Here is a 70,581-nt window from a genome sequence, read left to right as displayed (position 1 = left end):
GAACTTGTGCTCAGATTGTCTGAGTACAACAATCGCTTGAATCGAGTGGGAGTTGATCTTCCAGATGAAATAGTGATGGTTCTCCAAAGTCACTGCCACCAAGCTACTAGAGCTTCGTGATGAACTATAACATATCAGGGATAGATATGATCCTTGAGCTATTTTTGCGACACCGCGAAAGTAGAAAATCAAAAGGGAGCATCAATCGTGATGGTTAGTAAAACCACTAGTTTCAAGAGGGCAAGGGCAAGAAAGGGATACCTTCCATGGAAAAACAAATCAGTTGCTGTTCTAAGTGAAGAAACCTAAAGTTTGAACCCAAGCCCGAGACTAAGTGCTTCTGTAATAGGGGAACAGTCCACTGAAGCAGAAACCACCCTAGATACTTGGTAGATGAGAAGGCTGGCAAAGGTTGACAGAAGTATATTGGATATACATTATAATGTGTACTTTACTAGTACTCCTAGTAGCACCAGGGTATTAGATACCGGTTCGGTTGCTAAGTGTTAGTAACTCGAAACAAAAGGCTACGGAATAAACGGAGACTAGCTAAAAGGTGAGATGACGATATGTGTTGGAAGTTTTTCCCAAGCTTGATGTGATCAAGCATCGCACGAGATTGGTGTTTGCGTTGAGCATAGACGTGATTGGATTATGTCTATCTCAATACGGTTATTCATTTAAGGAGAATAATGGTTACTTTGTTTATTTGAATAATACCTTCAATGGTCTTACACCTAAAATGAATGGTTTATTGAATCTCGATTGTAGTGATACACATGTTCATGCCAAAAGATATAAGATAGTAATGATAGTACCACCTACTTGTGGCACTGCCACTTAAGTCATATCGGTATAAAACGCATGAAGAAGCTCCATGTTGATGGATCTTTGGACTCTCTCGTTTTTCAAAAGTTTGAGACATGCGAACCATGTCTATTGGTGTATATGCATGAAGAAACTCCATGCAAATGGACTGTTTGGACTCACTTGATTTTGAATCACTTGGGACATGCAAATCATACCACATGGGCAAGATGACTGAAAGCCTCGTTTTCAGTAAAATGGAACTAGAAAGCAACTTGTTGGAAGTAATACATCTTGATGTGCGCAGTCCAATGAGTGCTGAGGCATGTAGTGGATATCATTATGTTCTTACTTCACAGATGATTTGAGTAGATGTTGACTATATTTACTTGATGAATCACGAGTCTGAATTATTGAAAGGTTCAAGTAATTTCAGGGTGAAGTTGAAAGATTGTCGTGACAAGAGGATAAAATATCTATGATATGATCATAGAGATGAATATCTGAATTACGAGTTTGGCACAGAATTAAGACATTGTGGAAATTGTTTCACAACTAATACAGCCTGGAACACCGTAGTGTGATGGTGTGTCCGAACATCATAACTGCACCCTATTGGATATGATGCATACCATGATGTCTCTTATCAAATTACCATGATAGTTTATGGGTTAGGCATTAGAGACAACCACATTCACTTTAAAAGGGGCACCACGTAATTCGGATGAGATGACACCGTATGAACTATGGTTTAGAGAAACCTAAGCTGTCATTTCTTAAAAGTTTGGGGCTGCGACGCTTATGTGAAAAGGTTTCAGGCTGATAAGCTCGAACCCAAAGCGGGTAAATGCATCTTCATAGGACACCCAAAACAGTTGGGTATACCTCCTGTCTCAGATTCGAAAGCAATAAGGGATTGTTTCTAGAATCGGGTCCTTTCTCGAGGAAAAGTTTCTCTTGAAAGAATTGAGTGGGAGGATGGTGGAGACTTGATGAGGTTATTGAACCGTCTCTTCAACTAGTGTGTGGCAGGGCACAGGAGTTGTTCCTGTGGCACCTACACCAATTGAAGTGGAAGCTTATGATAGTGATCATGAAACTTCAGATCAAGTCACTACCAAACCTCGTAGGATGACAAGGATGCGTACTACTTCAGAGTGGTACGTAATCCTGTCTTGGAAGTCATGTTGCTAGACAACAATGAACCTACGAGCTATGGAGAAGCGATGGTGGGCCTGGATTCCAAAATGGCTCGAGGCCATATAATCCGAGAGAGGATCCATATATGAAAACAAAGTGTAGACTTTGGGAGAACTACTTGATGGTCGTAAGGCTGTTAGGTACATATGGATTTTAAAAGGAAGATGGACAATGATGGTAGGTATCACCATTAAGAAAGCTTGACTTGTCGTTAAGATGTTTTCCGACAAGTTCAAGGAGTTGACTGCGATGAGAATTTATCACTCGTAGCGATGCTAAGAGTCTGTTGGAATTATATTAGAAATTACTGCATTATTTGTGAAATCTTGCAGATAGGACGCCAAAAACCATTGTTTCCTCGACGATTTTTGAGGAAAGGTTGTATGTGATACAACCGAAAGGTTTTGTTAATCCTGAAAGATGCTAATAAGTATGCAAAGCTCCAGCAATCCTTCTAAGGACTGGAGTAAGCATCTCAGAGTTGGAATGTATGCTTTGATAAGATGATCAAAGTTTTGGGTGTATACAAAGTTTATGAGAAACTTGTATTTCCAAAGAAGTGAGTGGGAGCACTATAGAATTTCTGATAAATATATGTTGACATATTGTTGATCAGAAATGACGTAGAATTTCTGGAAAGCATATAGGGTTATTTGGAAAGTGTTTTTCAATGGAAAGCCTGGATTAAGCTACTTGAACATTGAGCATCAAGATCTATAAGGATAGATCAAAACGCTTAATGGTACTTTCAAATGAGCACATACCTTGACATGATCTTGAAGGTGTTCAAGATGGATCAGTCAAAGAAGGAGTTCTTGCCTGAGTTGTAAGGTATGAAGTTAAGACTTAAAGCTCGACCACGGCAGAACAGAGAGAAAGGACGAAGGTCGTCCCCTATGCTTAAGACATAGGCTATACGGTATGCCATGCTAAGTACCGCACCTGATGTGTGCCTTGCCACATGTCTGGCAAGAGGGTACAAAGGTGATCCAGGAGTGGATCACTAGATAGCGGTCAAAAATTGTCCTTGGAGTAATAAGGACATGTTTCTCGATTATGGAGGTGATAAAGAGTTCGGCGTAAAGGGTTACATCGATGCAAGCTTTAACACCTATCCGAATGACTTTGAGTAGCAAACCGGATACGATAATGGAATAGCTCCAAGTAGAACAGTTATTTGAAATGGCTCCAAATGTAGCGTAGTAGTTGCATCTACAAGATGACATAGAAATTTGCGAAGTACATACGGATCTGAATGTTGCAGACCCGTTGACTGAAACCTCTCTCACAAGCATAACATGATCAAACCCAGAACTCTTTGGGTGTTAGTCACATGGGGATGTGACCTTGAGTGTTAATCACATATCGATGTGAACTGGATTATTGACTCTAGTGCAAGTGGGAGACTGTTGGAAATATGCCCTAGAGGCAATAATAAATTAGTTATTATTATATTTCCTTGTTCATGATAATCGTTTATTATCCATGCTAGAATTGTATTGATAGGAAACTCAGATACATGTGTGGATACATAGACAACACCATGTCCCTAGTAAGCCTCTAGTTGACTAGCTCGTTGATCAATAGATGGTTACGGTTTCCTGACCATGGACATTGGATGTCATTGATAACGGGATCACATCATTAGGAGAATGATGTGATGGACAAGACCCAATCCTAAGCATAGCACAAGATCGTGTAGTTCGTATGCTAAAGCTTTTCTAATGTCAAGTATCATTTCCTTAGACCATGAGATTGTGCAACTCCCGGATACCGTAGGAATACTTTGGGTGTGCCAAACGTCACAACGTAACTGGGTGGCTATAAAGGTACACTACAGGTATCTCCGAAAGTGTCTGTTGGGTTGGCACGAATCGAGACTGGGATTTGTCACTCCGTGTGACGGAGAGGTATCTCTGGGCCCACTCGGTAGGACATCATCATAATGTGCACAATGTGATCAAGGAGTTGATCACGGGATGATGTGTTACGGAACGAGTAAAGAGACTTGCCGGTAACGAGATTGAACAAGGTATCGGGATACCGACGATCGAATCTCGGGCAAGTACAATACCGCTAGACAAAGGGAATTGTATACGGGATTGATCGAATCCTCGACATCGTGGTTCATCCGATGAGATCATCGTGGAACATGTGGGAACCAACATGGGTATCCAGATCCCGCTGTTGGTTATTGACCGGAGAACGTCTCGGTCATGTCTGCATGGTTCCCGAACCCGTAGGGTCTACACACTTAAGGTTCGATGACGCTAGGTTAAAGGAATGTATGTGGTTACCGAATGTTGTTCGGAGTCCCGGATGAGATCCCGGACGTCACGAGGAGTTCCGGAATGGTCCGGAGGTAAAGATTTATATATGGGAAGTCCTGTTTTGGTCACCGGAAAGGTTTCGGGGTTTATCGGTAACGTACCGGGACCACCGGGAGGGTCCCGGGGGTCCACCAAGTGGGGCCACCAGCCCCGGAGGCCTACATGGGCCAATAGTGGGAAGGGACCAGCCCCTAGGTGGGCTGGGGCGCCTCCCACCAAGGCCCAAGGCGCCTCCAAGAGGGGAAGGGGGCAAACCCTAGGGCAGATGGGCCCTAAGGCCCACCCCAGGTGCGCCTCCCCCTCTCCCCCTTGTGGCCGCCACCCAGATGGGATCTGGGGGCTGCCGCCACCCCTAGGGAGGGAACCCTAGGTGGGGGCGCAGCCCCTCCCCTCCCCTATATATACTTGAGGTTTGGGCTGCCCAACACACACGAGTTCCTCTCCTTCTTGGCGCAGCCCTACCCCTCTCCCTCCTCGTCTCTTGCGGTGCTTGGCGAAGCCCTGCTGGAGTACCACGCTCCTCCACCACCACCACGCCGTTGTGCTGCTGCTGGATGGAGTCTTCCTCAACCTCTCCCTCTCTCCTTGCTGGATCAAGGCATGGGAGACGTCACCGGGCTGTACGTGTGTTGAACACGGAGGTGCCGTCCGTTCGGCACTAGGATCATCGGTGATTTGGATCACGACGAGTACGACTCCATCAACCCCGTTCTCTTGAACGCTTCCGCGTAGCGATCTACAAGGGTATGTAGATGCACTCTCCTTCCCTCGTTGGTAGACTTCTCCATAGATTGATCTTGGTGATGCGTAGAAAATTTTGAATTTCTGCTACGTTCCCCAACATAGTTCTCTCACCCTCTGGGTTTCAATTGCTGCTGGCGAGTCGCCTTCCATTAGGAGAGCCGCCAAACGAGCCATGCCGCGATGAGGTTTTCCAGGGGGTTGGAGAAGTGACCCGGAGGTGTTGACACATAACGAGGAGGAGTGTATTTACACGAGGTGGCTCCATGGCGCGTGGCTGAACTGGTGCACCGGGTGTTGTGACCCGGTTTGCCTCCTGCGGGTGGCTCCCCCCAGCCCCGGGTGTATGGAACAGGTTCCTCGGATCCAGCGTTAGAGGCAGACGTGACTGAGTTTTCTGATGCCCTCATGACCTCGTTTGATGCGTTAAGATCCACCGAGAGCCGGAAAGTTTCTGCTTGAAGTTGCTGAGCACGAGCATCCAGAGCTGCTCGTTCTGCTGCCATCCGGGTTTCCTCCGCAGCTAGATTTTCTTTAGCTTGCACCATCTCCTCCCACACATGCACTACTTCTGCGTCATGCTGGGCTTTATCCGCCGGTCTACCGCAGCGGTTAACAGAGTCGTTAGCCGATCCATGAGGTCCATCAGAATCTGAGCTGGGGCGCGCACAGGGTTCTGTTGGGGAACGTAGCATAAATTCAAAATTTTCCTACGTGTCACCAAGATCTATCTATGGAGTCATCTAGCAACGAGGGAGGAGTGGATCTACATACCCTTGTAGATCGCGTGCGGAAGCGTTCAAGAGAACGGGGTTGATGGAGTCGTACTCGTCGTGATCCAAATCACCGATGATCCTAGCGCCGAACGGACGGCACCTCCGCATTCAACACACGTACGGAGCAGCGATGTCTCCTCCTTCTTGATCTAGCAAGGGGGAGGAGAGGTTGATGGAGATCCAGCAGCACGACGGCGTGGTGGTGGAAGTAGCGGGATTCCAACAGGGCTTCGCCAAGCGCTGCGGGAGGAGGGAGATGTGTCATGGGAGGGAGAGGGAGGCGCCAGGGCTTAGGTGCGGCTGCCCTCCCTTCCCCCACTATATATAGGGCCAAGGGAGAGGGGGGGGCGCAGCCTTGGCCCTTCCTCCAAGGAAGGGTGCGGCCAGGGAGGAGTCCATCCTCCCCAAGGCACCTAGGAGGTGCCTTCCCCTTTTAGGACTCTTCCTTTCCCTTATCTCTTGGCGCATGGGCCTCTTGGGGCTGGTGCCCTTGGCCCATATAGGCCAAGGCGCACACCCCTACAGCCCATGTGGCCCCCCGGGGCAGGTGGACCCCCTTGGTGGACCCCCGGACCCCTTTCGGCACTCCCGGTACAATACCGATAATGCGCGAAACTTTTCCGGCGACCAAAACAAGACTTCCCATATATAAATCTTTACCTCCGGACCATTCCGGAACTCCTCGTAACGTCCGGGATCTCATTCGGGACTCCGAACAACTTTCGGGTTACCGCATACTAATATCTCTATAACCCTAGCGTCACCGAACCTTAAGTGTGTAGACCCTACGGGTTCGGGAGACATGCAGACATGACCGAGATGACTCTCCGGTCAATAACCAACAGCGGGATCTGGATACCCATGTTGGCTCCCACATGTTCCACGATGATCTCATCGGATGAACCACGATGTCAAGGACTTAATCAATCCCGTATACAATTCCCTTTGTCTAGCGGTACGATACTTGCCCGAGATTCGATCGTCGGTATCCCGATACCTTGTTCAATCTCGTTACCGGCAAGTCTCTTTACTCGTTCCGTAACACATCATCCCGTGATCAACTCCTTGATCACATTGTGCACATTATGATGATGTCCTACCGAGTGGGCCCAGAGATACCTCTCCGTTTACACGGAGTGACAAATCCCAGTCTCGATTCATGCCAACCCAACAGACACTTTCGGAGATACCTGTAGTGTACCTTTATAGCCACCCAGTTACGTTGTGACATTTGGCACACCCAAAGCACTCCTACGGTATCCGGGAGTTGCACAATCTCATGGTCTAAGGAAATGATACTTGACATTAGAAAAGCTTTAGCATACGAACTACATGATCTTGTGCTAGGCTTAGGATTGGGTCTTGTCCATCACATCATTCTCCTAATGATGTGATCCCGTTATCAACGACATCCAATGTCCATGGTCAGGAAACCGTAACCATCTATTGATCAACGAGCTAGTCAACTAGAGGCTTACTAGGGACATGGTGTTGTCTATGTATCCACACATGTATCTGAGTTTCCTATCAATACAATTCTAGCATGGATAATAAACGATTATCATGAACAAGGAAATATAATAATAATCAATTTATTATTGCCTCTAGGGCATATTTCCAACAGTCTCCCACTTGCACTAGAGTCAATAATCTAGTTCACATCGCCATGTGATTAACACTCACAGGTCACATCGCCATGTGACCAACATCCAAAGAGTTTACTAGTGTCACTAAACTAGTTCACATCATCATGTGATTAAGACTCAATGAGTTCTGGGTTTGATCATGTTTTGCTTGTGAGAGAGGTTTTAGTCAACGGTCTGCAACATTCAGATCCGTATGTACTTCGCAAATCTCTAGGTCATATTATAAATGCTGCTTCCACGCTCCACTTGGAGCTATTCCAAATGGTTGCTCCACTATACGTATCCGGTTTGCTACTCAAAGTCATTCGGATAGGTGTTAAAGCTTGCATCGATGTAACCCTTTACGCCGAACTCTTTATCACCTCCATAATCGAGAAACATGTCCTTATTACTCCAAGGACAATTTTTGACCGCTATCTAGTGATCCACTCCTGGATCACCTTTGTACCCTCTTGCCAGACATGTGGCAAGGCACACATCAGGTGCGGTACTTAGCATGGCATACCGTATAGCCTATGTCTTAAGCATAGGGGACGACCTTCGTCCTTTCTCTCTGTTCTGCCGTGGTCGAGCTTTAAGTCTTAACTTCATACCTTACAACTCAGGCAAGAACTCCTTCTTTGACTGATCCATCTTGAACACCTTCAAGATCATGTCAAGGTATGTGCTCATTTGAAAGTACCATTAAGCGTTTTGATCTATCCTTATAGATCTTGATGCTCAATGTTCAAGTAGCTTAATCCAGGCTTTCCATTGAAAAACACTTTCCAAATAACCCTATATGCTTTCCAGAAATTCTACGTCATTTCTGATCAACAATATGTCAACATATATTTATCAGAAATTCTATAGTGCTCCCACTCACTTCTTTGGAAATACAAGTTTCTCATAAACTTTGTATACACCCAAAACTTTGATCATCTTATCAAAGCATACATTCCAACTCTGAGATGCTTACTCCAGTCCTTAGAAGGATTGCTGGAGCTTTGCATACTTATTAGCATCTTTCAGGATTAACAAAACCTTTCGGTTGTATCACATACAACCTTTCCTCAAAAATCGTCGAGGAAACAATGGTTTTTGGCGTCCTATCTGCAAGATTTCACAAATAATGCAGTAATTTCTAATATAATTCCAACAGACTCTTAGCATCGCTACGAGTGATAAATTCTCATCGCAGTCAACTCCTTGAACTTGTCGGAAAACATCTTAACGACAAGTCAAGCTTTCTTAATGGTGATACCTACCATCATTGTCCATCTTCCTTTTAAAATCCATATGTACCTAACAGCCTTACGACCATCAAGTAGTTCTCCCAAAGTCTACACTTTGTTTTCATATATGGATCCTCTCTCGGATTATATGGCCTCGAGCCATTTTGGAATCCAGGCCCACCATCGCTTCTCCATAGCTCGTAGGTTCATTGTTGTCTAGCAACATGACTTCCAAGACAGGATTACGTACCACTCTGAAGTAGTACGCATCCTTGTCATCCTACGAGGTTTGGTAGTGACTTGATCTGAAGTTTCATGATCACTATCATAAGCTTCCACTTCAATTGGTGTAGGTGCCACAGGAACAACTCCTGTGCCCTGCCACACACTAGTTGAAGAGACGGTTCAATAACCTCATCAAGTCTCCACCATCCTCCCACTCAATTCTTTCAAGAGAAACTTTTCCTCGAGAAAGGACCCGATTCTAGAAACAATCCCTTATTGCTTTCGAATCTGAGACAGGAGGTATACCCAACTGTTTTGGGTGTCCTATGAAGATGCATTTACCCGCTTTGGGTTCGAGCTTATCAGCCTGAAACCTTTTCACATAAGCGTCGCAGCCCCAAACTTTTAAGAAATGACAGCTTAGGTTTCTCTAAACCATAGTTCATACGGTGTCATCTCATCCGAATTACGTGGTGCCCCTTTTAAAGTGAATGTGGTTGTCTCTAATGCCTAACCCATAAACTATCATGGTAATTTGATAAGAGACATCATGGTATGCATCATATCCAATAGGGTGCAGTTATGATGTTCGGACACACCATCACACTACGGTGTTCCAGGCTGTATTAGTTGTGAAACAATTTCCACAATGTCTTAATTCTGTGCCAAACTCGTAATTCAGATATTCATCTCTATGATCATATCATAGATATTTTATCCTCTTGTCACGACAATCTTTCAACTTCACCCTGAAATTACTTGAACCTTTCAATAATTCAGACTCGTGATTCATCAAGTAAATATAGTCAACATCTACTCAAATCATCTGTGAAGTAAGAACATAATGATATCCACTACATGCCTCAGCACTCATTGGACTGCGCACATCAAGATGTATTACTTCCAACAAGTTGCTTTCTAGTTCCATTTTACTGAAAACGAGGCTTTCAGTCATCTTGCCCATGTGGTATGATTGCATGTCCCAAGTGATTCAAAATCAAGTGAGTCCAAACAGTCCATTTGCATGGAGTTTCTTCATGCATATACACCAATAGACATGGTTCGCATGTCTCAAACTTTTGAAAAACGAGAGAGTCCAAAGATCCATCAACATGGAGCTTCTTCATGCGTTTTATACCGATATGACTTAAGTGGCAGTGCCACAAGTAGGTGGTACTATCATTACTATCTTATATCTTTTGGCATGAACATGTGTATCACTACAATCGAGATTCAATAAACCATTCATTTTAGGTGTAAGACCATTGAAGGTATTATTCAAATAAACAAAGTAACCATTATTCTCCTTAAATGAATAACCGTATTGAGATAGACATAATCCAATCACGTCTATGCTCAACGCAAACACCAATCTCGTGCGATGCTTGATCACATCAAGCTTGGGAAAAACTTCCAACACATATCGTCATCTCACCTTTTAGCTAGTCTCCGTTTATTCCGTAGCCTTTTGTTTCGAGTTACTAACACTTAGCAACCGAACCGGTATCTAATACCCTGGTGCTACTAGGAGTACTAGTAAAGTACACATTATAATGTATATCCAATATACTTCTGTCAACCTTGCCAGCCTTCTCATCTACCAAGTATCTAGGGTGGTTCTGCTTCAGTGACTGTTCCCCTTATTACAGAAGCACTTAGTCTCGGGCTTGGGTTCAACTTTAGGTTTCTTCACTAGAACAGCAACTGATTTGTTGTTCCATGAAGTATCCCTTTCTTGCCCTTGCCCTTCTTGAAACTAGTGGTTTTACTAACCATCAACGATTGATGCTCCCTTTTGATTTCTACTTTCGCGGTGTCGCAAATAGCTCAAGGATCATATCTATCCCTGATATGTTATAGTTCATCACGAAGCTCTAGTAGCTTGGTGGCAGTGACTTTGGAGAACCATCACTATCTCATCTGGAAGATCAACTCCCACTCGATTCAAGCGATTGTTGTACTCAGACAATCTGAGCACAAGTTCAACAATTGAGCTTTTTTCCCTTAGTTTGCAGGCTAAGAAAATCGTCAGAGGTCTTATACCTCTTGACGTGGGCACGAGCCTGAAATCCCAATTTCAGCCCTCGAAACATCTCATATGTTTCGCGACATTTCAAAACGTCTTCGGTGCCTCAACTCTAAACCATTTAACTGAACTATCATGTAGTTATCAAAATGTGTATGTCAGATGTTCGCAACATCCACAGACGACGTTCGAGGTTCAGCACACTGAGCGGTGCATTAAGGACATAAGCCTTCTATGAAGCAATGAGGACAATCCTCGGTTTACGGACCTAGTCCGCATAATTGCTACTATCAACTTTCAACTAAATTTTCTCTAGGAACATATCTAAACAGTAGAACAGAAACGTGATCCACGACATAATTTGCGAAGACCTTTTGACTATGTTCAGGATAATTAAGTTCATCTTGTGAACTCCCACTCAGATAGACATCCCTCTAGTCATCTAAGTGATTACATGATCCGAGTCAACTAGGCCATGTCCGATCATCACGTGAGACGGACTAGTCATCATCGGTGAACATCTTCATGTTGATCGTATCTACCATACGACTCATGCTCGACCTTTCGGTCTCTTGTGTTCCGAGGCCATGTCTGTACATGCTAGGCTCGTCAAGTCAACCTAAGTGTTTCGCGTGTGTAAATCTGTCTTACACCCGTTGTATGTGAACGTTAGAATCTAACACCCGATCATCACGTGGTGCTTCGAAACAACGAACTGTCGCGACGGTGCACAGTTAGGGGGAACACTTTCTTGAAATTATTATGAGGGATCATCTTATTTACTACCGTCGTTCTAAGTAAACAAGATGCATAAACATGATAAACACCACATGCAATCAAATAGTGACATGATATGGCCATCATCACTTTGCTCCTCTTGATCTCCATCTTCGGGGCTCCATGATCATCATCGTCACCGGCATGACACCATGATCTCCATCATCATGATCTCTATCATCGTGTCTTCATGAAGTTGTCTCGCCAACTATTACTTCTACTACTACAGCTAACGGTTAGCAATAAAGTAAAGTAATTACATGGCGTTGTTCAATGACACGCAGGTCATATAATAAATAAAGACAACTCCTATGGCTCCTGCCGGTTGTCATACTCATCGACATGCAAGTCGTGATTCCTATTACAAGAACATGATCATCTCATACATCACATATATCATTCATCACATCCTTTGGCCATATCACATCACATAGCATACCCTGCAAAAACAAGTTAGACGTCCTCTAATTGTTGTTTGCATGTTTTACGTGGCTGTTATGGGTTTATAGCAAGAACGTTTCTTACCTACGCAAAAACCACAACGTGATATGCCAATTGCTATTTACCCTTCATAAGGACCCTTTTCATCGAATCCGATCCGACTAAAGTGGGAGAGACAGACACCCGCTAGCCGCCTTATGCAACTAGTGCATGTCAGTCGGTGGAACCAGTCTCACATAAGAATACGTGTAAGGTCGGTCCAGGCCGCTTCATCCCACAATGCCACCGAATCAAGATTGGACTAGTAACGGTAAGCATATTGAACAAAATCAACGCACACAACTACTTTATGTTCTACTCGTGCATAGAAACTACGCATAGACCTAGCTCATGATGCCACTGTTGGGGAATGTAGCATAAATTCAAAATTTTCCTACATGTCACCAAGATCTATCTATGGAGTCATCTAGCAACGAGGGAGGAGTGGATCTACATACCCTTGTAGATCGCGCGCGGAACCGTTCAAGAGAACGGGGTTGATGGAGTCGTACTCGTCGTGATCCAAATCACCGATGATCCTAGCGCCGAACGGACGGCACCTCCGCGTTAAACACACGTACGGAGCAGCGACGTATCCTCCTTGATCCAGCAAGGGGGAAGGAGAGGTTGATGGAGATCCAGCAGCACGACGGCGTGGTGGTGGAAGTAGCGGGATTCCAACAGGGCTTCACCAAGCGCTGCGGGAGGAGGGAGATGTGTCATGGGAGGGAGAGGGAGGCGCCAGGGCTTAGGTGTTGCTACCCTCCCTTCCCCCACTATATATAGGGCCAAGGGAGAGGGGGGGGCGCAGCCTTGGCCCTTCCTCCAAGGAAGGGTGCGGCCAAGGGAGGAGTCCCTCCTCCCCAAGGCACCTCGGAGGTGCCTTCCCCCTTTAGGACTCTTCCTTTCCTTTGACTCTTGGCGCATGGGCCTCTTGGGGCTGGTGCCCTTGGCCCATATAGGCCAAGGCGCACACCCCTACAGCCCATGTGGCCCCCCGGGGCAGGTGGACCCCCTTGGTGGACCCCCGGACCCCTTTCGGCACTCCCGGTACAATACCGATAATGCGCGAAACTTTTCCGACGACCAAAACAAGACTTCCCATATATAAATCTTTACCTCCGGACCATTCCGGAACTCCTCGTGACGTCCGGGATCTCATCCGGGACTCCGAACAACTTTCGGGTTACCGCATACTAGTATCTCTATAACCCTAGCGTCACCGAACCTTAAGTGTGTAGACCCTACGGGTTCGGGAGACATGCAGACATGACCGAGATGACTCTCCGGTCAATAACCAACAGCGGGATCTGGATACCCATGTTGGCTCCCACATGTTCCACGATGATCTCATCGGATGAACCACGATGTCAAGGACTTAATCAATCCCGTATACAATTCTCTTTGTCTAGCGGTACGATACTTTCCCGAGATTCGATCGTCGGTATCCCGATACCTTGTTCAATCTTGTTACCGGCAAGTCTCTTTACTCGTTTTGTAACACATCATCCCGTGATCAACTCCTTGATCACATTGTGCACATTATGATGATGTCCTACCGAGTGGGCCCAGAGATACCTCTCCGTTTACACGGAGTGACAAATCCCAGTCTCGATTCGTGCCAACCCAACAGACACTTTCGGAGATACCTGTAGTGTACCTTTATAGCCACCCAGTTATGTTGTGATGTTTGGCACACCCAAAGCACTCCTACGGTATCCGGGAGTTGCACAATCTCATGGTCTAAGGAAATGATACTTGACATTAGAAAAGCTTTAGCATACGAACTACATGATCTTGTGCTAGGCTTAGGATTGGGTCTTGTTCATCACATCATTCTCCTAATGATGTGATCCCGTTATCAACGACATCCAATGTCCATGGTCAGGAAACCGTAACCATCTATTGATCAACGAGCTAGTCAACTAGAGGCTTACTAGGGACATGGTGTTGTCTATGTATCCACACATGTATCTGAGTTTCCTATCAATACAATTCTAGCATGGATAATAAACGATTATCACGAACAAGGAAATATAATAATAATCAATTTATTATTGCCTCTAGGGCATATTTCCAACAGTCTCCTGACCCGGCTGTTGCCAACCCGGTAGCTGCTGCTGCCGATGCGGTAGAATTTTGCCCGGGCTACGTCCCCGCCATGAAGACTCCGGCCCAATTCGGCGGCGCAAGAGGGTCCGGAATACTGCTGCCATCAGAACAGCCCCCGAGCATGCCGTCTTGCAGCTAGTACAACGAGTCCGTCTCACCTATTGATGATGCAGTATCAGAGCAGATGGTCGTCTCCCCGCCTTCCATCGATCCTTTGGAGTATTCACCGCCATGGATGCAGCCTACGAAGGCATGTTTCACGACAGATTGAACACGGGCGGTCCTGGCGCGCTGAGCCATTTCGGTGAGGTTGGTGTGGACGTCCGGCTCAGGGCCTGACTCGCCGATCCGTCCGATGAAGACGTGAATTCCGCCAAAGGGGACCCGGTACCCGTACTTGATTGAGCCGGCCTCGGGCCCCAGCCTTCGTCGTCGATGTAGAGCTTGCCGCGACGACTCTTGGTCATTCGGCCCACAGCGTATCCCTTGAGCCCTTCAAAGTTGCCTTTCAAGAACTCAAATTCACCGTGCGCTGGCCCCACGGTGGGCGCCAACTGTCGTGGAGTTGACACGGCAGATGTCCTAGAGCAAGGACTTAGTCGTAGGGCCATCGCACTAGGAAGTTTAAAGGGGTTAATCGGGACAAGGGACACACGAGAGAGTTTTTATACTAGTTCGGCCCCTTACGATGAAGGTAAAAGCCTACGTCTAGTTGGGATTGGTATTGCTGAAGTTTTGATCTCCAAGGGGCTCAACTCGCCGGCTTGGTTATCGATTTGGTTGTTTCTTGCCCTAAGCCGCCACCGGGTCGTCCCCTTATATACATGGGTTGACGCCTGGTGGCCTACAGAGTCCCGGCCGGCTCATAACCGTGTCTGGCTCGGTGACTTCCTTTACATGCCTTTCTTTACAAGTCTTTCCTTACATACGGCGGTTTACAATATCGGGCCTTAAGCCGGCCCCAGGCCTTTGGGCCTTCTATATGTTTTAATAAACTATCATCTTGGATGTATATTGGGCTTCTTATGTAACCTGCCATTAGGGTTGACACGGCCCCTCCTGGGCGGGTCATACTGGTAGTAATATCCCCAACAGAATGGGTCAAGTCAATCACATCATTCTCCTAATGATGTGATCCCGTTAATCAAATGACAACTCTTTGTCTATGGCTAGGAAACACAACCATCTTTGATCAACGAGCTAGTCAAGTAGAGGCATACTAGTGACACTCTGTTTGTCTATGTATTCACACATGTATTATGTTTCCGGTTAATACAATTCTAGCATGAATAATAAACATTTATCATGATATAAGGAAATAAATAATAACTTTATTATTGAATATTCTCTGAATTCTTTTATGCATGATTGGTTTATCTTTGCAAGTCTCTTCGAATTATCAGTTTGGTTTGGCCTACTAGATTGATCTTTCTTGCAATGGGAGAAGTGCTTAGCTTTGGGTTCAATCTTGCGGTGCTCGATCCCAGTGACAGAAAGGGAAACGACACGTATTGTATTGTTATCACCGAGGATAAAAAGATGGGGTTTACATCATATTGCATGAGTTTATCCCTCTACATCATGTCATCTTGCTTAAGGCGTTACTCTGTTCTTATGAACTTAATACTCTAGATGCATGCTGGATAGCGGTCGATGTGTGGAGTAATAGTAGTAGATGCAGGTAGGAGTCGGTCTACTTGTCACGGACGTGATGCCTATATACACGATCATACCTAGATATTCTCATAATTATTCGCTTTTCTATCAATTGCTCGACAGTAATTTGTTCACTCACCATAATACTTATGCTATCTTGAGAGAAGCCACTAGTGAAACCTATGGCCCCCGGGTCTATTTTCCATCATACAAGTTTCCAATCTATTTTATTTTGCAATATTTACTTTCAATCTATATCATAAAAATATCAAAAATATTTATCTTATTATTATTATCTTTATCAGATCTCACTCTTGCAAGTGGCCGTGAAGGGATTGACCACCCCTTTATCGCGTTGGTTGCGAGGTTCTTATTTGTTTGTGTAGGTACGAGGTGACTCGCGCGTGGTCTCCTACTGGATTGATACCTTGGTTCTCAAAAACTGAGGGAAATACTTACACTACTTTGCTACATCACCCTTTTCTCTTCAAGGGAAAACCAACACAATGCTCAAGAGGTAGCAAAAATCAACAAGCTCCTGCAAGCTCATCCAGAAGTTCATCTATTACAGGCACTGGATATTTTCCTTCTATTGTGATAGCATTGAGATGTCTATAATCAATCATCATTCTCCAAGTTCCTTCTTCCTTTTTTGCTAGGAGAAGAGAAGGCACTATTACTATGCCTGATCATTCCTGAGTCCAGTAGCTCCTTAATCTATTTTTCCAGCTCATCCTTCGGATGTGGAGCAATTATGTAGGGCCTAACAGACACTGGTCTTGCCCCAGAAATCAAGGGAATAGTATGATCTTTAAGTATTCTTGGAGGTAGAGTAGTTGGATTTTCAAACACTACAACATGCTTGTCAAGCAAAACCTGCAACTCTGGTTGTGCAGCTTTCTATTCTACAGGCCTTACAGAGAAACAGAAAACACTGTAACTGCCACATCTTCAGGTAACAACCCTTCTAATGTAATTGTCTGCCCTTGATAATAGAATGACATCCATTTTTAGACCCAATCAACCTGCATAGGACTATGTCAAGCAAGCCAATCCAACCCAATTATTCCATCATAACTGGCCAAAGGTAACAGTATGAAAGTAGTAGCAAATTCCAGCTGACCACAGCTCCATGAGCAGTGTTTCAAGACAGAATCACATTGCAGTGTACCTCCACTAGCTACAGCTACTGTTACATGAGCATGTGTCTGAACATTTGTCAATCTATGTTGCAAATCACTGTCAATGAAGCAATGTGTACTGCCTGAATCAACCAGAAAAATAAGTTACATGCCTTGTAACTCAATCAAAAGTTGCAGAGTGGGTGCATTAGATTGTTTCCCTACAGCAGTAGCAGACAAGTGCATACTACAAACAGACATTTGATCCTGAGCAATGCTATCAGTTGATTTTGTTTCTTCTGACTGAATATGATCAATAAGCTCCTGAACTATATGCAACTGGACTAACGATTTGCACACATGATCTTTAGACCATTTTTCACCACAGACAAAACACAGGCCCTTAGACTTACGAAAATTCCTTAGAGCAGACCATTTATCTTCAGCCTGAACTGGTTTCTGAACTTCCAAGCTACATTTATCCTCATAGTTACGATTTCTGTGAGGTGGCAATGGTAATGGCATAGGACCCGATTTAGCAGCAGGGACTTGATTAATAGGTGTAATTCCTTCACCCAACTCCTCGTGGAACAGGGCTAAATCATACGATGCATCGAGATCATGTGGTTTCTGCATAGCAATGGCAACACGAACACCAGGTTTGAGACCATCCAGGAACCTAGTGGTGTAATGCAAGGAATTTGGTGCCTCTTCATACGCAGACAGTTGATCATATCAATCAGCAAAATGCTCCACATAATCACCTACGGAGGATGTCTGAGCTATCCGAAACAACTGACGCAACAATGTCTGATGCTGATTACGGCCAAAATGGCTCTGCAAACTCAGACAGAATTCAGACCAACTTGCCTGCGGTTGACGACGCTGCATAGATTCCAACCAACGAGCAACAGCACCCTCAAATTGAGCTGTGGCCAGAGAAATCCATCGATGAGTCGGAGTACACCACAAACAGAATTGATCTTCACAACGCGTTTGCCACAAACGCGGGTTTACTCCATCAAATCTCGGCAGTTCCAAACGAGTGCCAAATGCAAACGAATCAGCAGTATCAAAGGAATTCGCCTCAGGGCCCAGAGAATGACGGAAAGGCAGATTGGACTCGCGGGCACCTCTGACCGAAGGAGGGACATAAGTATTATGCGCCTTCCCCCGGTGATCATGGTCAAAGCCGAGGGAATCAGTCGGGGCACCGCCGCGACCATTCCCAGCCATGCGCGATGGTGAGGGATCTTCATGTCGCGAAGGGCTCTCCTTCGAGCTGTCGCCGTGGATCTGCTCCAAGTCCATCAGCAGCTCGTCGTGGACCCCGTCCACCCGCGAGGAAATCAAGCCGTCGAGAGTCGTGGTACTCGTAGCGATCAGCTTTTCCATGGCCTTAAGGAGATCCGCACCTTGTTCCTTGAAACGCTTGTCGAGGTCGATCGCGAGATCCGCGCGGAGAAGCTCGTACACGCCGCGCCCATCCTCCGACAACTTCTCCATCGCCGTCGATCCCGCCACCGCGTCTCGTGGTGATGTTGGGGAAGCGCCAGGACCGCCGAATCTGATACCAAGTGTAAGGGTCGCGATCGACCTATGAGAGGAAATTAGGGTTCATGGCGAAATGGGGAAATTCGATAGCGTGTTTATCCTCCCAACCTCCCTCACTGCTACAGCTAGTTACAATCGGCCGAAGCCGCCGTCCGATCCAAGCCAACTCGATTCGAACGTTACAAGGGGTATTTAAACTAGGACGTCCATTCCGGGCCGACGTTCCAGATGGGCTTCGTCTTCACTCGAGTGGGCCGTGCCGCAGGCCCACGAGATGATTTGAACTCTGCCGCCCTTCGTCTGCTTGTCGGACGATGAACGGGGTCTTTGTCTGTTGTCGCTGCTTCCTGATCATCTATGGCGCTGCCTGAGGCGCTGACAGGACTGGCTCCATAGCCCCAACGTCGACACTGCTGGCTGTGGTGTGGAGTTTGGATACTCCCCTGTTTGGCAAGCTGGTGGTAACTTAGTTTTCATTTTCTAAAAGCACACCACATGTAAAATCAACTGCGATGCCCAATTGCAGTTAACTTGCCCACACACCTCCTCCCACATGTCTTAATTTCAATCTCCGCAATAGTTTACGGAACAGGACAGAAACAAAGCTTCCACAGAAATCCATCAAGGGCCCACCAAAGTATCGGCGGATAATAATATCTCGAGTGCTCCCCGTCATTCCGATAGCCGAGACGCGGCCAGTGATGTATGCAACGCGACATGCCACTCACCGGATCACAGCTAATCCCGGCAGTCACCAGCTGTGCGATACCAAGTGCGGTAACCTGACAGCGAATCAACACAGCAATCTTGTAAATTAAACTGAAGAAAATCCCCAGCCCAATCCAGTTTTGGCCCATGGGAAAACGTAAGCTCACTGTCACCACGACAAAAAGTCCATCGCTTTCCCCGGAACTGCCCGCCCGTCCGTCCTTTTCGTCTGGAATTTCATACCATAGTCCACCGCCGGGGGAATGAGAAACCTCGGCCGCCGACAAGGCGCTATCCTTTTTCTTTTATCTGCCATACGGCTGGCCGACCAACCGCACCTCCGCCGGGTGGCCCGGGTCGAGGATTTGCTCGCCACCCCACCCCCGCCGTCGCGGCTGGAGGCGCGCCCGGGTGAGGTTCAGGTTCAGTGCACGTAGGTGGCCATCGAGGAGGAGGGAGGCACGTGCAGATTGGGCCAGATTTCTTTATTTTACTGTACTACAGACAAGAGGAGATAGACCTAGTCTGTCTCTCTAGGTGTCCCTGACTAGGTAAACAGATGGCGGTACTAGGTAGGAGTATGTGGTATGCTTCGGTATGAACAGGCCAAGCTTGAGCATTATCCTCTCGAATTGTTTAAAATTTCCTTTTTGGGGAACTTGAATTGTTTAAATGTTGTGATGTTCCAAGTATATCCTTCTGTTCTTCTGTGGATCGGCATGAGAATTATGAATTGTGAAGATCGATAATGTTTCAAGCATATCCTTCCGTGGCCGACATGGGAATTAACTATATTGGCCCGTAGGACGGTGATAATCCATGTTAGACGCAATTGAAATGTCATATGTATTTCCCATTTAGTTGTGAATTATTTCCTTTCGCAGAAATAAAAAGTGGTCCAGGATTGAGCCATGGTCTTCCTAGCCAGCCGCCACCTTCAAAAGTTAGGGTTCTCTGCCTCCCGCCGGCGCCGGCGCCGGTCCGCTCCGTCTCCGGTGGCCTTAGGCCATGGAGGTGGAGTGGATCTCGGCCTTTGCCGGTGAGAGGGCTCCGTTTTTAGATCTTTTTTCGAGTTTTATTAGGGTTTGTGTCCTATTCATGAAAGCGAGACGGCTGCGGCTCCCTGAAGATAGAATAAAGGTCTCCCCGCCTAGCCTCCGTTCCGGTGACGTGTCTAGCATCATTGATGGGCCTGTGGAGGTGTGTCTCCGGCAGATCTGTCTTTGGTGGATATATTTGCTCGGATCTGTTCGTCGTTCGTCTTCGTTCGTGTATCTTCAGGGTGGATCCTTTGATCTACACTCTTCATCTACGACGGTTTGCTGTTCTGGTGCGTTGGTTCTATGGGGCCTTAGCATGACGACTTCCCGACTGTCTACTACAACAACGTCTTCCCGGCTCCGGTAAGGGAGGGGCGATAACAGCGGCGCGCCTTCGGCTCGCTTCAGTGCATGTAGTCGTCGCTAGGTGGTCTACGGACCTTGATGTAATTTTTATTATTTCTAGTGTTCGTTGTATTACCATGATTGAAGATAAATAGATTGAAAGTTTTTCCCGCAAAAAAAAAAATGACATATGTACTTCCTTCGTTCATGAATATAATATGTTGTAACTTTTTTTCTAAATTAAATGTACATAGACACGCTTTAGTGTATGTGTCACTCGTTTCAATATAGTTTAATATAGACATTAATATAGACCGCCTGGATTAATGTCTTAATTTTTAGAAAAAAAATTGCATCCACGTTTATTTTCTTCTATACACAGAGAGTAGGACTTGACGTGGTCATGTATCCACGTTTATAGGCTGAAACTAAACAATGGCATCTTTGAAGGGTCACGTAGCATTCTAGCTTAGCGTGATCCCTCAACTTTTAAAAGTTTTCCCCGGAGAAAAATCCAAGGCGCGATGGAAAGAAAACCTTCACGCATGCAGGCATGCCATGCGCATGCGCGGGTCGTAACCTCATGTCCTCATACCTTCCTCCACGTATCACGACATAGTAGTGCATGGCCGCCGCAACTCGCACGTGGTGCAATGCAGCAGATGAGAGGTCGAGAACACGGAGGACCAGCCCGCGCCTGCCGACGCACCTAGACGCGCGGCCATTCGACGGGCCGCCGAGGCTGGTCGCGGGGATATATTTTCCCGCCGGAAAATCCCTCCCGCGCGCTTTTGACCCTTCCGTCCCTTTCAGCGCAGCCGTCGGGAGGGGTCAAACTCTTGTCGCCGCGGGAAACTTCCGCGCAGCAGCGCACGGCCGGCCGTCCTCATCCAAGCCCACGCCACGAGCAGCTCGGGGGCACGCGCGGGCCCGCCGCGGCCCACGTGGCGCGGGCGGGGGCCCGTATATAGCCGCCCCGGGCGCCCCGCCCTACAAACGTACTTGGTCGCCAAGGAAACGAGCCATCGACTAAAGAGAAGGGCTCCAGGTCCCAGGAGGCGATATCACAACCAGCCGCCTTTCTCTTCCCTTCCAACACCGCGGCACCACCGCGCGAGGGCCGGGCTTTTCTCCAAGGTGGTGGAGCGAGCGAGCGCGAGGAGGAGGAGGATGATGACGGCAATGGTGAAGGCTGAGCCGACGGGGGCGGCGGCGGGGGCGGAGGGGAGCAGCGGGCGGAGGGACGCGGAGGCGGAGCTCAACCTGCCGCCGGGCTTCCGGTTCCACCCCACGGACGACGAGCTCGTCGTGCACTACCTCTGCAGGAAGGTGGCCGGCCAGCCGCAGCCCGTGCCCATCATCGCCGAGGTCGATCTCTACAAGTTCAACCCCTGGGATCTGCCCGGTGCGCCTTCTCTTCCTCCTCTCTCCCCTCCCCTCCCCTGTTTTTTCCTCTCCTCCTTCCTCCTTCTTGGCTTCCTCGTTCTTGCTCCTTCAGTGTGTGCTGTGCTGACCTTGGCGTTCGTGCAGAGAGGGCGCTGTTCGGGAGCAGGGAGTGGTACTTCTTCACGCCGCGCGACCGCAAGTACCCCAACGGCTCGCGCCCCAACCGCTCCGCCGGCACCGGCTACTGGAAGGCCACGGGCGCCGACAAGCCGGTGGCGCCCAGGGAGAGCGGCGGCAGGACGGTCGGCATCAAGAAGGCGCTCGTCTTCTACTCCGGCAGGGCGCCCAGGGGCGTCAAGACCGACTGGATCATGCACGAGTACCGCATCGCCGAAGCCGACCGCGCACCCGGCAAGAAGGGATCCCTCAAGGTAACCCCAGCGTCTTCCTTCCAGTTTGCACTTTGCTCACCAACAATACTGATCAATCGATCGATACTGAATACTGATCCTTCTCTCTCTCTGTGATGTGCGGCTATTGCAGCTGGACGAATGGGTGCTGTGCCGGCTGTACAACAAGAAGAACAACTGGGAGAAGCTCAAGGTGGAGCAGGACATGGCTGTGGAGGCCGGGCCGAACGGGGAGGTCATGGACGCGCTGGCGACCGACGCCATGTCCGACAGCTTCCAGACGCACGACTCCTCCGAGATCGACAGCGCCTCCGGCCTGCAGCAGCATGGTTTCATGGACATGGCGCAGCAGCAGGCGAGGATGGTGACGGTGAAGGAGGACAGCGACTGGTTCACCGGCCTGAGTATGGACGACCTGCAGACTTGTTATATGAACATGGGGCAGATGGTGAACCCAACAACGATGCCTGGGCAGAACGGCAGCGGCTACCTGCAGCCGATGAGCTCGCCGCAGATGATGAGGCCGATGTGGCAAACAATCTTGCCACCATTCTGAGATGGAATAAGATATGGTGTAAATTATTGGAAATAGAAGTGATTAGACAAATACTTACTTTGTTGAACTAGAAAGAGGTAGAAATTTCCCAGGCATGATTCTGAAGATGTGGTGGTAGGCTTGTAGCAGTATTTATTCTTTGGTTTCGATCTATAAATTTGGTATTCTGAACAAACATGTGATTTTGTTCTCAAAATAATCTCAAGTCTAAACACCAAACTTATTCTTCTGACCCTTGATCAATCTGAAACAAATCTGAAACACATATTCCCTCCGTCCAGTATTACTTGTCTTGGATGTATCTAGACAGTTTTAGTGTTAGCTGTATCTAGAAAAATCTAAGACAGGTAATTTGGGACGGAGGTAATATATGATTATTTCACAGCTGATATTTCATTTTTCACCTCTTCCAATTATTTAAAAAAGAATATTTGGTGTTTATCCGAATTTGGTTACAGTGGGTTCAGATATTAACAGCATAATGGTAACATTCAGTGCATACATGAACAGGCAGACTGCAACTGGTTGTCGACCACGCAGCTATCGGTTAAAGTTGGGACGTGATCATGCACTATGTTAGTCTGCATTATGAGTCATATGAGTTAGCGACACTTGCAGGCTAGCAGCCATAAGATGCCATGAAATTGACAGTGGACACTAGCATGACAAGCATGGCTCAGTTGGCTGTAGCTTGTACAGAGAAAATAAGTTGTTTTCACCATAACTGTATCCATTACCTGTCATCGTCTTATCAACAAAATTTAAAGCAACTTGCATCAACACCATCTTTTGGAGACTGGACTTGCATAACAGAGATCAGGATATATGCAGTGACAACTGACAGAACAAGCTACTTGCTGTTAGCAGGGATATCCTACAGGATATTACAGAAAGGTCTTGAAACATCACATGCGAAGATAAATTTTTGACGCGTACAATATTTATCATCGGTATGATCGAATCCACTAGCTACTAGGCCTAACTGAAGCCACAGGATAGCAGAGAAAATAACGCCTAACTGATCAGATATAACTGGAATTCTGGTAGACGCTCACCTCAGAATCAACAGATTCATTGATTACAAGCAGGCTGGCGGCAACCCGCCCCAGCTTCGATCCAATGTGCTCTTGTAGCTGGACTATTTAGTGTGCACATGCACTGAATTAATGCTATCAGAAAGGTTGCAATGGCTGGCTGGCAGAAAGAAAACAATATGTTTGTCAAGAAGAAAATTATATGACCTAAAACTTCACACAGCGGCCAATTCTGCAGTGCGATGAGTGGTCACTAAATGGTTATATGTGAATAAATATGCCAGTACACTCTGCAAACAATGGAAGCATGAAAATGGAACTGCTAATATTGAATACAGCTACATATTGAAGTGTGTATTTAGTACTAGTATCAAACCATATGAAATGAGCTCTCACTATTTTGTAAAATCTCTGCACATATTATTATGTGAAAGTATAGGAGTCGGACCAGTATGAATATAGTGGACAGTCATTATATGTTGTGAACCAATCATTGAACATGTACCCAGTACAAACTATGAGCTACAAAAGAAGGGTCATAGCAAAGTGATGCCTATCCAAGTTTCAAAAGGACAAACCCTAGGTTGCACTTTCTAATTCCAATCTACAGCCAAGCAATCTAGTGAGAACGAAAATAACTGGGTAAACATACTCTTTTCAAATACGGTAGGAGCTCTGCGCCTTCTTGTTAGAAGGAACAAAGTTTGATTACAGACTGGAACAAAGGAAACCAAACAGCATACCCTCAGCTGAGGTCATCGCTGACAATAACTCTAACGAAAGCAAGGGCCCTTGCGAGCGTGGCTTCCTTGACCAAACCAACCACAACAAAGTAGATGAAGATCACTTGAAAGTAATCAGACTCATCTTTCTGAATAACCAAATAATCTCTCTCCAAAGTGTCTAGCAGTTACTCGAAAACAACAGCTGTGTTTCTTTCTATAGATCACTTTCAAGTGCTCTTCATCTTTACCACTCTCTACGAGTTACTTTGAGAGACACAGAACCATGTTTTGAACCGACAGAAGCCGATGCCTTGGCAAGCTCTCTGCCTGAACGCCACGCCTGTATCATTGATTCAGTCTTCTCCTCTGGTGAAAATCCCTTGGCTTTCATCTCCTCAAAATACTTTGCAGCCTCCTCTAGCTTCCCATTCAGGAACAATCCATGTATGAACACGATGTATGCACTCCGATCAGGGGTCAGTCCGTTTGCAGGCATTGCGTTCCACAGTTTCTCCACACTGTCGTGCTGCTTCCATCTGCAGAACTTCCGGATCAACATAATATAAGTGTCCATCTCTGGCTCGCAATGTAGTGCCTTCATCTTGTCCAACAGATCAAAGACCTCAGTGGGGCTTGTAGCAACATCGAACAATGCATGGAATGTCCTCACCGATGCCAACAGCCCCCTTCCTACCATCTCATCAAACATCTCCCTTGCCTCCTGGACCTGACGAGCCTTGCAAAGAGGCCGAATGAGGGAGTTGTAAGTGGCCGTGTCTGGTGCAACCCCCTTCTCCTCCATACTCCGGACAAGCGCTCTTGCCTCATCCACGCACCGTCCCTTGGCGAGCGCGTGCACAACTGCATTGTACACCTTCCGGTCAGGCACAATGCCAGCCTCCTTCATGCGGTTAAAGAGCTTCATGACTGAGTCCAAGCTCCCGGCCTTCGAGAAGCACGAGATCATGCTCCCATAAGACACAACGTCCCTCGCGATGCCCCTGAGCTCCATGACGGCCCAAAACCTCTTGGCCTCCCGCGTGCTGCAGACCATGTTGCACCAGCCGCTGAGCACGATGTTGAAGCCCTTGGTCTCGAACGGGAACTCCTTCCCGCTCGACAGAAGCAGGTGCTCCGCGTCCTTGACGTTCTTGTACCGGCAGAGGGCGCTGAGGAGGCCATGGAACTGGGTGACCCCGGGCTCAATGCCGAAGCTCGGGAGTGAGCGGAACGCGGCGATCGCGCTAGCAACGTCCCGCGCGGCGCAGTAGCGCCGGATTAGGAGGAGCACCGCCCTCGGCGACGCGAGCGACCTGCGGCGCATTTCGTCGAGCAGGGCGCGGGCGTCGTCGAAGCGGCGGTGCCTGGCGAGGATGGCGAGCATGGAGTGGCACGCGTGGCGCCCCGGGGCGTACCCGGGCTGCGGCCGCCCCCGCGAGGCCGCCCACCGGAACGCGGCGTGCGCGGCGGCCCAGCTGTTGCGGAGGCGCGAGAGCGCGGCCACCACGAGCGTCTCGGAAGCCGCGGCGCCGCATTGCTCCAGGAGGGCCCCGGCGCGCGCGGCGTCCAAGTGGGCGCCCTCGGCCGCCGCGACGACGGCGTCCACGCCCCGCGCCACGTCCAGCGGGAGCTGCTGCTGGTCCGGGAAGGAGAACGGGTCGTCGTCATCCTCCCCCTCGCTGCCCTCGCCGCCGCCGGACGGCACCCGCGCGGTGGAGAGGCGCGGGGCGTTGGGCGGGAGGAGAGGCCGTCTCCTCGGCGGTGGGCTGGAGAATCCGGGGCCGGAGAGGCGCGTGATCGCTCCGGCGAGGACCCTGCGCAACATCGAGGAGGAGCGACGAGTGAGGATCGGGCGGCGAGTTGCCTCGTGTCAACTGTCAACAGAGCAACGTGGTACGCCCGGGAAGCGCAAGCAAAAGCACATTCTTTTTGGACGCCGGCGCGGGAGGGAGAAAGCCTCGGACGATTTCGAGTCGAGCCTCCTCCACCTTCTCTCCAGACAAGGTAATGCCTCTCTCTCTCTCTCTCTCTCTCTCTCTCTCTCACTCCATTGCACCATGACATATTCTAAGTAGACGAGAGAGGCGTTGGTAGGGCTGGAGAAGACGGAGCCCCCCTCATGGCGCGGTTCCCGGCTGACCTCTTGCGGCAGGGCTGCGCGCCCTCCCACGACGCCGCCGCCGCCCACGTCCGGGGCCTGGTCGCCCTCCTCCTGAGGCACCAGGCGGAGAGGCGCCCGCTCCTCCAGATCCACGCCCAGCTCGTTGCCCGCCAGGTGTTCGACCGCCGTCCCACGCCCTGGCACGCGCTCCTCAAGGCCTACTCCCGCGGCCCTCTCCCCCAGGAGGCCCTGAGCCTCTTCAGGGACGCGCGCCGGCACGCGGCCGACGACACCTACGCCTTCGCGCACGCCCTCGGGGCCTGCGCGGCCCTGGCGTGGCCGCGGGCCGGCGCGCAGCTGCACGGGCTCGCCGTCCGCAAGGGGTTCGAGTTCCACGCCTACGTGCATACCGCCCTTGTCAACGCATATGTCATGTGCGGGTGCCTGGCGGATGCTCGGATTGCGTTCGAGGAGATGCCGGCGAAGAATGCGGTTACTTGGAACGTGGTGATCACCGGGTTTGCTGCGCGGGGCGAGGTTGAGTACGCGAGGCTGCTCTTTGAGCGGATGCCCTGTAGGAATGTTGTCTCGTGGACCGGGATGATTGATGGGTACACACGCTCCTGTCGGTCTGTGGAGGCCGTTGCTCTCTTTCGCCGCATGATGGCTGAAGGCGTTGATCCAAGCGAGATAACTGTTTTAGCGGTTGTACCTGCGGTATCAAATATTGGAAGGATTCTTTTGGGTGAGGCCTTGCACGGCTATTGTGAGAAGAAGGGTCTTCTTGTGTTGGATATCCGAGTTGGGAATTCGCTCATAGACTTGTATGCCAAGCTTGGGTCTATAAACAACTCACTGAAGATTTTCCATGAAATGCTGGGTAGGAGAAACTTGGTGTCATGGACATCAATAATTTCAGGGTTTGCAATGCACGGGTTGTCAACTGAGGCAGTTGAACTGTTTGCAGAGATGAGAAGAGCTGGAATCAGGCCTAACAGAGTCACCTTCTTAAGTGTTCTCAATGCTTGCAACCATGGCGGGCTGGTCGAGCAAGGAGTACTGTTTTTCAGAAGCATGGTTTATGAATACAATCTAACTCCAGAGATCAAACATTTTGGTTGTATCATAGACATGCTAGGGAGGGCTGGACGATTATGTGAGGCTGAGCAAGTAATAAGTGGTCTGCCTATGGAGGTTAATTCAGTTGTGTGGAGGACACTGCTGGGTTGTTGCAGTAAGTATGGAGAAGTGGAGATGGGGAAGAGGGCAATGAAGAAAATACTAGACATTGAAAGAGAATCTGGAGGTGATTTTGTGGTGGTATCCAATATGCTTACTGAGCTCGGTAGGTTTAGTGATGCTGAAAGAGCACGAAAGCTAGTAGATGAGAGAAATGCTGTTAAGGTTCCTGGGCTTGCTTTGGTTGATGAGAGTCAGTAATTCAGAACCAAATCATGGGAAGAAGCTCCATGCAGTTTTAAGAGTTTTTGTTCCATCATTACAATTGTCTCCCTGCATTATACCAAATGCGATTAGATCTTCCTACTTATGGTGGGTTTATTGTGTTCTTTTACCTTTTATATCTTTCGTGCAAAGATAAAAGAACTGAGAGTTTTTTATCTTATGGGTTTCAAATCTAGCCTACCCCAACTTGTTTGGGACTAAAGGCTTTGTTGTTGTTGCTGAATGATTGTTGAATCATATGACCTTTGTATTTAAAAATCACAATCTCATTATCCACTATTCGTTTTTTTGTATAATATGTTGTTAATAAGCATCGACAATATGGTCATTTGTTCCATTTTCAAAAAGACTAGTTCACGGTATTATTCTTTGCCGCTTTTGTACTAGTTCACAGTATTACTTTTTGTTGCTCTTTTACTTATCTTGTTAATCCCTTCCAGGAAGCAGATGTGTTGAGTGACATGTGCCATACTGCATTTCCCCTCACTGATCCACTGTTCATGAAAAAATCCAGTTTTCTTTCAGCATTGTAATGATGGAAGCCATAAAGAAGCTTCATGGCCATCTCATTGTTTCTGGTCTGTACAATTGCCAATATGCAATGTCTAAGATTCTCAGATTCTATGCTATTCTACAACCAGATTTGGCTCTTGCTCATAAAGTATATGGGCAGATTGAAGCACCAACAACTTACCTTCGGAATATCATACTCAGGGGGCTTGCTCAAAGCGATGCACCAGAAGATGCAATTGCTTTCTACAAGAAGGCTCGAGGAGAAGGTATGGAGCCGGACAACCTGACGTTCCCATTTGTAGTGAAGGCTTGTGCAAGGATTAGTGCTCTTAAGGAAGGGAAACAGATGCACAACCATGTACTGAAATTCGGGCTTCTTTCGGATATCTTCGTTTCCAATTCGCTGATTCATCTATATGCTGCCTGTGGTGATTTGTGCTGCGCAAGATCTGTTTTCCATGAGATGCTGGTTAAGGATGTGGTGTCCTGGAACTCTTTGATATGTGGATACAGCCAGTGCAATAGATTACAAGAGGTCTTGAAGTTATTCAGGTTGATGCACGGCGAAGGAGTGAGAGCTGATAAGGTCACTATGGTCAAGGTTGTTTCTGCGTGCACTCGTCTAGGAGATTGGAGCATGGCAGATTGCTTGGTCAAGTACATAGAGGATTACTGCATAGAGGTGGGTATCTACTTGGGCAATACTTTGATAGATTACTATGGCAGACGTGGGCAGCTGCAATCGGCTGAAAAGGTTTTCTTCAACATGAAGGATAGGAACACCGTGACAATGAACGCAATGATCACCGCATATTCGAAAGCGGGGGATCTGGTCTCGGCGAGAAGGTTATTCGAGGAAATTCCTAGCAAAGATCTGATCTCATGGAGCTCTATGATATCCGGCTATTCACAAGCCAGTCAGTTCTCTGACGCCTTGGAACTCTTCAGGCAGATGCAGAGAGCCAAGGTGAAACCGGACGCGGTCGTGCTCGCGAGTGTACTCTCTGCCTGCGCGCACCTAGGCGCTCTCGATCTCGGCAAGTGGATCCACGACTACGTGAGGCGACACGGCATCGAAGCCGACACCATCCTGCACAATTCTCTGATCGACATGTACGCGAAATGCGGAAGCACCAAGGAGGCGCTGCAGGTCTTCAGAGAAACGAAAGAGAAGGACACCCTGTCATGGAACTCGATCATAATGGGGCTGGCGAACAACGGCTCCGGACACGAAGCCCTGGGCGCCTTCCGCGCCATGCTCGCCGAAGGGTTCAGGCCGAACGAGGTCACCTTCCTCGGTGTGCTGATCGCGTGCGCCAACGCGGAGCTCGTCGAGGAGGGGCTCGGCCACTTCGAGAGCATGAGGTCGGTCCACGGCGTGGAGCCGCAGATGAAGCACTACGGCGTCATCGTCGACCTCCTGGGGCGCGCCGGTCGGCTGACGAAAGCGCTGGGGTTCATCGCCGAGATGCCCGTCGCTCCTGAGCCCGTCGTCTACAGGATACTGCTGGGGGCGGCCAGAACGCACGGTGATTTGGGCGTCGCCGAGGTGGCCGCCGAGAGGCTCAGGGAGCTGGACGGCGGGGACGGCGGGGACTACACGCTGATGAGCAATGCGTATGCGGGGGCTGATAGATGGAGCGACGCCATGGAGGTCAGGCAGCGGATGGAGGATAGGCGTGTGAGGAAATTGCCCGCTTGCAGTGTCGTCGACTGCTGGCACTGCTAGCTATAGAGTGATGCTCGGGTCCATGGACCGAGAGAATGATGTTAATTACTCTGTAGCCAATTTTGTCATAACGATGTGAATAATGCAAAGCCAGAAAAAAGGATGCACGCCCGTAGGCACACATTACTTTTATTTAAGGATACATAGATGATATGACAAACAACAGAAAACAAAGAGAATACAAGCGGTTGTACACCTGCATACCATCCCTAGCCAGGAGGCGTTAATGAGCTAAAGGCTGAATCTAGCCTGATAAGGAACATCAACCGAAGTCCGTTAATGAGCTAAAGGCTGGATCTAACCTGATAAGGAACATTAATTGGGGTCCGAGCCTCTTCAACACCGACTTCTGGATCTAGCCCGATAAGAAACGAGTCCAAGCCTCTTCAACGCCGGCTTTAGGGTCAACGCCAACCCGCCCTTCAATAGGTGGTCGTATTCTCCACCATCTTCCTCAAATCCGCACCAGTCATCACCGCCGCACTCCAAGAGCATCGCCACCGCCATGCCAAGATGCAACACCAGATCGTAACCGCACTGACAGCTTGGACCCCATAAGCTCTCGTCGGCACCAGCAACACCTACAACGAGCAGGAGCACGGGCTGAGAGATCATTATTCCAATGAGCACCACCACATGACATCGGCGGAGGAAACTCAAAAACCTCTAAAGATTAAAACGCGCCTGGCCGAGAGACCGGAGCTCCCCTCCCCCTCGCGATGCCAATACGATGATAGGAGGGGAAGGGGAGCGACGAAATCGCCAGCAAACACCCTGGATCTAGAACCACCACCGCCTCACTTCTACTCCCTCCGTTTCAAATTATTCGTCGCAGAAATAGATGTATCTAGAACTAAAATACATCTAGATACATCCATACCTGCGACAAGTAATTCAAAACGGAGGGAGTATTCACAAGGTGCCAAACCATTACCTGTGCGCGAATGAGGAGGTGAAACCAATCGATGCCCTTGCTCCTATAAATCTCATTGATCATTATAGTAACAGGTATATGATCATACATAAGGTAGCAAGGTTTGATTTTCGAAGTATATATAGCAAGACTTAGAAGCTATAGAATTAGGACGGGAGACCTGGAACTTCTTAGAATCAGCTATAGCAAGACTTAGAAGCTATAGAATAATCAGCTAGAGGACCTACAGAGCAACGGCAACCCTATAAAGATCCATCGCGTTGGCGCCAGTTGCATGAGAAAACTAAGTGACAAGAACCAACATAAGTACCATTCATTATAAATAAACTCATCGAGACAATCCAAAACGTTAACACCATTCAGCCTCACAGATAAGGTGCAAATTCAAGAGGGCGGGGTAATAACTTGACAAAGGTCTATGATAGTAGGATAGGAAACAAGGCTAGGCAGCACAACTCTATGTCTATGGCGTAATCGACTTTCAACGCTTCCCGCCGCCACCGCCAATCTTTGGGCCCTTGGAACCCTTCTGCACGGCGCCCTTGCCCCCCTGTGACTTCTGGGACTTGGTCACCTCTGCCTTCTTGGCCTTCTTCTCATCCTTGGTCTTCTTGATCCGCTCCTTGATCTCACTGCAACATGATGAATCAAGGGTGAGATGATAGAAAAGCAAACAATAATATCAACAGCTGCTAGAATATCCAAAGTTATCAGTTTTCGCAACAGAAGATTTAGGCGTAGACACAATGCTGGAATAGGAATTAAGAGATTGAAAACGTACCGGAGAGCGGCTTCTCGGGCAGCATCACGGACTTCAGGCTTCTCAGCCCTCTTCTTCTGGATAACTTCCAGAGTGGCACCAACAATCGACCGTGAGTACGGCTTCTTGGTGGTGCGGCGCCTCTTCTTGGCAGCCTCAGCATGGATGTCCTGCATTGACACATCGAAGCACAGCCCAGTAAATACACATGACAGGACAAATTAGTAACCAAAAACAAAAAATAATCATTTGTCGCAGCAAACACAGGAAGTTGCAGATCATGAGGGTTAAGATTACAGAAGGACTGGCATGCATAAATACAGGCATGCTAAGAGAAGCAGTGGTCTATAAATAACATAACAAATGTGATCTAATTGTTTGTTATAAATACCAACACACAAGCATATCAAACTGTAGGGAGGAATTTGCCCTCAAATTAATGACAAGTGAAATGCAAATTACAAACAGAGTTCGTGCAACCTAATTCTAGCAACATTTCTTTGTCTAAAAATTAAGAACTTAGCAGCAAAATGTGATACCTTCTTGTGCTGCTTCCTGTACATCGCTGTCCAGCAAAGCTTTGCAGGCTTGAGGCGGTTGTGGAAGTAGCGCTTGCATTTTGAGTTGGCAAAGAGGAAAACCTGCAGCACAAAATATCTGAATCGTTAGTTGGTGGTTCCTGTTTGAAGAAGAATCAACAGAAAAAACTTCTAGGCTTAATACTGATGACCTAGACCATTCAACAACAATATAAGTGACCTTAACATAACAAAGTTTACCTGCGAATCCGAACGAATGAACCTGATACCCTTCCCTGGGTAAATCTTCTGGCCGCTAAAACGGCAGAGCTCGGTCCTGTAGAACAAATGAAACAACAATTTGAGCACTTAAGACAACAATTGTAAAACCATACTCGAGGTGTCACTACTATCAAACTAAGTAGAGAAGACAAGCTAATTTGCAATAACATATAGCTTACTTCAGAACCATCTTCTCAGCCTTAGAACTTTCACAAGCTCCTACCTAAAAATGAGATCAGAACAAACATGAGCAACACTTAATAAGGACATAAAGGAAGGGAACACAAAAGAACAATAACAACAAAGCAGGCTCTTTAGCATAGAATGACCACAAAGCACAATCATGAAAACCTCATAACCAACAGGGTGTAAATTGTGTACTCATGTTCATCTTTCATACTGAAGTGTGTGGTTTCGGGTGACTACTGGCTGCAGAAACTGGAGTAAATCTCTGCTGCAAAGCGGGTTCCCTGTTTCTCTTGCACAACAAAAATATGACAACTGTGCAACCAGAACGGCTACCATGCCTCAGTACTTGTGCTCTGGTCCAAATGAACCAACCTAAAGGTTGTGGTAACTTGACAGAGAGGCCCAATAGTAAGCTCATTATCAAGTAGCTACTGTCTAGAAATAGGATAAACTCTAGTACAAACAATGTCAGATGCATGTCAAACAAGAATCAAATGGGTGATGTTGGGCGACTACTGGCGGCAGAAAGTAGAGTTCAATCTCTGCTGCAAAGCGGGTTCCCATGTCTCTCTTGCACAACAAATAAATGGCAACTGAGCAACCAGAACGGCTACCGTGCCTCAGTACTTGTGCTCTGGATCCTACTTTAGACAAACAAAGAATAACACAACACCATAATCGTAAATAAAGGCTGGATGATTATTGGGTAACTACTGGCAGCAGAAACACAAAGACCCATGTACTGCACGGTAAAGATTAGGCCACCTAAAACTGCAACAGCGCATCTGTATTCGGTGGCCCAGTACCTGTGCAAGATCTCACGAACAGCAGGCAGAAAGTCACTTCAACAATAAACCTAACTGCGCTTGAGGTAATGGACGCATCCAGATCACGGGACAACAAACTATGCGTCGTCCCATGGCTCGCTCCCTCGCATCTGACGAAAGGACTCAAGCAAAACGAACACATCTCGAACACCCATAACGGCGAAACCCTAGGAACTAAGCCACTGCCGGTGACCTAGGCTACGAATCGAGAGACACGGCCGCCTATCATCGGATCCAAACCAACCAGACCTTGCGAAACGAAACGGACGAACTGGCGGAGGAGCAGCGCGGCGGAAGGAGGAGCGACCGCCGGACGGATTGGCCTAGGAGGACGGGGGAGATGGGCGGAGGAGAGGATGGGAGGGATACCTTGGGCGAGGAGGAGGCGCGGCGGCGGCGGATGGGGGGAAGTGGGGGGAGATGTGTGCCGCGGGTAGGGTTTTGATGACCTCGCGAGGGGTGGGGTGAGCGTGGGGTTGTTGGGCTAATGGGCCGTTCGAGTAGGGTTTGCTGGTCGGAGCCCACTGTTGCTCGACCGGGTTTTTGGTCTTGTAGGCTTTCTCATTTCCCGTGCTATGTCTTTTCTGGGCCACGCCTCCTCGTGTAAAAAAAAACCCAGAAATCAGAGGGTCCTCCTGCCAAGCTATGATCGACATCTTTCCCAACAACAACAAAAAAAAACTATGATGCTTGAAAATAGGGTAACAAAAGTATATGATGCTTGAATCCAACGTACAAATTATTGGGTGGTCAACTACATTTTCCATTTACAACAATATCACCTCAGTTATACACGGGCACTTTAATTTTCGAGCAAAAGGAAATAGGGTAACAAAAGTATATGATGCTTGAATCCAACGTACAAATTATTTGATGATTGCATCAGGGTTTCAGGTACAACAACACATGCATACAACTGATACAAATGTAACCCAGCAAAACAAAATATCCCTAATGGTCGAGGACAAAACTTTAGGATACAGAAAAATGTTCTGGGAGTCCAACTATTTCCTCCACGTGGATTTCACCTTGCTGCTTATTATCACCATCGGAAGTAGAAGTATATATCCTTGTGTAAACTCTTCATCCTTGCATTGAATAGATAGATACTCCCTCCGACCAAAATACTTGTAGTTGGAGGAAATTAGTACAAGTTCCCCCAACTACAAGTATTTCGGTACAGAGGTAGTAGATACTATATCTGCTTTCAGCTAGCATCTTTGTCCGGCTCAGAGCTTACAATCGGTAGGTTCCTTCTGTACTGAGGAGAGGTTAACCTCCTCTCCAACGGCGTCTTTCTCTTGCTCACCACGAATCTGTTCACACCCTTCCTCATCGGCATTATCTCAGGGAAGTCCTCGTCGGGAATGTTGGCGAGCTCGGAGATGTCCTTGATCTGGGCTGCCCTCCTGAACCATCTCTCGGCCTTGGCTTCCTCGGACATGTCCAGAGGATCAGGGTCCTTCACAGCAGAGCCTTCTAAGCTCTTTCCAGTATAACCTCCACCTCCGTAGCTTGAGTAGCCTGTTGCTTGATTAGGGTTAGTGGAACCAATGCCAGTAGTAGAAACCCTACTATCAGGATGTGAACCACTCCAATTTTGGTTGTTGTTGCTGCTCCAAGCATTGCTGTTGCTGTGATTACTATAGCCAGGCGTATAAGACGGTTGTGTGGGATAGCTTCCCTGATTGTAGGTAGATGTATCTCGACCCTCGTTGAAGCTCCCCTGAGAGTAGTTTGTGTTCAGAGTGTTCGAAGAGCCACTGGATGGACCACCCGCCTGATGAGGTTGTGTCTGATACTGATAGTTGCTAGATCCACCCCTGCCATCATTAAACCTCCCCTGGGACTGGGAGTAGTTTGTGTTCCAAGCACCAGTATTCGAAGTTCCACTAGATCGATCGCCCACCTCATGAGGTTGCTGTTGATGATGATAGTTGTTAGATCCACCTCTGCCATCATTAAACCTCCCGTGGGACTGGGAGTAGTTTGTGTTCCAAGCACCAGTATTCGAAGTTCCACTAGATCGACCACCCGCCTCATGAGGTTGCTGTTGATGCTGATAGTTGCTAGATCCACCTCTGACATCATTAAACCTCCCCGGGGAGTGGTTTGTGTTCAAAGCACCAGTATTTGAAGTTTCACGAGATCGATCACCGCCCTCATGGGGTTGCTGTTGACGCTTATAGTAGCTAGATCCTCCTCTGACATCAGTAGACGTCCCCTGGGAGTAGTTTGGGTTCCAGGCGCCTGAATTTGGTGTACCAGTAGATCGATCACCCATTTCATAAGGTTGCTGTTGATACTGCTGGCTGCTGCTTCCACCACGTGTATAACTACCTGGACTCGAGCTCTGCTGAGAGTAATTCCTATTCCAGTTCTCATTACTCGTGATGCTACTTCCCTGAGGGCCAATCACCTGTGAGGTGTTTGGGTTATTTCCCAAATGTCTTGATGGAGCATTTGTTTCTGGCAGCTTATCAGCTGATGGAGAACTTTCTGAAACTATTCCCGTATCTGGAGTACTCTCCGATGGCGCATCTTTCTTGGCAAAATAATCAGGAGGAAACGGAACAAATGGGACGAAATCGGAATTGTTAGCCTGCTCAAGCACACTGCGCCTCTGGTACTGTGGTGATGTCAGCGAGCGGTCTTTTTTCTTACTAATAACAAACCGGTTCTCACCCTTCCTCATTGGCATAATATCAGGAAAGTCTTCATCAGAAATAGCACTTGAAAGGTCATTTACACTGTCGAGTTCTGCGACTTTCTTGGACCATTTCTCAGCAGTATCTAATGATTTGTCAACATCTTTCCTCTCAGTTGAGGCCTGTGGGATATCGGGTGTGGAACTACCAGTTTCCTTATTTATTTGACAGTCCCTATCTGCCTGTTCATTACTCTTTGCATTCTGTGGCTTGGTAAACAGATCAGCAGATAATGGCACAAAAGGAACGGGGTCGATATCACCAAGATGGCCTGTTAATTTCCTGGGAGTCTCAGCATTTACACCCCCATTATCAGACTGATTGTTTGGGGCAGAAGTAGATGCCGAACGCCCAAGTATCCTGTCTAAAGTTTGACTAATCTTGGAGTCGGATGCTGTTGCTTGAGGGCTATTGTTACTGCTGTACTGTGCACTTGCCAATCTTCTCTCCAATGGTGTCTTCCGTGTGCTAACTACAAATTTATTGACTCCCTTCCTCATAGGCATAATCTCAGGAAAATCCTCATCAGTTGCCAGACTACTTAAATCAGCAGAATCGTCAAGTTGAGATACTTTGCTCAACCACCTTTCTGCCTTCTCATCGCTTTCAGCGAGTTTTCTCTCAATTTCAGATCTACCAGCATTAGTTCCACTAAGAAGCTCTGCTACACCGCCTAAACCAGTACCAGCAGATGCAGTTGTCGCTGGTCTTTTGCAAGCACATCTTAAGCATGACATGTTCCTCCCATAATTATAGAATTCACACCTTGGCAAAAGGACAATACAAAGTCAGCCATCTTGAAGCATAAATAACTTCAAATCACAAAAATGAAGTTAGCATGTCGAAGCTTACTGAGGGCATTCCCACTCTCCGCCAGTCAACATCTTCTTTGGCCGATGCTCATTGCACTCAAGGCACCTCGCATTTCTTGCAAAGTTCATAAAGCTACATCTGTAGGTTGCAGAGCATATTTAGAGTCAACATTACGAAAATATGAACAAGGGTAAAAATATTTCAAATAAGTACTCCCTCCGTCCCACAATGTAAGGCATTTGCAAAAACATCTTACATTGTGGGACGGGGGGAGTAGTAAACAAACCAGTAGCAAATGATCTCAAATGCGTCTGACAATACAAGTAGTTGCGAATTTATTTTACAGATGCGAGTTTTGGTCCTCTTTGTACAAAATTATGAGAATAGCACATAATTGGTCATGATTAGCTAAATGTTGGTTAGGAATATAGATGAGAAAACATACACGGAGGTAAAACAAGCCAAGTGTGAAAAGACTGAGACAACAACAGCATTGTTCAAAAATGAAAAATGATTTATTACATAGATGCATGCTTGTGCAAGACTATGCTACAGCACAAGAAAATGAGTGTGTATATTTTAGGTGTATCACATCTAGAAAGAGAAGATGTAGAATTTAGTCGGCACTTTAGAGTAAGGCGATGTGGCATGCAACTGTCAAGTTAATAAATAAAAATATCCACAACATACCTTGTGCAAATCCAGTCACCACGTTTCATCTCAACATTTTGCCCTGGATGCCTAGAGAATCGTTCAGGTTGACTCTCAACTGTTGACTCCACGAAACTGGAGGTGTGGGCAAGTCCACTAGAATTAACTAGCTCAGCCAAGATATTTCTGACAGCTGAATCAGTGAGTTCTTTGTCTTCTAAATAGTTGTTTGACGAACTGTATGTGTAACTTAACAAGTACCGAACAATGTCCACAGTTTCCGCTCTGACTGATTGAATTGCCTGGCAAAAGTTATCACATCTTTAGTGTCTTGACCAATACAGTTCTGTCACATTGCATAATGTGGGATCAACATTTGTGAAATGGCAACTGAAACCTGTTGCAAGAATTCTTAAGAAATCTGTTCTTTCCGTACAGGATATGCTTATGGCTTATCCCAAGAATCCCCCTTCGGATTCGGTTTCAATAAATGAAATAAATGGGAATACTTCTACGGTTCTACCACAAAACATCTCAAACCAAAGCCCAAGTCAAATAGCTAACTATGAGGCTGTTTGGTTGACACCCCAGCACGCCCTGCCAATTCGTGGGCAAGCCAAAATTTTGGCGCAGCTTTCAGCTGCCCACGCCCCTGCCAATTTTGGCGAGAAAATGAACTGGAGAAGCCCCCCACGTCCTGGGCGAGCCAATTATTTGGTGGCCATTCAAAGGAGCGCCAGCACTTGGTCAACTACCAAATTTTTGGCTTGGCAGCTGCAGGCTCCAATCCAAACAGCCCCTATATATATGATGAGAAATCTCTCTGCCTTAATCCCTATCCAAAAAGGAAGGATTTGAATTTGTTCTATGAGAGCTCCAGCCTCCTCCACAACATCGAGGCCCCTAATCGCCACCACCGCTTCCTTCCGATGACGCAACCTCCACACCAGCCGCCACGCCTTCATGCCTCCGCCTGGCGCAAGTTATGTTTTGTGACTTTGTAGTTATATAAGTTCTTAGTTGAGCTCTGTGCCCCTCTGGATGTCATTAACAGTACAAGTCACGCATTAAGTTGTATGCATTTGCTAGTTAAGCTCTGTTGTTCACAGCTTGCTAGACTGCAAGTTGCATTCAGCAAGGCTAAGGTGTGATGGATGTTTTCCTCTAACTACATATATACTGACTATCCTTGTATTACTTTCTGTACAATGCCATGTAACCACAGTTGTAACCCTGGTGAAATCGGAACTGAAGAATATACAGCATTCCTATCAGATGTTCAACATCACCCATCATAAAAGCAACAAGGGGTGTAACAAAGGTGCAGCGAGAAAATGATGAACTGAAATGCTCAAAATTTAATGGGAATTATACAGAGGGTTGTCCCTGAACTGAATGGCATGTTTGGTATTTCCTTCTTAATTATATTTTTTACTGTATCGCTCACAACATATGGCTACAAATCCGGTAGAGAAACATATGCGGTAACTTGAGCTAACCAAAATAATTATCTAGTTGACTGATGATCACACATATCACATATGTAAAATCTACTGTAATATACTCCCTCCATTCCATAATTCTTGTGAACGGAGGGAGTACTAGACAACCACTCCACAAGAGTGATGTGACCAACTTGCAAAACGGATAAGAACTCACATTGTCCTCTTCACCCGCAAGGTATTGCTGCAGCCGCTGCGCAGATTCCTCACCTCCCTTGAACAGGGCCGGTGCAACGTTAGACACCACAACCTCGACATCCATCGTTGGCAGCGACCTGTGGTCACATCCAATCAATCAGCAACGTGAGGGAAAAAACCAGCCGGCCAGATGGCCAAGCGATTCACTTCACCTGAGAAGGTCGGGCCGGTCGCGCGCGAAGGCCAGGCAGGAGGACACAGCGGACTCCGCCTCGGCCGACAGGCCGCTGCCGGAGGCGACGGCGAGCTCATCGGCGGGGGAGGGGGCGCGGGCGGCGTAGCCGGCGGCCGCGAGGCGGTCGACCAGGCGGGACCATTCCGGGAAAGGGGCGTGGAGCGGTGGGGCTGACGAGGCGGAGCTGGAGCTGTAGGGGAGGGGTGAGGCGGCGGCGGCGGCCGAGGTGGAGAGCGTGCGGAGGGGAGAGGGGGAGGAGAGCAGGTGTTGGCGGCGGGATGCCGCGGTGCGCGAGGAGAGGATGAGCGCGAAGGCGGCGGCGGAGGGCCGGAGACGGAGCGGGGAGGAGGTGAGCAAGAGGGAGGACAGCAGCTTGGAGGCGCTGCCCATGGCGACGGCGGCGACGGCGGAGAGCCGAGACCTGGAGGAGGAGAGGGTTCTACGCCTCCTTCCTGTAGGCCTTTGCCTGCTACTCCCCAAATTGGCGGCCCAGCGGATGGTCGGGTTTAGCCGGACGGCGCTGTGGAAGAAATATCTCGGCATGATCGCACGGCTAGGATTCACCAATCACCCCGACAACGAGAGAGAGAGAGAGAAATGTTTGTTTAATAACCCTGAATTTTTTTAACACAGTACAAACGCAAGCGCTCAGACATATGTGCATGCACTCGCCTTTATGAACGCACATACGCATACCCTACGCTATGAGCACCTTCTGATCCGACATATCATCTTGAGATTTACGAAGTTACTGCAGGCGACTCATTGTCAATGGGAACGTCTCCTTCAACTGAAAGCGAGTCGCCGAAAATTTTGAAATAAATTCAGAAATAATGAGAGCGCCAGGGCTTGAACCCGATGGGCTGCGGATATCACTGTCCCTCTAATCATCCAATCTTCTACTCCTAATGGAACACTTGGTAGCCTGGTACGGTTTATTTTCGTCCGATTTTTCTTCGTCCCACATCCCACCACCCCCTTCCATTGTTTTTCTAATCCATTGGTTTATTCTTCTCTTCACTCTTTTCTTTCAAAAAATCAGCACTTTCCTAACGTACAAAAAATCACGGTTCTAACTTTCCTAACTTATCCAAATCAACGATCTCTCTCATCAATACAATTTGTTTTGGGAAATAAATAATATTTAGGAAACAAATAATGGATTTTAAGGAAATTAACAATTAAACATGACAAACAAATTTTATTGTGAAAGTATTATCTCTACTCCTAAAGTCCGTTTGTTGGTTTCGTTCATTTCCCTATCGATCGATCCTCTCCCCATCGATGGAGAGACATCTCCACTGTTTTTTTTTCTTCAAATAAAGTGTCTGCCTCCACCTCTCTCTCGTACGGGAAAAAATCATCACTTTCCTAACATACAAAAGATCACGGATCTAATTTTCCTAACTTTCCAAATCAATGATCTCTCTCATCAATGCAATTTGTTTTGGGAAATAAATAATAGATTTTCAGGAAACAGATAACGGATTTAAGGAAATAACAAGTAAAACATGACAAACAAATCTTATTGTGAAAGTATTATCTCTACTCCTAAAGTCTCGATACGTAGGTCGTTTGTTGGTTTCATTCGTTTCCCCATCAATGGAGAGAAATCCCCACCGATTTTTTCCAAATAAAGCACCTGCCTCCACCTCTCTCTCGCATGGAAAAAATCAGGAAAGAACCACCCACGCATACCCCTCTCGTCCGTAGATCTTGGGGGAAGATCCCGTAAATCAGGAAAGAACCATCCTGAGTGTAGGAAAAAAATAGTCGCCGATAAAATAAAAGACCAACTCATGAACGCCCCCACCCCTCCTCCTCTCGATCCAATCCCCCGGATGATCCACCTCCCCTATCGCCTGTCGCGCTGCTGCGTCGACCCCAACCGCGATGCCTGACTTTTCCACTGACGCTAAGGCCTTCATCAATCCCTCCAAGATCTGTGTCCTCCGCATTGTGCTGCCGCACCCTCCACTCTCGTCGCTGATACGTCTCCAACATATCTATATTTTTTTGTTGTTCCATTCTATTATATTATATGTTTTGGATGTTTTATATGCATTAATATGATATTTTATATAATTTTTGGGACTAACCTATTAACCTAGAGCACAGTGTCAGTTTATGTTTTTTCCTTGTTTTAGAGTTTCGCAGAAAAGGAATACCAAACTGTTGAGGATATGACTACCAGGAATGACCCGCCCAGGAGGGGCCGGGTCAACTACAATGGCGGTTTAAAAGAATAAAGCCCAAGAGTATACAAGATGATGGTTTACGATTAGGCTTATAATAGGCCCAAGCCGGGAGGCGGCTTATGGCCCATAGGTATAAACCACCATGTATGAATAGACTTGTAATACAAGGCATGTAAGAGATGTCACCGAGCCGGACACATTTGTATGAGCCGGCCGGGACTCTGTAGGCCGCAGGGCATCAACCCGTGTATATAAGGGGACGACCCGACGACGGCTTAGGGCAAGAGACAACAGATCGAGAGCCAAGCTAGTGTATTCGCTCCTTGGTCATTGAAACCTAACAATACCACATCAACTGGACTAGGCTTTACCTTCACCGCAAGGGGCCGAATCAGTATAAACCTCTCGTGTCCTTTGTCCCAATTAACCCCTTTAAGCTTCCTAGTTGCGATGGCTCCATGACTAAGTCCTTTCTCTAGGACATCTGTCATGACAATTCCACGACAGTTGGCGCCCACCGTGGGGCCAGCGCACGGTGGATTTGAGTTCTTGAAGAGCAGTTTTGAAGGGCTCAAGGGATACGCTATGGGCCGGATGACCAAGAGTTGGCACGGCAAGCTCTACATCGACGACGCAGGCTGGGGCCCCGACGCCGACTCAATTGAGTACGGGCACCGGGTCCCCTTCAGCGGAATCCACGTCTTCATTGGCCGGATCGGCGAGCCGGGCCTTGAGCCGAACACCTGCACCGACCTCATCGAGACGGCTCAGCGTGCGAGACCCGCCCGGACTCAGCCCGCCGTGAGGCGTGCCTTCGTGGGTTGCATCCATGGAGAAGAGTTTTCTGAAGGATCTGTGGATGGCGGTGAGACGGCTGTCTACTCTGACGGTGAGTCATCCACAGGTGAGACGGATTCATTGTATCAACTACAAGATGGCGGGCTTGGGGGCTGTTCCGATGGCAGCAGTATTCCGGACCCCTTTGAGCCGCCGAATAGACTGGTACACGGCCCGCTCAAAACTCTACGGCTGCGGCAGCGATATCCACCGGGTCGGCAGCGGCCGGGTGAGGAGACCCCGTGCGACCACCGGCTCAGGTGCTGATGGATCTCATGGATAGGATGACGGCCCTGTTGACCGCTGTGGTCGAACCGGCGCATAAGGCTCAGCATGATGCGGAGGTGGCACGTTTACGTGGGGAGGTAGCACAAGCCAAGGAAAACTTGGCGGCGGAGGACGTCAGGATGGTTGCAGAGCGGGCGGCTTTGGACGCTCGGGCTCAGCAGCTTCAATCAGAGGCTTTTCGGCTCACGATGGTTATGAACGCATCAAACGAGGTCATGAGGAGAAGGCACCAGAAGACTCAATCATGTCTGCCTCTGACTTACGATCCTAGGAACCTTTTCCACACACCTGGGGCCGGTCCCAGTAACCCACCAGAGGCAAACCAGATTACAACACCCGGGGCAGGGGCGCTGGTTCAGCCGCGGGCTATGGAACCCCCTCGTGTGAATACTGCTCCGCCTCATTATACACCAACACCACCGGGTCATTTTTCTAACCCTTTGGAGAATCTGATCGCTGCATCGGCATGTTTGGCGGCTCTCTCGATGGAAGGCGACTCCCCGACGGCGATCGAAACACGAAGGGTCAGAGAACTTCTTCAGACGGCTCTGGCACAGCAAGAGTCATACTCTTATAGTCGAGACAGGATTCATTCAACCCCTCGCCCAAGCCGGAGCCCGAGTTATAGCAGGCATATGGATTCATCGGTCGTGTCAAGCAACGCCCAGCGCCGTAACCAGCCGCATAGGCATGACCCAGCGCGTGATGGAGCTCTTAATTTGGTTGACCAGGATAGGATCCGCTAAGAGGCTGAGCGGGCGGTTCAACAGGCAGCTGAGCAGGCGGCTCACCAAGCTTTTCCAGTTTATCCAATGACCTCTATTGAAGCAGGTGTGACCACGAGGACTGGAGGTGTACCTTGCTTGGTGCCGGCTCTGCGTAATGAGCGCTTGCCAAAGGATTTTAAGGGGCCTCGTAAGGTGCCTAATTACACAGCTCACTTACAGCCCGGGGCATGGATTGAAAGTTACGAGATGGCCATGGAGTTACTGGAGGTCAGTGACGCAATGATGGCCAAGTACTTCACCATGATGTTGGATGGAACAGCTCGCACTTGGTTGAAGGGGTTGCCACCCAATTCCATCGGCTCATGGGCAGAGTTGAAAGCCCGGTTTATTCAGAACTTCAAAGATACATGCAAGCAACCGATGACGATTGTGGACTTAACTAATTGCAAGCAAGAGGAAAGTGAATCCACGACCCATTGGGTGCGCCGGGTGAAGGAAATAATACATTCATCTGATAAGATGGATGCCGGCTCCGCGGTCTTAATGTTGGAGAAAAATTGCCGTTTTGAACCTCCAAAACAGAAGCTAGGGCGGCTCAAGCGCGATTGTAATGACATGGGCCAGCTGATGGCGGCTCTCGTCAAATACGCCGACTCTGATATTACCAAGGATCCCGCGTCTGACGAAGAGAAGACAGGGAAGAGAAAGAAGAACGGCAATGGCAAGGGCCACCAGCATAACCCGACAAATCAAGGAGGTAATAATAAACATAAGGCTGACGGTAGTCTGGAGTTTGTGGCTAACACCAACGCACAGGGCAATAATCAGCGACGTAAGGGGAGGCCACCCCCTTGGTCCGGCGGGTCATGTCCCACTCTTGAGTAGCTGTTAAATGAGCCTTGTCCAAGGCACGGTACTCAGCAGAAACCAGCCACTCACTTATGGAAGGACTGTACGATCATGAAGGCTTTCAAGAATTCTAGCATGTTCGACGGTAATCATGGACCGGGAGGCGGCTCAAGCGGTGGCGGCTTTCTGTTGGAAATATGCCCTAGAGGCAATAATAAAATGGTTACTATTATTATATTTCCTTGTTCATGATAATTGTCTATTGTTCATGCTATAATTGTGTTATCCGGAAATCGTAATACATGTGTGAATACATAGACCACAACATGTCCCTAGTGAGCCTCTAGTTGACTAGCTTGTTGATCAATAGATGGTTACGGTTTCCTGACCATGGACATTGGATGTCATTGATAATGGGATCACATCATTAGGAGAATGATGTGATGGACAAGACCCAATCCTAAGCATAGCACAAGATCGTGTAGTTCGTCTGCTAAAGCTTTTCTAATGTCAAGTATCATTTCCTTAGACCATGAGATTGTGCAACTCCTGGATACCGTAGGAATGCTTTGGGTGTGCCAAACGTCACAACGTAACTGGGTGGCTATAAAGGTGCACTACGGGTATCTCCAAAAGTGTTTGTTGAGTTGGCACGAATCGAGACTGGGATTTGTCACTCTGTGTGACGGAGGGGTATCTCTGGACCCACTCGGTAGGACATCATCATAATGAGCTCAATGTGACCAAGGAGTTGATCACGGGATGATGTGTTACGAACGAGTAAAGAGACTTACCGGTAACGAGATTGAACAAGGTATAGGGATACCAACGATCGAATCTCGGGCAAGTATCATACCGGTAGACAAAGGGAAGTGAGTACGGGATTGATTGAATCCCCGACATCGTGGTTCATCCGATGAGATCATCGTGGAGCATGTGGGAGCCAACATGGGTATCTGATCCCGCTATTGGTTATTGGTCGGAGAGATGTCTCGGTCATGTCTGCATGCCTCCCGAACTCGTAGGGTCTACACGCTTAAGGTTCGATGACGCTAGGGTTATAGGAATAGATGTACGTGGTTACTGAATGTTGTTTGGAGTCCCGAATGAGATCCCGGACGTCACAAGGAGTTTCGGAATGGTCCGGAGGTAAAGATTTATATATGGGAAGTCCCGTTTTGGACACCGGAAGTGTTCTGGGCGTTATCGGTAACGTACCAGGACCACCAGAAGGGTTCGGGGGTCCACCGGGAGGGGCCACCAGCCCCGGAGGCCTGCGTGGGCCAAGTGTGGGAAGGGACTAGCCCCTAGGTGGGCTGGTGCGCCTCCCACAAGAGACCCAAGGCGCAGGGAAGGGGAGAAAGGGGAAACCCTAGGCTCAGATGGGCCTAAGGCCCAGGGTGCGCCCCCTCTCTCCCCCTCTGGCCGCCCCCCTAGATGCATCTAGGGCTGGCCGCCACCCCTAGGGGGGGACCCTAGATGGGGGCACAGCCCCTCCCTTCTCCCTATATATAGTGGGGTTTTTGGGGCTGCCAGAAACATGAGTCTCCCTCTCTCTTAGCGCAGCCCTACCCCTCTCCCTCCTCGTCTCTCGCAGTGCTTGGCGAAGCCCTGCTGGAGTGCCACACTCCTCCTCCACCACCACACCGTCGTGCTGCTACTGGACGGAGTCTTCCCCAACCTCTCCCTATCTCCTTGCTGGATCAAGGCGCGGGAGATGTCACTGATGACCCACAAGTATAGGGGATCTATCGTAGTCCTTTCGATAAGTTAGGAAAGATAGCCTATACCATATCATCCCATATCATCACATAGCCTATACCATGTCAATGCATCTCCCTCCAAAGATAAAGGGAAGACCTTCTTGATAACATCATCGGGCATACATGCAAGCTTAAATAATCCACAAACTTCATCCACATATATTAGGTGCTCATCAGGATGTAATGTTCCATCTCCTGCAAAAGGATTAGCTAGCGGTTTTTCTATCATACCCGAAGGAATTTCAAAGTAGAAATTTTCATTTTTAGTAGGTTCAGTAGGTTGAGGAGCAACTCTTTGCTCTACTGGTCGAGGTGAAGATACCCCGAACAAGCCCCTCAGAGGATTACTTTCCATAGTAACAAGTGACAGTAAATTTCAGCACACTATATAAAATTTTCCTTACCAAATTCCACCTACCAAAGGCGCTTCACTCCCCGGAAACGGCGCCAGAAAAGAGTCTTGATGACCCACAAGTATAGGGGATCTATAGTAGTCCTTTCGATAAGTAAGAGTGTCGAACCCAACGAGGAGCAGAAGGAAATGATAAGCGGTTTTCAGCAAGGTATTCTCTACAAGCACTGAAATTATAGGTAATAGATAGTTTTGTGATAAGATAATTTGTAATGAGCAACAAGTAACAAAAGTAAATAAAGAGCAACAAGGTGGCCCAATCCTTTTTGTAGCAAAGGACAAGCCTGGGCAAACTCTTACATAGAAGAAAGCGCTCCCGAGGACACATGGGAATTATCGTCAAGCTAGTTTTCATCACGTTCATATGATTCGCGTTCGGTACTTTGATATTTGATATGTGGGTGGACCGGTGCTTGGGTGTTTTCCTTACTTGGACAAGCATCCCACTTATGATTAACCCCCATTGCAAGCATCAACAACTACAATAGAAGTATTAAGGTAAACCTAACCATAGCATGAAACATATGGATCCAAATCAGCCCCTTACGAAGCAACGCATAAACTAGGGTTTAAGCTTCTGTCACTCTAGCAACCCATAATCTACTTATTACTTCCCAATGCCTTCCTCTATGCCCAAATAATGGTGAAGTGTCATGTAGTCGACGTTCACATAACACCACTAGAGGAGAGACAACATACATCTCATCAAAATATCGAACGAATACCAAATTCACATGACTACTAATAGCAAGACTTCTCCCATGTCCTCAGGAACAAACGTAACTACTCACAAAGCATATTCATGTTCATAATCAGAGGGGTATTAATGTGCATATAGGATTTGAACATATGATCTTCCACCAAGTAAACCAACTAGCATCAAGTACAAGGAGTAATCAACACTACTAGCAACCTACATGTACCAATCCCAGACTTAGAGACAAGAATTGGATAAAAGAGATGAACTAGGGTTTGAGAGGAGATGGTGCTGGTGAAGATGTTGATGGAGATTGACCCCCTCCCGATGAGAGGATCGTTGGTGATGACGATGGTGATGATTTCCCCCTCCCGAAGGGAAGTTTCCCTGGCAGAACAGCTACGCCGGAGCCCTAGATTGGTTTCGCCAAGGTTCCGCCTCGTGGCGGTGGAGTCTCGTCCCGAAAGCTTGCTTATGATTTTTTCCTCAACGAAATACTCCATATAATAGAAGATGGGCATCGGAGGGCCACCAGGGGGCCCACGAGGCAGGGGACACTCCCAGGGGGTAGGGCGCGCCCCCCACCCTCGTGGCTGGTGAGTGGCCCCCCTCTGGTACTTCTTGCGCTCAGTATTTTTTATATATTCTGGAAATAACTTCCGTGAAGTTTCAGGACTTTTGGAGCTGTGCATAATAGGTCTCTAATATTTGCTCCTTTTCCAGCCCAGAATCCCAGCTGCCGGCATTCTCCCTCTTTATGTAAGCCTTGTAAAATGAGAGAGAATAGGCATAAGTATTGTGACATAATGTGTAATAACAACCCATAATGCAATAAATATCGATATAAAAGCATGATGCAAAATGGACGTATCAACTCCCCCAAGCTTATACCTCGCTTGTCCTCAAGCGAAAGCCGAAATCAAAAAATATGTCCACATGTTTAGAGATAGATGTGTCGATAAAAATAAAATACGGACATGAGGGCATCATGATCATTCTTAGAACATCATTTTATATAATTATTGTCATATGATCTCTTATGCTAGAGTAACAATTCAATCACAATTTCAAGTATGAATCATAAACTTCATTGAAAACTAACAAACTATAATCTCAGTCATTGAAGAAATTGCAATTTATCATAACATAGGAAAGAGTCAATATAAGAGCTTTTCAGCAAGTCCACATACTCAACCATCTTTTAGTCTTTCACAATTGCTAACACTCACGCAATATTTATGGGTATGAAGTCTTAATCAGACATAGAGAAAGATAGGGGCTTATAGTTTTGCCTCCCAATGTTTTACCTCAAGGGTAATGTCAACAATAATAGTTCATGAAAACTCACATCCAATTAGCCATATATACCAGGATCTTTCCAACATATTTTGCTTGCCAAAAGATAAAATGTAAAAAGGAAAGGTGAGGATCACCATGACTCTTATGTAAGGTAGGAGATAAACATAAAAGATAGGCCCTTTGCAGAGGGAAGCAGAGGTTGTCATGCGCTTTTATGGTTGGATGCACAAAATCTTAGTGCGAAAGAACGTCACTTTATATTGCCACTTGTGATATGGACCTTTATTATGCAATCCGTCGCTTTTATTTCTTCCACATCACAAGATCGTATAAAGCTTATTTTCTCCCACACTAATAAGTCATACATATTTAGAGAGCAATTTTTATTGCTTGCACCGATGACAACTTACTTGAAGGATCTTACTCAATACATAGGTTGATATGGTGGACTCTCATGGAAAAACTGGGTTTAAGGGTATTTGGAAGCACAAGTAGTATCTCTACTTGGTGCAAAGAGTTTAGCTAGCATGAGGGGGAAAGGCAAGCTCAACCATGTTGGATGATCCATGGCAATATAATTTATCTTAGATGTAAGAAAACATAACCCATTACGTTGTCTTCCTTGTCCAACGTCAACTATTTACTATATCACATTTTAATGAGTTCTCACAATCATAAAAGATGTCCAAGATAGTATATTTATATGTGAAGACCTCTCTTTCTTTATTACTTCCTATTAATTGCAATGATGACCAAAACTATGTTTGTCAACTCTCAACAACTTTTATTCATAATACTCTTTATATGTGAGCTCATTACTCTCCATAAGATCCTTATGATCTCTTTTATTTCTTTTTACTTTTCTTTTATTCACTCAAGATCAGGGCAAAATAATCAAGCCCTTGACTCAACACTAATCTTCATTATATAGCTCACTGACTCGATTACATAGAGGGATCATAAAGCAAAACTCAAAAATAGAACATACCAAAAACTTTATTCTACTAGATCAAGATATTACTAAAAGGATCAAACTAAGAAAAACGGTAAAGATAGGAGTGTGATGGTGATACGATACCGGGGCACCTCCCCCAAGCTTGGCAGTTGCCAAGGGGAGTGCCCATACCCATGTGATTATGTCTCCTTTTTCGGGGATGGTGATGTGATATTCTTGGCGATGATGCCCCTTAGGATACGATTCTCCTCCTCGAGCTTATTGACTTGCTGCTTGAGGTCCATTATTTCCTTTCGAAGCTTTTCTGTAACAGCCAAAGCTCCTTGCACCCAAGGGTGTTGCATAGCTGCGGGAGAACAAGTGACACTCTTTTTCATATTTTCATAAGAAAGAAATCTAACATTGGAAGGGATAACCGAGTTTGGGATAGCCGAGCTCTGTAGTTCCCCCATTGTGAATCCAGCTCGGAAGCGAGAAGTGACTTCTTGATCCTCCTCCATGGCATCTATCCTCTTCAAATCAGCCTCCATCTCTTCCTCCGTTGCTGGCCCAAAGTGGTCAACATTGCTGTTTGTCATTGATCTTGATGCCGGATGAGACACCCGGCTCTCCCCGACTGACTCTTGCGAAGACATCTTGCTCTAATCTGCAGCAGCAACAGCTCGAAACACAAACAGAGGATAATTGCGTGATACGGGAGTCAAAACCTTCGGGAGATTATATAATGAATTTTTACCGACCAAAATACGTAACATGCAAGAAAACGGAGTCCGGAGAGCGCACGAGGTGCCCACGAGGTAGGGGGCGCGCCCAGGGGGTAGGGCACGCCCTCCACCCTCGTGGAGCCCTCGTGTCCTTCCCGGACTACTTCTTATTTTTCTATTTTTCTAAACATTCCAAAACGGAGAAAAAATGCCATTAGAACTGTTTTGGAGTCGGTTTACTTACCGTACCACATACCAAATCCTTTTCGGAGTCTGAAACGTTCCAGAAAGTGTCCCTTATGTATTCCTCCGGGGTTACGGTTTCAATAACATTGGTTTCAACATTTATAGGATTACCTGAGATATAATATTTGATTCTTTGACCATTCACCACCTTCGGATTTGTGCCTTCGAAGTTGTTGATTTTTATGGCACCGGAACGATAGACCTCCTCGATAACATAAGGACCTTCCCATTTAGAGAGAAGTTTTCCTGCAAAAAATCTTAAACGAGAGTTGTATAGCAATACATAGTCACCTACATTAAAATCACGCTTTTGTATCCTTTTGTCATGCCATCTTTTAACTTTTTGTTTAAACAATTTGGCATTCTCATAGGCTTGGGTTCTCCATTCATCAAGTGAGCTAATGTCAAATAACCTCTTCTCACCGGCAAGTTTGGAATCATAGTTGAGCTCTTTAATAGCCCAATATGCCTTATGTTCTAGTTCGAGAGGTAAGTGACATGCTTTTCCATAAACCATTTTATACAGAGACATACCCATAGGAGTTTTATACGCAGTTCTATAGGCCCATAATGCATCATCAAGTTTCTTGGACCAATTATTTCTAGATCTATTAACAGTCTTTTGCAAAATTAATTTGAGTTCTCTGTTACTCAATTCTACTTGACCACTAGACTGTGGGTGATAAGGAGATGCAATTCTATGATTAACATCATACTTAGCAAGCATTTTACGGAAAGCACCATGAATAAAATGTGAACCACCATCAGTCATTAAATATCTAGGGACTCCAAACCTTGGAAAAATAACTTCTTTAAGCATCTTAATAGAGGTGTTATGATCAGCACTACTAGTTGGAATAGCTTCTACCCACTTAGTAACGTAATCAACAGCAACTAAAATATGTGTATATCCATTAGAGGCAGGAAACAGTCCCATATAATCAAAGCCCTAAACATCAAATGGTTCAATAACAAGTGAATAATTCATAGGCATTTCTTGACGTCTACTAATATTACTAATTCTTTGATATTCATCACAAGATACAACAAACTTATGGGCATCCTTGAAGAGAGTAGGCCAATAAAAACCAGATTGCAATACCTTATGTGCAGTTCTATCTCCCGCGTGGTGTCCTCCATAAGCTTCGGAGTGACACTTGCGTAGGATCTGTTCCTGTTCATGCTCAGGCACACAACGTCTAATAACACCATCTACTCCTTCTTTATAAAGGTGCGGGTCATCCCAGAAGTAATGTCGTAAATCATAGAAAAACTTTTTCTTTTGCTGGTATGTGAAATTAGGTGGTATAAACTCAGCAACAATGTAATTAGCATAATCAGCATACCATGGAGCAGTGTGAGAAGCATTTATGACATTTAATTGTTCATCAGGAAAGCTATCATCAATAAGTAGTGGGTCATCAAGAACATTTTCCAACCTAGACAAGTTATCTCAACGGGGTTCTCGGCTCCCTTTCTATCAATAATATGCAAACCAAATTCTTGTAGCAAGAGAACCCATCTAATAAGTCTAGGTTTAGCATCTTTATTTTCCATAAGATATTTAATAGCAACATGATCAGTGTGAATAGTTACTTTAGAATCAACAATATAAGGTCTGAACTTATCACAAGCAAATACAACTACTAAGAATTCTTTTTCAGTAGTAGCATAATTTCTCTGGGCATTGTCTAGAGTACTAGCATATTGAATAACATTTAATTTCTTATCAACTCTTTTCCCTAGAACAACACCTACATCATAATCACTAGCATCGCACATAATTTCAAAAGGTAAATTCCAATCAGGTGGCTGAACGATAGGTGCAGAGATTAATGCTTTCTTAAGTATTTCAAATGCTTCTATACAATCATCATCAAAGATGAACGGTATATCTTTTTGTAATAAATTAGTCAAAGGCCGAGAAATTTTTGAGAAGTCCTTAATGAACCTCCTATAAAAGCCGGCATGACCAAGGAAACTTCTTATACCTTTGATGTCCTTGGGACACGACATCTTTTCAATAGCATCAACTTTAGCTTTATCAACTTCAATGCCCCTTTCAGAAATTTTGTGCCCCAAGACAATACCTTCATTAATCATAAAGTGACATTTCTCCCAATTCAAGACAAGGTTAGTTTCTTCACATCTCTGCAAAACTCGATCAAGGTTGCTTAAGCAATCATCAAAAGAGGACCCATAAACGGAGAAATCATCCATGAATACCTCACAAATCTTTTCACAAAAATCAGAGAATATAGCCATCATGCATCTTTGAAAGGTAGCAGGTGCATTATATAAACCAAAAGGTATACGTCTATAAGCAAAAGTACCGAAAGGGCAAGTAAAAGTGGTCTTTGATTGATCATCAGCTGACACAGGTATCTGAGAGAAACCAGAATAACCATGTAGAAAGCAAAAATGTGTATGTTTGGATAATATTTCTAGCATTTGATCAATGAAAGGTAAGGGGTAATGATCTTTTTTAGTAGCCTTATTTAATTTGCGGAAATCAATTACCATCCTATAACCTATAATAATTCTTTGCGGAATCAATTCATCTTTATCATTAGGAACGACAATAATACCTCCCTTCTTAGGAACACAATGGACAGGACTTACCCACTGACTATCAGCAACGGGATAAATTATACCTGCCTCAAGGAGCTTTAGTATTTCTTTTCTTACCACTTCTTTCATCTTAGGATTCAGCCGTCGTTGGTGATTAATAACCGGTTTGACATCTTTCTCCAAATTTATTTTGTGTTGACATAGAGTCGGACTAATGCCCTTAAGATCATCAAGAGTATATCCAATAGCAGCACGGTGTTTCTTCAGAATTTTCAATAATTTTTCTTCCTCCTTCTCTGAAAGGTTAGCACTAATAATAACAGGATATATCTTCTTTTCATCAAGATAAGCATATTTAAGAGTATCAGGCAATGGTTTAAGCTCAAAAATGGGATCACCCTTGGGTTGAGGAGGATCCCCTAAGATTTCAACAGGCAAGTTGTGTTTCAGAATAGGTCCCTGTTTAAAGAACACCTCATCTATTTCCCTTCTTTCATTCATAAACATATCATTTTCATGGTCTAGCAAATATTGTTCTAAAGGATCACTAGGAGGTACGACAATAGAAGCAAGACCAATAATTTCATCTTTACTAGGCAATTCCTCTTCACGGTGTTGTCTACGAAATTTAGAAAAGTTGAACTCATGAGACATATCACCTAAACCAATAGTAACAATATCCTTTTGCAGTCTATCCTAGCATTAACAATGTTTAAGAAGGGTCTACCAAATATAATGGGACAAAAGCTATCTTGTGGGGAACCAAGAACAAGAAAATCAGCAGGATATTTAGTTTTCCCACACAAGACTTCAACATCTCTAACAATCCCAATTGGTGAAATAGTATCTCTATTGGCAAGTTTAATTGTGACATCAATATCTTCTAACTCAGCAGGTGCAATATCATGCATAATTTCTCTGTATAAGTCAATAGGTATTGCACTAGCACTAGAACCCATATCACACAAGCCATGATAACAATGATCTCCTATTTTAACAGAAATAACAGGCATGCCTACCACAGGTCTATGTTTATCTTTAGCACAAGGTTTAGCAATTCTAGCAGTTTCATCACAGAAATAAATAACATGCGCATCAATATTATCAGCCAAGAGATCCTTAACAATAGCAATATTAGGTTCAACTTTAACTTTCTCAGGAGGTGTATAGGTTCTAATATTGCTTTTATGAACCACATTTGAAGCTTTAGCATGATCTTTTATCCTAACAGGAAAAGGTGGTTTCTCAACATAAGCAGTAGGAACAATAGGATCATTATAAGTGATAGTCTTTTCTTCAACTTTAATAGGTGCAACTACTTTTACTTCTATGGGAGGATGATATTTAAACCACTTCTCCTTAGAGAGATTCACATGAGTAGCAAAAGATTCACAGAAAGAAGCTACTATCTCAGAGTCAAGTCCATATTTAGTGCTAAATTTACGAAAAACATTGGTATCCATAAAAGATTTAACACAATCAAACTTTTTGTAACATCTCAAATTTTCAATTTGGAATGTTATACAATAGATCATCTTTGCATATCATATTTTATTGCATTTTGGTTGATCCTAGAAATTTCACGCAACTCAAGGACCCTCGGAGAGAGTTGGGGATTTCGTTATTTTCATATTTGAGTTTTCTCAAATTTTGAAAATAGGATCATTTGATTTTATTTATTTTATCTTCAATTATTTCTATTACAAAATATGAGAGAGGGAATAAAATGACTTTCCCAAAATAAAGAAATATTGAGGATTTAATAATAAAATCAAATAAGATTTTATTTTGGTTTTATTTGCTATTTTATTTGAATTTAGGAAAAATGCGCATTTTTTAAAATTGCATTTAGGCCCCAAATAAATGTTCATCCTGTGCGGCTTGATTTTAGAAGCCGGGGAAAATTTATTTCAGGATTTTTGGAGTCCGTTTAGTATTCCTTTTTTTTCTAAGCGTAATTATTTAAAAAAACGCGAACCGACCTTGGGCCGTGTCCGGCCAGGACTCCGCCTGGCCGGGGGCTTTATATAGCACGCCACCCGGGCCGCCTCAGCCCAAAGCCGCCGCCGCGCCGCCGCCCCACCGCCGCCGGAGCCCCGCCACCGACGAGGTCGAACCGCCGTCGCCAGCCGGTTTTTTTAGAAAACCGTTGATTTTCACCCGTTTTTTGGTTTTTTTAGATTCGTTTTTTTAGATAGATCGGTTTTTTTCTCGGTTTAGTTAATTAGCGAGCGTTCCCTCGTTCATTCGTTTTAACCAACGTGTTCATTGTTTAGATCCAGATAACAAACATTCGTTCGTTAATCTGTTCGTCGTTTTTCTTTTTCTCGGATTAAATCCGCGATTTTTCTGATCCCGATTTCTGATCCGATTTTTGTTTTAGTATAACTTTTCGCTCGTTTGTCAGAATCAGGCGATTCAAGCGCCTAGAGTTTCGTCTCGAAACCCTCTTTCCGTTTAACCAACTTAAACCAGTTTTGCTTCTGTAAAATTTGACCTAGATCCAGATTAGTAAACGAAGCTTGTTTCTTTCGCCGTTTGTCTTTCGTTGCTTCGTTCGATTTGATTCTTTTTGCCAACCGGAGTTCTTAAGTTGAACTTTCTGGTTAGATCTCTTATTTGAGTTTTACCTATGCATTAGTTGAGTACTTATTGTATGCTTGTTTGTTTGCGATAGAGTACCCGGAGTGCGCCGCTTGCTACTTTGAATCGCTAGGTTTTGCGGATCATCAACAAGGCAAGTAACACTTTGATCATACCTCCTATTACCCAATTTTTATTGCATTAGATCAATCCTCACACATTGCATGATTAGGATCTAATTAAATTGTGGGTTGGGAAGTAGATGAGGTAGTACCTATTGCCTGTTATTATCAAACCTTTGGGAGTTACTTCTACGTTTGCTTATATTGCTATGCTATGCTAGTAGACGTGGATTGGGTGAGTGAAATACATGACAGATGTGAGATTGTTAAATTAATGGTTTATCTAAGGTGGCAACTTAAATACACATCTGGATGGATTGAGGCACCTGGGTATTCCAGCGATTGCCTATTTTTCTTTCGGACCGCCACCCAGACTCAAAGGGATCATGAGATTATTCATACTAGAAACTTCCGTGTGTAGCCACAAGCTACTATGGGCTCTAGCATAGTTGATTAAGTTGTGCGAACTCTTACAGTGGTAGACTAGCAGATGTAGGGGAAAGTAGGTGTAACGGTCTACCCGTTCGTAAGGTGTGAGCGCTTCTGAAAGACTATGTCTCGGTCATCCGTTTCTCAAACACCATGTAGTGCGAGAATCCCAACGGAAGATCGAGTCTTGTGGGGAAAAATGCGCAAACCTCTGCAGAGTGTATAAACTAATCATGGTTAGCCGTGTCCCCGGTTATGGACATCTTGAGTATCTAGTACTTGGATTATCATGTGAATCTCATCATGTTACTCTAATTAATTTTGTTGGGTTTTTAATGATGATGCCTAATTAGGATTGAGAGGGTGTCTACACTCTCAATGTTTAACAACCACCCTAATAGTTAATAAAATGTATTTCTTTACAGTAGGGAAAAATTGGCTTTACGCAAAACTGTAACCATAGAGCTTTCCACCAGCCAAATATGCATGTAGTATAGTCTTATTCTTTCATTGCTCTCTATGTGTTACATTGCCAGCATATTCCATGTGCTGACCCATTTCGGGCTGCAACGTTCATGTTGCAGACTTTTCAGATGACGAGTAAGGTGCCTTTAGGTCATAGTTCTATACTCAGTGATGCCGTTGGAGTTGATGGACTCACTTATCTTCCAAGCCTTCCGCTGTTATCGTTATTAGATGGCCTTAAGCCATATTTATTGTAGTAAGTTCTCTTTTGAGACTCTCGATGTAATAAGTGTGTGATTGCTACTCTGTTATAAATCCTTCAAGTACTGTGTGGTGTCAGCATTACTGATCCAGGGATGACACCGAAGCACAGAGATTGGACCGTTTGAGGTCTGGTCGCTACCAAGATGGTATCAGAGCACACGCTGACTATAGGACACGACCAGTAAGCTAAAGCCTTAGATCACTACTCGCTCTTCTCATTTTGTGTCGGAGTAAATGACCACGGGTAGCCTAGCTGGCTCCCCCTGGCCCTTCTGAAAAAATTACGAGCTGGTCCGGCCCTCAAGAATCCAAGACGTGGGGCCGCCTTCCCCTTGCCGGCTGTCTCCCAGGCCGACTATCGGAAGGTGGCCCGACTTTAGCCCTCATGAAGAAAGCCGCGGGAGGGCCGGCTCCGAGAAGCCGGCCACGAGAAGGCCGACTCCAAGAGGCCGGCTCCCACCAAGCGGTCAAGATCGTACCCTCGAAGTCTGCATCCACATAACGGCAATGTGATGGGGCGTGGCTACAGTAAAGCCTGCCACCCCCGAATCCTGGAGCACGCCTGGCACAGTGCACCGTACGGGGTGGCCATGACCCGTCCGGCGCGGCACTGTTGCCATGTTGACCCTGATGTCACCCGCGATGGGCCGCCAGCGCGGCCACGGGCGGTGGGCCCCTTCAGGCAGAGAGACGCCCGAAGGCGGCCAGGCCTCCCCTAGTCGGCCCGAGACGGGGCCGGCTTCCCGCAGCCGGCTTGCCCCCTCCCTCGAAGGAGACTCCCCATTAAGGAGGCAAGACGCGGTGAGGCTACAGCGATCGCCCGCCGGGCGGCGGCGCTGTAGCCACGCTCACCTCAGCGAAGCCCTCGTCACCAGGTCAAGGCCACAGTAACCAGCCACCGACAAGGCCTTGGACAGTGGGGCCTGCCTGTCGACCAAGGAGCCGGCAGCCGGCGGGCCCCAGCAGCCGGCGGGCCCCAGCAGCCGGCGCAGAAGCCGGCGAGCGTAGACACAGACGGCTGGGGCCCACGCCCAGCCGGATTACCATTGTACCCCCGGGGGGTGAGCCTATATAAACCCCTCGGGGCACCCATGCAAAGGGTTGATCTATGCTAGTTTTAGACACCACATAGGGAGGAGAAGAGAGCGAGCCGTGCCTTTCTTCCTCCTCTCGCCAAACAGCTCAAGGAGCATCTTGTAGCCACTCATCCATCTAGTGATCATGCGGAGACCCCGCAGAGCAGCAGTAGGGGTGTTATCTCCACGGAGAGCCCCGAAGCTGGGTAAGATTCGCCGGCGTGCATGTCTTCGCCTCATCCCACTTCCAGGCACCGGCGACGTCTTACTGGCTCCCACAATGATAAGCCACCCGTTGGCATATGTCGCACCTACCACCCGACATTTGGCGCCCACCATGGGGCCAGGTGCACCGTCGTCCGGAGACCTGTTCTGGACGGGAACCCTCTTCCTCCCCAGCGAGCGTAGCCAGCCCGGCACGCCCGATGGCGCTTGCCGTGATGCGCTGCAAGGCGTCACCAACGTCTGCGCAGCGAGCGGCCTCGCCAATCTCCTTGACAAGACCCTCATCTCCGATGAGCTCGCCTCTGATGCGGGCACCGACCACCTCGTCAACCTCCTCGGCCAGCTCCATGTCTTCGGCGAGCCTGCTGTGGACTTGGAGTCTGTTGGCTCCATCGATCCGATGCCTGTCGACTCCGACACGGCCTCGCTCGACGCTTTCCCCACCGACGTCGCGATCTTCAACGACCCGCTGCCCCGGGCCGATGGCTGCGACGCTGACACCATCGAGGTGATGGTCATCGGCCATGGCGGCGCTTCTGGCGAGAACGCCCACGACGCCCCGCATGCGGTGGCCCACGACTTGTCCATCCCCCTCCCAGCCGACACCGACGCCGAAGCACTGGAGGCTCGCTGCCTCGCCCTCCTCGCGGAGGGCCGGAAGTTGGCTTCCATGAGACGCCTCACTAAGGCCCACCGGCGCGAAGCCGACCGCGCCGCCTTTGGCACGCCGCCCCCTGGTGGGCCAAGCCGGGCCGGCGTTGTTAGACAGCGCGGCGCTGCCCTCGCCGACACGCTAGGAGTCGACCGCCCAGTCTACGCAAGACGAGTTAGACGGACTGGGGGCCGAAGAACTCCCCCACATGACCAGACGCATCCAGCAGCTAATCGATGCAGCCGCGCAGCGGCACGAAGCTGATGCTCGCGCGGAAAGCCCTCCCCCGCGCCGAGATCACGGCGCGACGTCTCGGACGCCGACTACAGGTAAAACCCGCGCGCGGCACGAGAAAGAGCCGGCTGCCAGCCGAAGCCGAACCCGAATCTCCATCGAGCGAGACGCAGAAGGCCACCCCCGGGCCGTGGAGCGGCGGGGCAACCCGCCTCCGCCCCCGCCCCGCGGAGAGAGATATCCCACCCACCACCTGTCACGCATCCGACTCTCAGCGGCCGACTAGGTCGCCGCGAAGGAGTCGGCGAGAACGACACCCGCCATCAGATCGACCGCCTAGCGCGATCCCTGGCGCTAGAAGAAGAAGACGATGTCGGCCCGCCTTCCTTCGGCCCCCGCATCCGCGACGAACCTTTCCCCAAAGGGTTCTCACTCCCAAGAGACACGCCCAAGTACAACGACTCTGTGAAGCCGGAAGATTGGTTAATCGACTACTCCACGGCGGTTAGCATAGAAAACGGCAACAGGCGCGTTGCCGTGAAGTACATGCCCCTCATGCTGCAAGGCACGACGCGGACCTGGCTCAACAGCCTCAAGCCATACAGCATCAACAGCTGGCTAGACTTCACAGAAGCCTTCGTCCGCAACTTCACCAGCACCTACAAGCGGGCTCCCAAGCCCAGACAACTCTCCTTGTGCGTACAAGGCCCCGCCGAGTCCACTCGCGACTACCTCACGCGTTGGGCCAAGCTCCGCAACTCTTGCGAAGGGGTGCACGAGGTGCAAGCCATAGAATACTTCACTACCAGGTGCCGAGAAGGCACCCTCCTCAAGCACAAGCTCCTCTGCAACGAGCCGACTACCCTCAACGAGCTTCTGGTCATAGCGGACAAGTACGCCACCGCCAAATCCTCAATGAAGACCGAACTCCGGGTAGACACGTCCGGGAAGGTACTCAACCCGGCGCCCAAGACGCCAGCTGGGGACTCCGGCCGACGCCCACACCAGAACGACCACAAGCGCAAGGACCCCGAGCCGCCCTCCACCAGTCGGCAGGTGGCCACAGTCGAAGACGAGCAGCCCGAAGGGCGGCCCGCACCCAAGAAACACAAGGGCGGCAAGCCGACTTGGCAGCCGGCCTTCTCCTACGAGCAAACTCTCGACGCCCCATGCAAGTTCCACAACGGCGCGAAGCCGTCCAACCACACAACCCGGAAGTGCCACTGGCTCACCCGAATCTCCAAAGGCGAAGGGCTCGCGCCGCCTCCGCCTGCCGGTCCGCCGCCTCCGGCTCCGCAGCCGCCGACCACTCGGCCCACAGTCGGAGCCGTGCACGATGAGACCGACGAGCATCCCGCCTATATCATCTTTACAAGCCAGCCCCAAGACCGGCGCAGCAAACGCCGAGAGCACCAGGAAGTCAGCATGGTCGCGGCCAACCCCGCCGAGCACATGCACTGGTCAGAAAAACCTATCAGCTGGAGCCGGGCCGACCACCCAGAGATGATGCCATCTCCCGGCTCTTATGCGTTGGTTCTGGATGCCACCCTTGCAACGGACAGACGCGCCGCCCATTTCTCCCGCGTGCTGATAGACGGCGGGAGCAGCATCAACATCCTATACCATGACACCCTGGAGAAGCTGAACGTCAAGACAAAGCAACTCATGCCTACTCGGACTGTGTTCCATGGCATTGTACCCGGCCTGTCCTGCGCCACCATTGGCAAGATCAAGATTGATGTACTCTTTGGGACAAGGAGAATTTCCGCCGAGAAGCGATCTGGTTTGAAGTGGTGGACCTGGAGAGCCCCTACCATGCATTGCTTGGCCGACCTGCCTTGGCCAGGTTCATGGCAGTTCCCCACTATGCTTACCTCAAAATGAAGATGCCGAGCACCAAGGGCGTCATCACCATAGCCGGCGATTACAAGAAATCCTCCGAGTGCGCAGCAGCCGGCTGGCCGAGTCCCTTGTGATTGCCGAAGAAAAGAAGATGTTGGACCGAGTCGTGGCCATGGCCGGCAAACAGTCGGCCTTGTCCCCCGATCCCAAGGAGTACGATGCCCAAGGATCTTTCCAGCCGGCCAAGGAGACGAAGAAGATACCTCTTGACCCCGAGCACCCAGAGAGGTTTGCCGTCATCGGGGCAAACCTAAACAGCAAATAGGAAGGCGAGCTCGCCGACTTCCTCCATGAGAATCGGGACATCTTTGCAGGGTCCCCCAAGGACATGCCAGGTGTTCCGAAGGAATTCGCCGAGCACAAACTACACGTCCGAGAAGACGCAAAACCAGTCAAACAACCCCCCCGCCGACTGTCAGAGGAGAAAAGAAGGATTGTAGGAGAAGAGATAGCCCGGCTTCTGGCAGCCGGCTTCATTATGGAAGTTTTCTTTCCAGAATGGCTCGCCAACCCGGTCCTCGTGTTAAAGAAGAATAACAAGTGGCGCATGTGCATAGACTACACGAGCCTCAACAAGGCCTGCCCCAAAGATCCCTTTGCCCTGCCAAGGATTGATCAAGTGATAGACTCCACGGCCGGATGCGAGCTATTGAGTTTCTTGGATGCTTACTCAGGATACCACCAGATAAAGCTAGATCCGGCAGACCGCCTGAAGACCGCCTTCATCACGCCATTCAGAGCTTTTGCTACCTGACTATGACATCCGCCTTAAGAAATGCCGGTGCCACTTTTCAGCGTTGCATGCAGAAGTGCCTCCTCAAGCAGCTCGGCAGAAACGCCCACATCTACGTAGACGACATTGTGGTGAAGACGGAGAAGCGCGACACCTTGTTGGAAGACCTCAAGGAAACATTTGAGAACCTACACCGGTTCCAAATCAAGCTCAACCCCGAGAAATGCGTGTTCGGAGTGCCAGCCGGCCAGCTCCTAGGCTTCCTGGTCTCCGAACGCGGCATCGAATGCAACCCAGTAAAGATCAAGGCCATTGAGAGAATGGCGATTCCCACCAAACTTCGAGACGTCCAGAAGTTTCACCGGATGCTTGGCCTCCCTGAACCGCTTCATCAGCCGACTCGGAGAGAAAGCTCTCCCCCTCTACCGCCTCATGAAGAAGACCACTCACATCGAGTGGAACGACCAAGCCGACCAAGATTTTCACGAGCTGAAGAAGATGCTGGCCACGCCGCCTGTCCTGGCGGCGCCGACTGAGAAAGAGCCCATGCTCCTCTACATTGCCGCAACCAGCCGGGTGGTCAGCACCGTCATCATAGTCCAGCGCCCAGAAGAGGGCCGAGCCCAGCCGGTCCAAAGGCCGGTGTACTATTTGAGCGAGGTGCTGTCTACCTCGAAGCAGAACTACCTGCACTACCAAAAGATGTGCTATGGCGTGTACTTCGCCGCCAAGAAGCTGAAGCCCTACTTCCAAGAGCACCCCATCACGGTTGTATGCACCGCCCCGTTTGCCGAAATCATAGGCAGCCGGGATGCATCCGGCCGGGTGGCGAAATGGGCCATCGAGCTGGCCCCCTACACGATCTTCTACCAGCCTCGCACCGCCATCAAGTCCCAAGCATTGGCCGACTTCCTCGTCGACTGGGCCGAGACCCAGTACCTACCGCCAGCTCCCGACTCCACTCATTGGCGCATGCACTTTGACGGGTCCAAGATGCGCACCGGCTTGGGAGCCGGCGTCATCCTCACCTCTCCCAAAGGTGACAAGCTCAGATACACGCTGCAAATTCACTTTGCCGCCTCCAACAACGTGGCCGAGTACGAGGCACTCATACACGGGCTCCGGCTTGCCAAAGAGCTCGGCATACGCCGGATCCTATGTTACGGTGACTCGGACTTGATAGTCCAGCAATCATCCGGCGACTGGGACGCCAAGGACGCAAATATGGCAAGCTACCGCTTCCTCGTTCAGCAGATCAGCGGGTACTTTGAAGGATGCGAGTTCCTCCACGTACCGCGAGCCGACAACGAGCCAGCTGATACCCTGGCTCGAATAGGCTCCACTCGGCAGGCAATACCAACCGGTGTCTCTCTGCAACGTCTCCTCAAGCCGTCTATCAAGCCGTCTCCAGAGTCCGATTCCATCTTCGTGCCGCTCGACCTCGACGCGGCCGGATCCGGCTCGAAGAACCAAGCAGGTGACCCGGGGACTTCGATAGTCGGCCCGGGGACGTCAATAGGCGGCTCGGGGACTTCCGTAGTTACGCCCGACCCGGGGACTGCCACACCCGGCTCGGGGACTGCGGTAGTCGGCCCGGAGACCGCACCAACACAACAGGCGGCGGCCGACTCCAGCATTTCACCACCCAGCCCGCCCGCCCTGGTCGCAGTAGCCGTGTTGGCAATAGAAGAAGTCGCAGCTCCATCATGGGCTCAGTCCATCCTCAACTTCCTAATAAACCAAGATCTACCGGCTGACAAAACAGAGGCAAGACAAGTCCAACGCCGAGCCGGAGCATACACAATCGTCAACTGAGAGCTCGTCAAGCACAGTGTCACTAGAGTCCTGCAGTGATGCGTCGAGCAAGAGAAGGGCATTGCAATCCTCAGAGACATCCACCAAGGAGAATGCGGCCACCATGTGGCCTCAAGATCACTCGTCGCCAAAGTTTTCCGCCATGGTTTCTTTTGGCCGACTGCTTTGGATGACGCCAAGGAGTTAGTTAAACATTGCAAAGGGTGCCAACTCTTCAGCTCCAAGCAACACATGCCGGCTTCGGCACTCAAGACCATTCCCCTCACTTGGCCCTTCGCCGTTTGGGGACTGGACATGGTGGGCCCATTCAAGACGGCACGCGGCGGCATGACGCATCTGCTCGTCGCCGTGGACAAATTCACCAAATGGATTGAGGCAAAGCTGATCAAGAAGCTGAATGGGCCGACTGCCGTGACATTCATTGCAGATATAACAACTTGGTACGGCATGCCACACAGCATCATCACCGACAACGGCACGAATTTCGCCAAGGGAGCATTGGCACATTTCTGCGCGACGCAGGGCATCCGGTTGGACTTGGCGTCCGTTGCCCACCCGCAGTCAAACGGCCAAGTTGAGCGAGCCAACGGCCTCATCCTTTCCGGCATCAAGCCCCGACTGGTCGTACCATTGGAACGTTCGGCCGGCTGTTGGCTCGACGAGCTGCCGGCCGTCCTCTGGAGTCTGCGCACTACCCCAAACAAGTCAACCGGCTTCACTCCTTTCTTCCTCGTGTATGGTGCCGAGGCGGTCATCCCAACTGACATCGAGTTCGACTCGCCTCGGGTAACCATGTACATGGAGGCGGAGGCCAAGGAAGCACGAGAAGACGGCGTCGACCTGCTGGAAGAAGGCCGGCTATTAGCCCTCAGCCGGTCCACCATCTATCAGCAGGGCCTGTGCCGCTACCACAGCCGGAAGGTCAAGCCAAGATCCTTCCAAGAGGGCGATCTTGTGCTCCGGCTGATCCAGCGAACAGCCGGCCAGCACAAGCTCTCGGCCCCTTGGGAGGGCCCCTTCGTCATCAGCAGAGCTTTAGGCAACGACTCCTACTACCTGATCGACACGCAGAAGCCGAAGGCACGAAAGAGAGACGACTCTGGCAAAGAGTCGGAACGACCATGGAACGCTAACCTCCTCCGAAGATTTTACAGTTGAAATGCAGTATGTATCACGCTAACTTTTGTACTAAGTACGAGACAACTCCTCGGGGACTGCCATCTTTTATCTATAAATGAAGACTATCATGCTTATGATCATGTCATTACATTCACTTTTTTCATCCGGCGCCGGGTTTGACTAGTCGGCCCGGGGACTGGCCGCCTCGAGTTATATTAGAAGTCCTACCCGCGGTCAGACAAGTAGTGTGCCGGCACCCAAGCCTTCTCTTGCCAAAGTCGCAGTTTGAAGAAACCGGCTGTCCGGCTGGCAAGAGTTAAAGGCAGGAAAGGACGCCCACATGAAAAACGGCTAGGGACTAACGGACTAATATAACAAAAGCCGGTTTTTCTCCCATCACCGACCGACTACCAGAGTAGCCGGCCGGCCGGCTTCCATTCACCTCGCTTCAATCTAAGAAAGCTCGAGTACTTGCCTTCCCAAAAGGGGAAGGCGGCAAAGGAAACAGCCTAAGGATAAAAAGCATACGCGAATGGAAGCCAAACACACACACGATCATATTTACACAAAAGACCTTCTAAAGGCCAGCATTCAACATAGTTTGAATACATCCCCAGTGGGTGGAACTGCGCAAGTTTAATAAAAATTGTTCAAAAAGTAACAAGCAGGAAAAGCAAGGACGGCAGATTAAGCCAAGGGAGTGACTGGCGAGTCAGGCAGGTCGGTGGAGACGACAGCGCTGGCTGGAGGAGTGGCCGGCTGGCGAACCTCGGCATGACCACCACCTCCCGCAGAGGGCGCGCTAGCACGCGCCTCGTTGCTGGAGGCACGGTCAGGCTGGGGCTGGCTGGCCGCTTCACTGGCCGGCTCGATGTCTTCGCCTTCCTCCCCTTCGTCGTCTTCACCTTCATCGCTGGAAGCGATCTCCTCTGCCGAGTCCTCACCCGCTGCCGGGTCCAGCCCGAACCACTCCTCCGGCTGGGCAACGCCGTCGTCATTTATTTCAGGAGCGAAGACGCTGATGTCAGTGCACTCGGCGATCGTCGAGGCACGCTGAGCGATAGCCGGCCGCACCTTCTCCATCTCCTCGTCGGCCTCCAGCCGCCAGGTGCGCAGCTGGTCCAAGTTCAGCCCGGGATACCAGGCTCGGACGAACTCCAGCGCCCGCCCAGCTCCAAGCCGGGCCGCCGATGCCTTCCAGGCCTCGAAGCGGCCAACCGCAACCTCCAGCCAGTCGGCAGTCCGACTCGGGGTGCGGGAATCATTTCGCCTGGCCAGAGGGCGACCAACACCTGCGCCCCGGCGCGCTTGAGGCGGCGGAGCATGCGGTGAGCCGGCTGCAGCCGGGCTTGGACCACCAAGAGTTGCTCCTCAAGCGTCTGGCTCGCGTCCGGTGCGATTTCAGCCCCCGCCTGCCGACGCGCCTCGCGATGGGCCTCGATGGTTTGGGTGGCGAAGACGGAGTAGCCGGGAAAGTAGTCTGCACAGAGAACAAAAAGCAGCACAAGTTAGAACACAAATCAGGGGCAAGGGGCAAGCAAGGAGTGAGGAAGGCGGCTTACCATCGATCAGATCCTCAGTACGACCGAAGCCCTCGCTCAGTGCTTGTTTTGCCTCAGCCCAGCCCGCCGCTTCGATCTCGAACTCGGCCTTCAGGGCGTCCTCGCTGTCCTGCGCCTTCTTCAGGGCTGCCTTGTGGCTCTCCTCCTGGTAGGCCAACTTCTTGGCCAGGCAGTCACGCTCCAGGACCAAGGCGTTGTACTCGGCTTCCTTGGCGCGAAGGGCGGCCTGGGCCCCACTGAGCTGCCCCCTCAAGTCGGCATTGGCTCCTGCGAGCATGAAGACAAAGGAAAAATCAATAAGGAAGAAGTCGTCAAGGAAGATCCGACCCGACTGCTCAGTAGTCGGCCCGAATCTCGGGGAGTACACCCAGTGGGTGCACTAACGCGCCCCCACAGGAGATGAACGAAACAAAGCACGCACTCCGGCTGCTGGTCAGGTCCTCGGTTTTCCGGCCCAGCTCCTGAGCCTGGGAGTTGAAGGCAGCAGCGCGGAGATTATGATACTCCTGGAAGATCAGACAGGAGGCGAGGATAAGATAGTTGCCAGGACCTAGTAAGTTCCAAGCCACCTGCGCAGCAGCCGACTCGGAACTCGGGGACTACACCCAGTGGGTGCGCTGACGTCCCCCACGGAAGAAATCAAAAGAGAAAAATAACCAAGGCCAGAAGGCTCACCCGGATGACGGCCCGCGTCGCGAGGAACTCTTGGGTGTATCGCTGCAGCGAAGCGGCCTGGGCTTGAAGCCGGTTCCGGACCTCCTGGGCCGCCACATTCAGCTCGCCTGTCCCCCCGCTGGGAGTCCACTCGGACGTGCTGGCGCTAGCCGCCTCCAGGGCCTCCGCCGTCTGGCTGGCGCCCGCAGCTCGGTGCGGCTCCGGCGCGGAGGTGCCTCCCCCTGCGCACCGGCGCAATGCCGGCTGCACCTCGAGGCCGGCCCCTGCCTCCGGCTCGCCCCCAGCCGGCTGCTCTGGCGCCGCGGCTGATTGGCCGCTTTGGCCCGCTCCAGTCAGCGCCGTCTGTGGCACCCCTTCCACGAAGACCACGTGGTCCTCCCTCCTCTCCATCACCGGCGGGTCTTGGTCGACCTCCTCCGACGGGGGCACGGGGATGTCGGGGGCCACAGCGCGGAGGGGAACGACGAGCAGCGGAGGCTGGTTGTGCGAGGCCTCCGCCTCCGTCTCCGCGACTGCCGCCTCCACCCGGGCCTTGGCCGCCGCGTCGGCCTGCTCCTTCGCCGCCTGGGTGGTCCTTCGCTCCGCCGCCTCCCGCTCCTCTCGCGCCTCCCGTGCGTTCCGCTCCGTGGCCTCCCTAAGTCGGCGCGGGGATCCACGCGACGGGAACCTGAGGACCCTCCAGTCGGCCCGACTACAGAGCCGCCAGGACCTCGCTCAAGGGAAAGCAGTGCCCTGCCCGGCGAGCAAAGAAAGGTTTAGAAGAGCTTCAATCGAAGAGGACAACAATATATATATCGTCTTACACCGAGATCGCCTGCGGCTGTTTCACTGCCTTGCGGAAGTGGGCCGCCTTCACGGCCGCCTCATCCCGCTTGGTCGCCGCCGTGGAAGCCTTGGATTTCTTCAGCCGGTTGCCGAAGAAGGTCGATGCGGCCCGGCGCTTCTGCGCGCCACCACGGGCAGCCGACGCGGCGAACGGGCCCGCACCTTGATGATCAAGCGCCGGCTGGCGGTGCGGGGCGGCTTCGACCTCGTCGTCGTCCGGCCAGTCCTCGAAGCCGGCCCCGAGCCCCGCGCCTCCTGCCTCGTCACCTTCCCCCACGATGGCATCTTCCATGACGGCCGCTCCCAGGTCCGGATCATCGGCGTCGTCCACCGTGCAGTCGGGGAGGAGCTGGCGCTCTACCCCTGCGGCCCCGGCCGTCGGCGGAAGAAGAGGGTTCTGCTACGGGCAAACCAACTGATCAGAGGTCGGCCATCATGAGGCCAGCTACAAAAAGGAAGAAAAGAAGAAAAACTTACGGCAGGTGGAGGGTTGGCGCGAGAATACGGCCCCTTGCCGTATCGCCAATCCTCGGCGAGCTTGCAGTTGGAGATGTAGTTCACCATGTAAGACACCTCTGCATGAGGCATCTCCCTGGTGCCCAGCCGGCACGGGTCGAAGGGGCCGCTCATCTGGCAAATCATGTGAGGCTGGCCTTGGAGCGGAAGTACTCGGCGCTCCACAAAGGCGGACACCAAGTCGGCTCCGGTCAGGCCCTCCGACTGGATCATCACCCGGAGCCGGGAGACGACTGCGTTCCCGGCCTGAGACAACGACCTGGCCCGGTAGCTCCATGAAGGTTGCCTCCCAGCCGGCGGGCCGGCTACGTAAGCCGGCAGGTTGATGTAGTCGCCTTGCTGGGCGACGTTCTTCACGTAAAAGTAGGACTTCTGCCAGAGCTTCACCGACTGGATCAGCGGGATGGGCGGGAACGGATTGTTCTCGCCCGTCCGCCTCATGGAAATGAAGGCTCCGCAGGGGGCGGGCACGCTCGCGACGATGGTGCCGAGCTTGCTATGGAAGAATTCCCCCCAGAGCTCGAGAGTGGGGAGAACCCCAAGAAAGCCCTCGCACAGGGTGACGAAAGCCGACAGCAGCATCACCGCGTTGGGCGTGAGGTGATGCGGCTGGAGGTGGTAGAATTCAAGGAAAGCTCGAAGGAATCCGCTTGCCGGGAGGCCGAAGCCGCGCAGGCAGTGCGAGCGAAGATCACCCGCTCGCCCTCCTCCGGTCCCGGTGAAATCTCCCTCGCCGGCGCCTGACGAACGCGCACGAAGTTCTCGCCTGGCAGGCACCGCGTCCGGCGGAGGAACTCGACGTGGTCCTCGTGGACGTTGGAGCCATCCCACGAGCTCGACAACGCCATGGGAGCGACGCGGCGAGGAGCAAGACGATGCGACGGTGGAGACGCGCACGACCCCGCTACGGCGGGACCAAAGGAACCGAGTGGTCCGACGGCGGAATGGCGCGGCATGGGTTGCTGCGGCGGCGAAGGGAAGAAGAAGGAAGGCGAGAAGGGGCAGAGCGAGGGAGAGTGTGTGAGCCTCTGCCGCTCCCCCTCCTCCCCCTACATATAGACCCGCGCGGCGGAGCCGAGGAGGCATGGCGTGGGGGAACGTGGGATCAACTGTGCCCACTCCCCCACGTCCCACGATTATTGCGCCCTGATGGCGTGATAAAACCGCTACGGGAAGGCGAGCGGTCCGCGTGGGCTGCAGAAGATCCGCGCTCGGGCCGAGGCCTAGGAGTGGCGGGCCCGGGCCTACGGCAGCGTCCCGTCGCGCGCGTGCGTTGGCAGGATTTCCTTGCCACGTGGCCCGTGGGATGGCGCGCGGTCAGCTCGCAGGCCGACCCGCGTTCCCGCCTACGAGAAACGGAGCTTTCCGAAGACGGCGCGCACAAGCAAAGCCAGCCCCTCAGGATAGGAAGCTGACCAAGCTTCTCGTCCCTTTGCCAGCCTCGAAGCTCGGTCAGCTTCGGGGACTACTATCGGAGTAAATGACCACGGGTAGCCTAGCCGGCTCCCCTTGGCCCTTCTGAAAAAATTACGAGCCGATCCGGCCCTCAAGAATCCAAGACGTGGGGCCGCCTTCCCCTTGCCGGCTGTCTCCCAGGCCGACTA

At 49.0% G+C, this 70,581-nt stretch overlaps 5 protein-coding genes across 6 annotated transcripts; 2 read left to right on the top strand and 3 right to left on the bottom strand.

Moving 5' to 3' along the window:
* Nucleotides 1–21,745: 21,745 nt before the first annotated feature.
* LOC125545112 (NAC domain-containing protein 68-like) lies at nucleotides 21,746–23,353 on the top strand. Its single transcript, XM_048708981.1, has 3 exons — nucleotides 21,746–22,163; nucleotides 22,289–22,575; nucleotides 22,688–23,353. The coding sequence occupies exons 1-3, from the start codon at nucleotides 21,929–21,931 to the stop codon at nucleotides 23,108–23,110; spliced, it is 945 nt and encodes a 314-aa protein (XP_048564938.1). The 5' UTR covers nucleotides 21,746–21,928; the 3' UTR covers nucleotides 23,111–23,353.
* A 1,174-nt stretch (nucleotides 23,354–24,527) lies between these two features.
* Nucleotides 24,528–26,694, bottom strand: LOC125545111 (pentatricopeptide repeat-containing protein At5g15010, mitochondrial-like). The gene has a single exon (XM_048708980.1). The coding sequence runs from the start codon at nucleotides 26,692–26,694 to the stop codon at nucleotides 25,114–25,116; it is 1,581 nt and encodes a 526-aa protein (XP_048564937.1). The 3' UTR covers nucleotides 24,528–25,113.
* Nucleotides 26,695–26,742: 48 nt separating this feature from the next.
* LOC125546972 (pentatricopeptide repeat-containing protein At2g22410, mitochondrial-like) lies at nucleotides 26,743–30,808 on the top strand. Its single transcript, XM_048711044.1, has 3 exons — nucleotides 26,743–26,873; nucleotides 26,964–28,406; nucleotides 28,927–30,808. The coding sequence occupies exons 2-3, from the start codon at nucleotides 26,989–26,991 to the stop codon at nucleotides 30,674–30,676; spliced, it is 3,168 nt and encodes a 1,055-aa protein (XP_048567001.1). The 5' UTR covers nucleotides 26,743–26,873; nucleotides 26,964–26,988; the 3' UTR covers nucleotides 30,677–30,808.
* A 1,090-nt stretch (nucleotides 30,809–31,898) lies between these two features.
* On the bottom strand, nucleotides 31,899–34,663 carry LOC125545113 (60S ribosomal protein L24). Of its 2 annotated transcripts, none has more exons than XM_048708982.1 (6): nucleotides 34,556–34,663; nucleotides 33,350–33,393; nucleotides 33,150–33,225; nucleotides 32,910–33,011; nucleotides 32,392–32,540; nucleotides 31,899–32,242 (listed from the first exon to the last, which is right to left on the bottom strand). In XM_048708982.1, the coding sequence occupies exons 2-6, from the start codon at nucleotides 33,358–33,360 to the stop codon at nucleotides 32,092–32,094; spliced, it is 489 nt and encodes a 162-aa protein (XP_048564939.1). In that variant the 5' UTR covers nucleotides 33,361–33,393; nucleotides 34,556–34,663; the 3' UTR covers nucleotides 31,899–32,091. The 2 variants fall into 2 exon arrangements, with proteins under 2 accessions (XP_048564939.1, XP_048564940.1); XM_048708983.1 differs by lacking the exon at nucleotides 34,556–34,663 and adding an exon at nucleotides 34,436–34,471.
* Nucleotides 34,664–35,028: 365 nt separating this feature from the next.
* On the bottom strand, nucleotides 35,029–40,791 carry LOC125545110 (zinc finger protein VAR3, chloroplastic). The gene is made up of 5 exons (XM_048708979.1): nucleotides 40,211–40,791; nucleotides 40,018–40,135; nucleotides 38,398–38,660; nucleotides 37,747–37,845; nucleotides 35,029–37,659 (listed from the first exon to the last, which is right to left on the bottom strand). Exons 1-5 carry the CDS (start codon nucleotides 40,774–40,776, stop codon nucleotides 35,394–35,396), a joined length of 3,312 nt encoding a protein of 1,103 aa, XP_048564936.1. The 5' UTR covers nucleotides 40,777–40,791; the 3' UTR covers nucleotides 35,029–35,393.
* Nucleotides 40,792–70,581: the final 29,790 nt, after the last annotated feature.

This window comes from Triticum urartu, chromosome 3, assembly GCF_003073215.2.
Source record: "Triticum urartu cultivar G1812 chromosome 3, Tu2.1, whole genome shotgun sequence".
Classification (NCBI taxonomy): Eukaryota; Viridiplantae; Streptophyta; class Magnoliopsida; order Poales; family Poaceae; genus Triticum; species Triticum urartu.
The sequence above is the reverse complement of the archived record's forward strand: the minus strand, read 5'-3'. Positions and strand labels throughout refer to the sequence as shown.

Excerpts from the sequence above, each read along its gene's own strand:
- LOC125545112 (XM_048708981.1), top strand. The coding sequence starts at position 21,929 with ATGATGACGGCAATGGTGAAGGCTGAGCCGACGGGGGCGGCGGCGGGG. Across the intron at positions 22,164-22,288 it reads CAACCCCTGGGATCTGCCCG|AGAGGGCGCTGTTCGGGAGC; the intron begins GTGCGCCTTCTC and ends GCGTTCGTGCAG. Across the intron at positions 22,576-22,687 it reads GCAAGAAGGGATCCCTCAAG|CTGGACGAATGGGTGCTGTG; the intron begins GTAACCCCAGCG and ends CGGCTATTGCAG.
- LOC125545111 (XM_048708980.1), bottom strand. The coding sequence starts at position 26,694 with ATGTTGCGCAGGGTCCTCGCCGGAGCGATCACGCGCCTCTCCGGCCCC.
- LOC125546972 (XM_048711044.1), top strand. The coding sequence starts at position 26,989 with ATGGCGCGGTTCCCGGCTGACCTCTTGCGGCAGGGCTGCGCGCCCTCC. Across the intron at positions 28,407-28,926 it reads GCTTTGGTTGATGAGAGTCA|CACTGTTCATGAAAAAATCC; the intron begins GTAATTCAGAAC and ends CCCTCACTGATC.
- LOC125545113 (XM_048708982.1), bottom strand. Across the intron at positions 33,012-33,149 it reads TCATTCGTTCGGATTCGCAG|GTTTTCCTCTTTGCCAACTC; the intron begins GTAAACTTTGTT and ends TTTGTGCTGCAG. Across the intron at positions 32,541-32,909 it reads ACAGGAAGCAGCACAAGAAG|GACATCCATGCTGAGGCTGC; the intron begins GTATCACATTTT and ends GTGTCAATGCAG.
- LOC125545110 (XM_048708979.1), bottom strand. The coding sequence starts at position 40,776 with ATGCCGAGATATTTCTTCCACAGCGCCGTCCGGCTAAACCCGACCATC. Across the intron at positions 40,136-40,210 it reads GACCGGCCCGACCTTCTCAG|GTCGCTGCCAACGATGGATG; the intron begins GTGAAGTGAATC and ends ATGTGACCACAG. Across the intron at positions 38,661-40,017 it reads TTGCGGGTGAAGAGGACAAT|GCAATTCAATCAGTCAGAGC; the intron begins GTGAGTTCTTAT and ends AACTTTTGCCAG.